A 72,089-nucleotide genomic window follows, 5' to 3' on the forward strand; every position below is an offset into this window, starting at 1 on the left:
AGCTATAGGGCTCATGCATAAAACACTGTGTAAACATTGTAGTGCTTGAAATACGTATTGTTCAATTTTCCCTGCGTATGCTTTCTTTTTTTGCACGCATATACCCGCGTATGTTACGCGCACACAAAAAACGCAAGCAGGGAAGACAGCCTGGTGTTGTTCAAATTCTTTAACATGTTTCCTAGCACGTGCGTGAAAACTGCAACTGCTATCTAGTACTTGTGCATGCATTGCGTATTATACGCACCCATAGAAAATAGGGCTGTTATGCGCGCAACATGCAATAAAATAGAAGATGTTGCAATCTTTTTTTATGCATGTAACATACGCAGTGACTATATGGAAGTTTGAATGGATCCATGAAAATCCATTTACTTTCATTGACTCTATTAAGCGCATATTATGCACGCGATATACGCATGCCCAATACGCGGTGAAGATACGCCTGTGTGAAGGAGCCCTTAGGCTGTGAGTGATAACTTCACATTGCAGATTACAGCAAATATCATCTTTATTGATGTGCGAACTCGGCCTACAACGGACAGGATCTCCGATTTAGAGATTTGAGCGGCTGTATAACCACGGAGGTGAGCATCATTCAGCGGCTGGTGGTGTTGAACTGACTGTGGTAATGAGCGGTTGGGTTGTTGGTGTAGACCGCAGTATCCAGGTAATCCAGGCTACAAAAGAACAAGACATTCCAATAAAGATTTACCATAATACATGAAGAATGTTTTTACGCTATTTTACGTATTACATGTTTGCCAATGGAAATCTTCGAAAGAGACTAGTGGTGGTGGGGGCTAGTTACTGCATAAACTTTAATGGTGCTACTATAGCGTGCCGTCTAGCACAGTTTCCTTAGTCTATGGCTCATTAATCGCTGGTGGAACAGTTAAATTTAAAGGGGTTGGGCCATTATTACAAGTTATTCCCTATGCAAGGAATAGGCGATACCTTGCAGATCGGCAGAGGTTCGCCCACGGCATCCCCACTGATCGCAAGAACGGAGCCCTGGCATGTTCCATTGCTGACGTGTTAGCAACAGTGATTACAGATGCCACTCCGTTCACTTCAATGGGACCACCAGAGATAGCTGAGCGCTTGGAACTGTGCTATCTCAAGTGGAACCATTGAAGAGAATGGAGCAGCATGAGCCATGTGCGATCGCCGCTCCCTATACCTGCGGATATACTTACTGTGCCCGCTGCTCTCTGCTCAGCTGCTGGTTGTACCCGTCCAGTCTCTTCCTCATGTTCCTGCTGAATTCCTGCTCCTGTTGTTCCAAGCTCATTGCGGCCCGTGCGGCCAGTGTTCTCTGCTTGTCCCACTCTGTGCTCTGCTGCTTTTCCTCTTCCTTCAGCCTCTGAAAACATCAATATAGTAACATCCGAGTAGTATGTAAGGCTAAAAAAAATACGTATGTCCATCCAGTTCAGCCTATTACCCCCCAAGGCTGATCCAGAGGAAGGCAAAAAAAAAACAAAACAATGAGATAGAAGCCAACTTTCCCCATTTAAGAGAAAAAATCCTTCCTGACTTCACTCTGGCAATCAGAATAATCCCCAAATCACCAACCCTTCTGAAACTGATTGTAACGCTCAAAGAAAGGCGTCCAGGCCCCTCTTGAACTCTTTTATTGAATTTGCCATCACCACGTCTTCAGGCAGAAAGTTCCATAGTCTCACTGCTCTTACAGTAAAGAACCCCCTTCTATGTCAGTGTAAACCTATTTTCCTCTAGATGCAGAGGATGTATCCCTGTAGGTGCTTTTCCCCCTTACCAGTGTGGGATACTGGTCACATGATGTACCCTGCAGAGCAGTAGAAGAATCTACCACTCTAGCCAAAAGGTAAAGAGTTGCAAAGGTACGTTACTGAAAGTTTAACGGAAACCTTTAACGGAAGTCCTTTATGCCACCCTCACAAGGGCACCATAAAGTAGTGACAGATACGCCGATTTCAGTGGTCTATTACTTACGGGGTAAAATGCTGTTTATTTTTAATAACCCACGTTTATACAGTAGCCTTCGGCCAGAGGAGGGTCATGATGGCTGCTACCACTGTCCACCCCCCATGATTGCTATCAGAGGCGTAACTTGAAGCTCCTGGGCCCCGATGCAAAACTTGTAACAGGGCCCCCAACTATAATGCTTTATTCATACTACTGGGTTCCCTATATGGAGAAGAGACGCCTGATGGGCTCCCTAGGGCTCCTGGGCCCGGGTGCAACCGCATCCCCTGCATCCTCTATAGTTACGCCCCTGATTGCTATGTACTAGGAAGGTTTAGCAGCTGCCATGACTCTTCTATGGCCATGGGCTCCTGTATAGACATGGAAGTTATGAAACCACTTTACCCCGTGTGTGGAATCGGCATATTCGTCACTACTTTGTTCTGCTCTTGGTGAGGGTGGCATAGCGGACGTGACAGGTTCCCTTTAGGATTTTGGACATGCTACCTGCTTTTCTTGGCACTGCTGTTTCTGAACATCCAAGATGTCTTTGAGCTGCTCTTGGCTCATTCCCTTCCAGCGATCTGGCACAACACGATGTGGCCCAAAGGCGCTGACTGCAGCAGCGGGATTCTCCGTCAGCAGGTCTCCTGTCAGGTGGTTATAAATCTCTGCAAAATTATTATCTTCTTCCAGCTGCTTCTGCTGTCGCCTGCGCTCCGACGCCTCCATGGCCTGTAGCGAGAGAGGAGATCCCCGTCAGAACAGAACATCTAGGTTGTCGCTGTCCATAAGGGCCGACTTACCAAGGCTTGGTTAAAATTATCGGTGGCCATCTTCATCGCCTTCCGGCACTCTTCTTCCATCTTGCTTAGGTGCTGACTTCTCTCCTCCAGCTCCACTCGCTTTCTGTCATATAAATTATCTGCGGCAATAACAAATAAGATCCGCTTGTTGCCTTTTTTCAGCCTTGCATATTATGTTATGATGATTTTACTATTTTTTCATGCATTTTGTGAATTATAAGACCAAAAAAAGTCAGTTCTGAAAATAAATTTTCCTATAATGGCACAACACATAGTTATGAGAAAAAAAGGCCTCATGCAAACGCAGACTTGTGTTATTTCGGCTTCTCTGTACTGCAGATGGTCCACATGGCTCGCCGTCGCACATGCGCTTCCCACAGAATCTGCGGCATGCCTGCAATGTCAGACGGCTTCCATTGACTTCAATGGAAGCCGCTGTGTGGCTACCGCAGGAAAATGGTACATGCTGCGATTTTTCATCCGCAAGCAGAAACCAGAATTGGTTTCCACTCGTGTGCAGGAAGAATAATTTTTCCATAGCATGCTATGGAGGGTTATTGTTGCAGAACCCGTAGGCAGACGCCAGCCCCAGATTCCGCAGCAAAAATCCGCACGTAAGTCATTCACTTGGGATGAGCATCACCAACATGTGATCAGGGGTGGAGCATAACGGTGACATCATCACAGATCCTTCATCTCCAGTGCTGTGCTGCTTCTGATCCCTGTTGTATGGGATGAACAATGTATGTAGCAGAGCTGTGTGTGTGATGTACATGTAGCAGAGCTGTGTGGCACGTTGCTCCACCAGAAACACTAGTACTATAATTTCCTAATAATTACTAGTATTTTTTATAACCCGGAGTTGGTACATTTCTACTGACGCCACCAAACTGGCTAGCACTCTGACTCCACAGCCCTGATTCTCTCACGCGATTTCCACGTGCGAGAAAAATCGCAAGTGCAGCTATGCAATGCGGGTTTTTTTTGCAAAACACGTCGCACTTGCATAAAAATTGTGGCTTAGCAAGTGTATCGGTCCAAGTTTCTTGGACCGTTATTGCACTCGTCCGCACATCCTGGTGATACATCATAACATTCAATAACAGGAATGCCCTTGCTGTCTCACGGCTGAAGATCGCAGTGTCGCCCTGCCTGTGTTGTATGTAATGTAAGTGAATGCGGTTGCGTTGTGATATGCAAGTTGCCGCGACCGTGACCCAATCATTGCAAGAAGTCCAGCGGGTTCTTATATTATATGCGACTCAGGCATGGCAACACTGCGATCTTTGGCCTTGCAATGCGTGTCATGGCCAAAGTCACCATGTAGCCCTAACCTGAAGGTTAACTGACCTGCATACATTTGTTGTGCTTCACTCCTCTTTCTCTCCTCTATTTGCCCCTGCAGCCAGTTTTTAGTCATCTCTGTCTGCAACTCTCTCCGCTTCTGCTCATTCAGGTCTTCTCCAGCAAATTTCTGTAGGCTGGCGGGTCCACACCGGGGGTCGTCGTCGCTGACTCTGGCTGGTCTGTCCTTCTTTAGTGCTTCTGGATCATACAAGTCAAATTCTCTTCGGGTCTCCGGATACTGATGTTGTGCTCTGTAGTTCTGTACGGCTTGGTCGAGATCTCGAGACAACTGCTGCTCCTTCTGCTCCAGCATCAGAGCTATTTTATCATATTGTTCTCTGTCGGCATCTGTCAAATCAAGAAGAGAAGAGCGAGTTAAAGGTGGTGATCAAATAAGGGACATCATCATTATATGCCAGCCTGGGTCCACCAGAGCAGATGACGTTACTACTTAGTGGCTTCCTGCCTTGGCTCAAAGATGGCAACACTTGGGGATCATGCTCCTTCATATGGATGGTGAAAAAACGGATGGCGAAATTCAAGAGGGGGAGAACCAGCACTGAAGATGACCTCCACCCTGTAAGACCTGTTGATGTGGCTACCCCAAAAAATGTGAAGAAAATCCACTAAATTGTCAACCGAAGATTTACTGTGAAGCAGATTGCTGAGACTGTGGGCTTGCCTAAGACAACTGTTGATCACGTTCACACTGACAATCTGGGGATGAAGAAGGTTTCAGCAAGATGGGTTGCGAAACTTTTGACTATTGACCAGAAGATGCTGAGGTACAACACATCAAGGAAGAACCTCAAGCTGCTCAGAGCTGATCCAGATGTGTTCTTGAGATGGTTCATAACTATCGCCGAAACCTGGGTCACCTCATTCAGCTGGAGTCCAAACAGAGCTCTATGCAATGGAAACACCCCTCATCTCCTCCACCAAAGAAGGCCAAGTCAGAGCCCTCAGCTGGGAAGGTCATGGCAATTTTTTGGGACTCTGAGGGCGTGAGGATGATGGACTACCTTCCAAAGGAGGAAACTGTGACAGGGGAATACTACGCTAACCTGCTGAGGCAACTGCGTGAGGAGATCAAGCAGAAGCGACGTGGAAAGTTGTCAGAAGGCGTTCTCTTCCACAAGGACAACGCGGCCAGCCACAAAGCCGTGCCGCACCTACTCTACTCTCCTGTTTTGACACCCTCAGACTTTCATCTCTTCTCAAATCTAAATAAAAAGAGCTGGAAGGAATGCATTTCAAGAAAGGCGATAACATGGCGGGGCGTAACTATAGTGGAGTTGGTTGCACCTGGGCTTCAGGAGCCTTAGGGGGCCCATAAGGCCTCTCTTCTCCATATAGCAAGCCTAGTAGTATGAATAAAGCATTATAGTTGGGGCCCTGTTACAGGTTTTGCATTGGGGCCCAGAAGCTTCAAGATACGCCTCTGATTGACGTCATTTGTGCTATGGAGGAGGTTTTCAAATACTTCCACAAAAACTTCTACGTCATCAGTATCTCAGCCTTGGGACACTAGTGAGCCAATTGTGTCGAAATATCAGGGGACTATGTTGAAAAATAACTGAACAGTAGAAATGAAAAATATTTCTTTCATGGTTAGGCTAATAACTTTTGAGACCACCCTCGTAGCATTGGGGTCCAGGATGACCCCTCTACTAGGCACTTTAACCCCTTCAGGCAAAAGGGTGTACATATACTCCCTCTGGTGGTGGGGATGTATGAAGTGGACTCAGAAGCTGAGTTTGCTCCATACACAATGGGTGTCGGCTAAGATAACTGCGATCCTGGCTGCTAACCAATTTGGACAGTGGCATTAAATGGCCCAACAGAGGGAGGGAGCTCCCTCTGTCTTCTGAAAGCACACCCCCCCCCCCCCCCCACCGTCCCTTATCCCCGCAATGACAATGTGGGGTGCAGTTTGGAAGTCATGGTGGACCAGGACTGCCATGTATTTCTGGCTATTAACTCCTTAAGGACCAGGCTGTTTTGGTCCTAGAGAGCCAGACATGTTTTAGGGATTTCAGCTGGTTTTACTGCCCTATTTTATTTTTTCTTCGGCTACCAAAATGACTTTTTCTGCATTTTCTTTTCCGTGACATATTGGGCTATTTTTTAATATCTTATTTCACTGCCCTTTTTCCATTTTTTTTTTTTTTCACATTTAGAGTTATTATTTATAGTTAGTATATTTATACTACAATAAAGTATAGGAATGGAGTCTTCATTTTGTTTTGGACGTTTTAATATATAATTTCTACTATTCTGTAATTTTTTTAAACTTATTTTTGTAGCCTTTTTTTTACCATCTATGTCCCCTATGACATCATATAAGACCTCTGGGGGTCATTCACATTATCTTTTTCCCTTAAATTTCACACTTTTCCACCGTATCTGGGGTCCCCGGGGGGGTTCATATATTCACCACTTCCATAAGGAGTCAGGTTTCCTCAGTAATATTTACCAAATGCCTCCTCACGAGCCTTCTCCATTCTCTCCATCGTCGTCCTTTCTTCCACCTGCTTCTCCAGTGCGGCCGCATCAACCTACACAAGAAGGACATGAATATATGACGCCACCGCGATCCGAGCGCCGACAGGACCTGCGCCCCATACTAGGCTTACCCCCATTGTGCGAGCTCTGGCATTGAATATTCGGCTCTGTCGTTGCTGCTCTCTGTTTCTTCGCCCTTCGATAGCGGCGACTTCCTTCAGGTCTAAGGGGAGATCCAACTTATACATGGCTGCTGAAATACAGAACTGCAGACACAAGAGTTAATATAGAGTTTAAACAGGTCATTCTATACTATTAATCAAAGTGGGACTACAAAGCCCAGCATATCTACACTACAGCTGATATGGGGAATATTCCAGCCTCCGCGGGCCACGTTTTGTATGATAGATTCCTGGTGTACAAAACTTGAAAATTATGAAACCCGCCATCATTAGCAACTGATGGAACTCTTTATGTTGGCATCTGCCACATTTCTAGAAGTGGGCAGGATCGGGCAAAAAGTGGGCAATGCTGCAAGTGGCCGTCTGATTTACTGTAATTTATGCCAGAAACTGGTGTAAAACTAGAGCTGAAGCCGATGCCAGCCCCCCTGCAGCTGCCGTAGAGTTCAGACTTGGCGTGGGGATGGCCATAAGATGTGCCAAATGGATTATGGTGCTCGTGCCTCTTAACACACCTGGCGCACGTCATGGCAGCACCACCTCTACTGAGAGTCACACCTAAAATACTGGTGGAAGGAAACATACCCCAACATGCCTACTGCAACCCACAATATACTACATGCATACTCCACATCGGCTAAGGAACTACAAGCCCCAGCATGCCTACTGCAAACCACAAGCCTCGGCATGCATAGTCTACACCTACTGAGGAACTACAAGCCCCAGCATGCATACTTTGCACCTATGGGGGAAATACAAGCCCCAGCATGCATACTGCACAACTACTGATGAACTACAAGCCCCAGCATGTATATAGCTCAACTGCTGATGAACTACAAGCCCCAGCATGCACGCTCCATACCTGATGAGAAACTACAAACCCCAGCATGCATACTGCACAATTACTGATGAACTACAAGTCCCAGCTGTGAGGCTCAGTATGACTATTCTCCACCTGATGGGGAACTACAAGTTTCAGCAAGTAAAGTAGGAATCGATTAGAGCCGGCACAGACCTGCAGGTCCCGGAGCTCCCTCAGCAGCTACATTGGCTGCTATAGCAACGGACCGTACCACTATCAGCCTCTACAGCAACGGACCGTACCACTATCATCCTCTACAGCAACGGACCGTACCACTATCATCCTCTACAGCGAATATGCGAAGAAAAAGGGGGGGGCAGAACTGTTACTGTCATTTACAAAAAGATGAATTTATATTTTGAAGGTCTAATTCCGTTCTTACAAAGCCTTCTTTAGCATTAACATGTCTTTATACCACACACAGACACACATTAGCGCTTTATAAAGAAAAGATGGCATTTTTACGACTTGTATCCCCTCTGCTCTGAAACACAATGAGACATTCCAGAGTTGGGGAGCTGTCACGTGACCGCTGTTAGCTGATGCGCTGTAGCTGTGGTTACAGTAGTCTGGTGACCGGAGGAGGGTGTGTGTTTGCAGACGGTGGCAGTGATATATTTGCCCTCCCTTAGATTCTGCTAAACTGGAAAAAAAAGTGAATTTATCATTTATATTCATCCACAAAGATAAGCGGTCCGGCAGTGATGTAGGGAACCACCTCTATGCAGTTATTTTTTTACGTGCACTTTTAATAGCAACCATCAGGTGGCGCCAGATACTTGTGTTTTGTTTTTCGTCAAGACAATCTGTAATACCAGCGATCAGTCCTCCGAGCGCTACAGAGGCGCCATACTTCTCTGTACTGTACGCTTGCTCTCTATCGTACGTGCTTACGGCTGCCAGTAGTTACAATGGCGGCGGAGGACGCGCTGCAGTTGTATCCTTCCACGTGATGCGGAGACTGTGAGATGGTTGTTAGACGGCTGTGGGGTGTATTTAGTGTCTGAGGCTCTTGAATTGCTGCGATGCCGCCCGGTAATTATTGTACACCAGAACTACAGACACCAGTAGAGGAGATGTGACTGACTACCAATCAGGGGGCTGTTTTGATAAGCGTGGGAAACTGCACCTCTCTTCTGTTGCATTGCTTTTGCCCTTAGTAAAACTTTTTAGGCCCTTTCAGATACAACGAGAATTGCTCAAAGCCTTCTTTTGAGCGTTTCTCGTTCTGTCTAAATGCAGGGACATTGTGCAGATTTTGTGCACGATTCGCTGAATTCTAGCTTGCTAGAACTGACTGATCAACTGTTATCAGCGGGCTGCACTGATAAGATTCTCTTTGCCTGTGTCCTGCTGTGAATTCACAGCGGTACACTAGCAGTCAGAGCGAGAAGAATACAGCTGTTTGTTTATACAAAACAGCTGTATTGTTCTATTAGCGGCCATGGCTGTGTCCCGCTCCAGCTGCATATTCTATAGTAGCTACTATAAAGTATGCAAAGATGATCGCTCAAAACTCACTCAAACTTTTGCTTAAGCGATCATCTATCAGTGTAAATGGGGCTATAAACTTATTTTTACAGTTTTTTTAATCCCTATAGGGGATACGAACTTGAGATGGTTTGTTTGCGTCTGCAGTATGATGTAATCCTGTTTCATTACATCTTACCGCGATCTGTCAGGCATTTTATCAAGCCTCGCCACTTGCTTGCTTGGCACTCTGCAATGGCATCCCAGCTGCCATGACAAACGCACGGCTCCCTGCAATCTCATCGTGGCCGGGTGTATGAGACCCCCGACCTTCGGTCTGGGCATTTAAATGCTGCTGTTAGAATCGACAGTGGCACTTAAAGGGTTAACAGCTTCGATGAGCAGCGCGGCTTATCGGAGCTGTTGCAGGCAGGTATCGGCTGTAAGAAACAGCTGGCATCCGCATTGTATGGAGCGGGATTGACACGCGATCTCCCTCCATACACCCCCTGAACCTGCATGATGTAATTGTACATCCTGTGGCATTAAGGGGTTTTGTCGTTTTAAGGGTTAGTCCAGGATTAGGGAAAAACGAGACAGGTTTTTTTTTTCTCCAGAAATCGCGCCATTCTTGTCCATTGTCTAGTATGGCAGTTTATGAGATCGCCTGGCTTAGGCCAGGGGTATGGTTGGTGAAGTACAGAATTACCAGTTTTTTTTCCCCTAACCACTACTATATAGCCAGCTTCATGTGCCCTTCCCCTGCGCCAGAGATGCCCAGATCGCCCACAACTCATTGAGCCCCGACGCAGAACCACGAAAGGGAGGAGTAAGCAAGACCCTGAGCGTCACGGACAACGTCCTCCATGTGTAAGTCATACTGTCATACTATGGTCACCAGCTGGAGTGTAAGCCAATAAGTGGTGATGGGTAACCCACAATTAACGAATACTTTTGGAAATCTGAGAGAAGACTGTTCTAATGATAGAAGAACAGGGTGAGGAATAGACCAGGGGCAGACTTCAGGAGTCTGGAGGTTACATTGGGTGAGACCAGAGGAGAGATTATTTTACCAATTTTCCATTGGAGGTAAACTACCTTCCAAAAGTTGCATCTTGATGTGGAGGAGTAGTTGTGGGATGCCTTTACACTCTTGTATTTAGATTATATCTTTGTTTTCTTGATCTCCGAAACAATTCTGTATTCTGTTGGGAGTTCTTCTGTGATGAACTTTCTACACAAATCCTCCTAAGGCTAACTTCACACGGGTGAGCGCGATGTCAGGCCGTGAATCCCGCCCCCATATCGCGCTCTCCAGCATATGAATTCCCTGAGGATGTGAGGCGTTTTCATGTCAAAACAGCCGCGCATCACTTTGGGGAAGAAGCAATCTGACGTCGCGGTGGTGAATCTTGGAGGCCTCTAGAGATGAGCGACGTGCTTGTTTAGGACAATTACTCGATCGAGCATCGCTTTTTTTCGAGTAACTGCCTACTCGGTCGAAAAGATTCGGGTGCGCGGCGGGGGGTAACAAAGGGGAGCTCTGGAGCAAGTTCAGAGAAGAGTTACCAAGATGGTGAGCGTTCTGCAAATCATGTCCTATGAGGAACGGTTAAAGGATCTGGGAAGGTTTAGCTTGCAAAAAAGAAGGCTGAGAGGAGACTTAATAGCGGTCTACAAATATCTGAAGGTCTGTCACAGTGCAGAGGGATCAGCCCTATTCTCATTTGTACAAGGAAAGACTAGAAGCAATGGGATGAAACTGAAAGGGAGGAGACACAAATTAGATATTAGACAGTGAGGGTGATCAATGAGTGGAACAGGTTACCACAGGAGGTGGGGGGTTCTCCTTCAATGGAAGTGTTCAAACAAAGGCTGGACAGACATCTGTCTGGGATGATTTAGTGATCCTGCACTGAGCAGGGGGTTGGACCCGATGACCCTGGAGGTCCCTTCCAACTCTACCAGTCTATGACATACGCAACCCCGTGTCTGCTATACAAGCTCTAAGGTAGAATACTATTCTCTTTAGCCATAAAGTGCAGCTTGTGGTTTTGTTGCATTTTGTAGTAGTTTAGCCCCAGAGGCACGCTGCGGCGCCGTCACTCAGATTCGCTGGACGGGACGTATCTGTCAACACTGTATGTATGTACAGGGTGATTCAAAAGTCAGGGCCACCTCGAGTATCTTCAGAATGAAAACTGATACAAACAGAAAACCTTGTAATACATACACTTCAGGGAGTCCAGACAGGACGGATTTGCCGGGGTCCACACGGAAATTCCCACATCTACAGTAGCAGCAAAGTGGATGAGATTTGAAAATCTTTCCACAAGCTGCGGAAATTGACGTGAAGAATTCAGTTCTGCAGTTTGTCAATGTTATCACTGTTTCCACTGTGGAATTCACCTCTTATCAATAAGGGGGTGAATTCCGCACAGAAATATGTGATAAAACCCGCTTCGAAATCCACACCATATTGTGCGTGTTTGGAGGCCGGCTTTCCACTGCAGAATGCTCGCTGCGGACACTCCACTGCAAATCGGCCCCCGTGTTGATCCAACCTTAGGTTAGTGGAGGAAAATCCTTGATGGTTCCTCTTGGCCATCTTCGATTCAATCCAAATACCTTAATGCAGAGGGGGTCATGGGATACATGTTTGAAGGGTAGAATCTTATGAAATTGATGGGGCAATCATTTTTTCAATACTTGCGTCTATTTGAGTTACAATATCACGTTGAGTATTATGAAGATGATTATGTTGAATTATCTGTTATGGAAAACACTAATCGCGTCTCTTCAGGTAGCAGAAGATGCAATTAATAATCCAGGACAGAAGTCAGATCATTCTGACAATTCAGAGGTTGTTCGCTGTCACCTTCACACAACTTCTGTTGCAGCTGCAGTTTGTATGGCTGCCGCTTGGATGTCTTGAGGATCCTTGCAATAATTGGTTGACTCGCATTGTGCTCCATTGCCAGCTTGAAAACAACTAGCGTGGCTGCTGACACCTGGGGATCGCAAATACTCCAACAACCAGTCTCCATTTGCCCTGAACTCCTGAATCAGTTTCCTGACACTTTGCACACTCACTGGCCGCCATCCTAGGTGTTCTTGATTGAAACATGAACTTCTGTTACCATCAGGATGATCTCCGTTCTGTCCTGGATTGTTAATGGCATCTTCTGGTATCTGAAAAGTACATGCAGTTAGTGTTTTCCCTACTACATAATTCAACATAACCTTTTTTAATATTCAACGTGACATCAGCCATAACTCAAAAATGGTTGCAGGTATTGGAGGGGACCCCAACAGCAAGGGGACGATGAGGGGAGGTAGAGCCAGCAAAGGAGATGCTGAAGGATAGGTAGGAGGAGAAGCAGGAGAGAGCAGTGTCCTTTAGGCTAATGGAGCGAAGCATACTGAGGAGTTTGTGGTCAACAGCATCAAATGCTGCGGAGAGCTCGAGGAGGATCAGTAGGGAGTAGTCGCCCCTCAGTTTGGCTGTCAGGAGGTCAGTTGACACTTTAGTCAGGGCGGTTTAGATGGGTTGGTAGTTGGCAGCTTCGTTTGAGTCAAGAGTCTGTTTCTATAGCAGTGGGGATACGATAGCATGTTTGAATGATGAAATTCCACCCTCAAATCATGTATTCCATGATCCCCTTTCCATTGAAGTTTCTTGGGCTGAAACCAAGATGGCCACCACCAAGCTGACAGACAGGCACCACCATGGTGCCCAAAAGTGTTCCCCCATCCATCTAAATTTTTTACAAAGTTTCTTACTTCTAGGGGTGGCCCTGACTTGTGTAAAATGTTTCCAGTCTCTTCTCGGTTAACGATTCTTGTTCTATTTCTATAGGCATTGGCGAGCAGACGAGGCGCGTATACTCCGGGTGTCCGTCAGCTCTTTCCTGGAACACCTCTCACTCGTGGTGCAGACAATGGACAGATTCGGACCTGCGCTGCCTGACCCCTCCTGATGCTCTGCAGGCTCCATGGTCATTACCTGCTGTTTTTGGAGAGGAAACTCCAGCAAACTGGACTTTGCCGCTCATATTGCATTACATTACTGCACCTTACCTCCCGAGCACTCATTTTCTTCGTGGTCGGTTTTATATAAAATAAATTCTATTATGGGTAATTGTACGCAGCAGAATTAGCATTTTTTAAATAGTGATGAACTATGAATACAAGACTGTAAACCGGGTGCAGAATCCGCAGCTGATCATCCTGTATGGTGGTTATTGGAGCAGCTCTAAACCAGCGGCGCTTTCCTGAACCTGAAGCGCTGATTGGTTATCACCGGCTCCTGTCACGCAATGATAGGTTATGTCTATGTGGTTGGCGCCTGTATTAACCAATGAGTGCTTTCTTGTGCCTTAATAGTTACAGGCTCTTTTAGGGAGGCTTTTTTTTAACTTATATGGAACCTGTCAGGTTGTATAAACAACATAAGTTTATGGGCTCATATGACCAGGAGGTTCAAGATTCCTACTTACCAGGCACCCTGTTCCCTCGCTGTTAAATTTCCTTAACCTCATTTCAAAACTCCTTTCTGCACTCTGAATAATTACGTAAGTAAATAACGTTATGTGTTTAAGTATTGAACCCTTATCTCTCCTCTTCTGCACCTTCTTATCAGCTAATTTATGACCACGCCATAGACAAACTTTGCTGTGGTCATAAATTACATAACAAAGTTCAAGAGAGGAGAGCTAACGGGCTGAAAGCTAAGCTGTCATTCCAGTCTCGCAGACCCGTCTTCTATTCAGGCTAACGGCCCTTTTACACACAACGAGGAATGCAGGATTCTCCTTTGCCTGAGCGAATGAGCTGGTGACGTCATCAGCAGCTCGCTCATCCATTGTGGAGAATCGCTCACTTCTCCATTCAGCGCTCCACATTCCTATGTACAACACCGAGCGGGGAGTGTTTATATGCAATAAGTGAACGAGCCGGCGATGATTTCTGGCCGATGAATGAAAAGTGCACGGTTCTTGTTCGTGGTTCGCTCACGCTTAAACCGAACGATTGTCATTTAACGATTTTTTTTTAACAATATTCATTAAGTCTAAATGCACCTTTAGGGCTCTTTTATATGGAGCAATTGTCAGAATCTTGCTTGATCGCGGCAATCTGAATGACAATCGTTCGTTGTTCAGATTGTGCAGGCATAAAAATCTAAAGACAATTGACCTGTGTGAACGACTGCTTGTTTACTGTGAATGGAAGCGGGCGCCAATATGATCCCCGGCGCACTCCGCCTCCATTCACTGAGCCATGATTGCTCCTGTGTAAACGTGCATGAGCGATTATGGATGGAACGGATTTTGCGCTTGCCAGTCGACCAGAGTAAAATGGCCCTTAAGATGGCTTTGCATGGTCCGACTATCAGCTAACTACCTATAGTCGTCCTGGGTGAACCCGGGACCTGACAGAGGACGGAGCGAAAAATCGCTCATTAGTCACTTCATTTCAGCTCACTGAAACAAAAGGCCTTAATGAGCAAGTTTCTCTCTCGATGTAACAGTTGTTCATCTTTGAATGGAGGCAGCCAGCCAGAAGAGATCTCCGGCACGCTTTGCCTCAATTTACTGAATGACTATTGCGCCTATGTGAAAGCAAAGGAGCAACGGCTGTTTGAACGACATTCGGGTGCTACCGCTCTTAGTCTTTTTTTTTCACTCATTTTTTTTTTTGACTTGAACGTGTGATCATTTGATCAGCGTGGTATTTCTGCTGGCATTCTATTGGGACAGGGCATAAGCAGAAATACATGAGTCCTGGGGGCTTTCAGAAGGCCTCAGGCTGTCATGACAACCGAATGCTAGTTTGCGATCTCATTGCGATGGGGGGTGTTTAGGACCACCAAACTGATTGGGTTATTTAAATGCCGCTGTCATTTAAAGGCTTAACAGCCATGATCAGCATCAGTGCTGATAGTGGCTATGGGCAGCGGGTGGCACCTGTCGGGTATAGTTATTGATCACTGAACGCAGCCAGAAAGCTGGAGCATAAAGGGCTCCAGGATGACTGTGAGAGGATCTGGACTGTTTCTTCTTTGTGGCAGGGAGGGGAGGGGAGGGGGGGGGAGGGGAGGGGGGAGGGGGGGGGGGGCGCGCGCTAATATGCTGTAGTTTGCACCGTGAACCTATATCATTCGTTTCCCACATGGACAGAATCTGGAAAAGTAGGGATAATCGGTATAGCAAGTAAGCGCAGGATAGTGGAAACCACCGTTTACCAATAGCTATGTATGGATGTGAAAGCCGGACGGTGAAAAAAAGCTGATAGGAGAATTGATGCGTTTGAGCTGTTGTCCTGGCGAAGGTTGCTGCGTATGCCCTAGACAGCGATAGTAACCAACAGAGAAGTCCTGAGTTGTACAAGACCCGATTTTCAATGGAGGACAAGATGGCCCGGCTCAGGCTCACGTATTTTGGCCATGTAATGCGAGCAGAGTCACTAGAAAAATCCACAATGCTTGGACAGATCAGTGGCAAAAGAAGACCCGGCCGCTAAAGGACACGATGGCGGATACTGTCAAAGCTGATACTGGCATGGGTATCACACAACTGAAAGAGGCAGTGCAAAACCGAAAAACATGGAGGGAGCACATCTTTAGGGTTGCCGAGGATCGTGAATGTCTAAACGGCTAACAACATAATTAGCGCGTACAAATACGCACGACCCAGTGCACAAGGACTTGGTGCAAATACACATACGCTTGTGTGAAACCGGCCTAGAAAGCACATCAAAGAGGGCATCACCATATTGGTCCACAGAGGAGGGGAAGAGACACAACCAAGACCTTGGAAGTCCAACCTCTGTGTACCAGGGCTTAATACTGGAGGCCTGCGGGATCAGTAATTACTAGCGATAGTGTAGTGGCCCAGTACATCAATTTCTGGCCCCCTCCATAATTTCATACCTGTCATGTCTTGTGTTGGTGCGCTGTGCAAATTTATTATGTGTATTGCACAGCGGCAGCAAGTGAGAGGTTAAGTGTTGCATGAGCCTGGGAGATGCTTGCAAAGTATCATTTATGTCCTGTCATGTGGTAGGAGTGAGTATATAAATATGAGTGTGTGAGCGAGGAGAGGTTCGATTCTTCTGGGTTCCTGAGAAAGAGTGCCTGCCACATGGGGGTAGCTTCACTTCCCATGTGGTGAAAAATGGAGGAAGAGCGGTTCCTGATCACCTGTATGCTAGTGACCGTGAGAGAGTGAGCCCCAAAAGAGACAGAGCGTGTTGATGGTGAGTCAAGGCCAAAATCCCCATTTAGAGGTACTCCCCTACTACTGTTCCTACGTGGCCGACCTATGCCTGGGATCACCGCGTAGAGGTACTTAAATTCTACTGTTTCCTACACGTCCGTCCCGTGTCAGGGATCACCGTGTAGAGGTACTATCCTATTGTTTGGCTTCCTTCACCTCAAATTTGTGTAATTTGTGCCTTCCTCTCCAGTGTTTATTCTAAGTAAAGTTTTGCCAGGCCCTGACCGTTCCCAGGGACCTGAGGTACGTTACACAAGTCTGCGTCTCCTTTATTTACCGCCGATGGTCTTTCCAGTGGGTAACGGAGCGGGGGCATCACCCGTGACAATCCCTATGCCTGTTCGCAACTTTACTACTAGGTATCCCTCACCTAGGGGTGCCCGGAAGAGGCCCAGAGCTGCCCTGGCCGAGGCCACGTGTGTCCCTCCAGGAGGGAGCATGGTAAGCAACTGTCTTATCCTCCCAGCTCCTCAACGTACTACTTGTGTCTGGGGTCACCCTACGGGACGCTGCAGTGATCTAATGTATGAAAACCTATGAATGACTGATGCAAATAAGATTTACCATTTCCCTTAGATCTACTTCACTTTATTCCTAATGTAAGATCTTTAAGATGGATACATACAGTCAATTACAACCTATGTACAATAATACTGTATAAACGCAGCATTCGCCTCCCACGTAGTCCATGGACCGCCGAGCTGCTCTTTCTTCAGCATGTAGCGACAGTCCCTTCAGCTCAAAAAATGTCATCATCACAAATGTCCAGATATACATCAAAGGCCTCGCGGTTACAGTTCCCTTCCGGAGTGAAGACGTACTTATGAAACGTTCCATCCACACAGACGGCTGAGGAAGAGAACGGTGGTTAGATCTGCTGCACAGCGGGAGGCAGGCGGCTACAGCGGCGTCACTCACCTATTACAGAATTGACATTCTTAGAAGTGTTCTTGCCAAAAGCACAGATACAGGCGGACTCTGCGGGCACCGTGAAACTGGCCAAACTCCACTGTGAATCCACGTACTGACCGATCATGGGGCCAACTTTACCAACCCGTGCCAACCTGAATCAAAATCATTAAAAACGGTAAACTTATGAATGATTGTGTGTGTAAATCACCGCAGGCCAACAAACCTGAACTAGTGCGGCACGTCTGATGGCAGCTGGCCCAAACCGATCTGGTAATGAAGTTTCATACAATGCATGTTGACTACCACAACCCATGAATCTTAGGGTACACGGTCACACATACCAGAAACGGTATAGAATTTCCGCATTGGAAAATCTGCAACAGAAGTTGTCCGAATTCTGCTGTGGATCCATGCCAAAATCTACACCAGATTTTGGTGTGGATTTTTTCTGATCTGCACCATTTCAGGTACTTGTGGACGTGCCCTTAAAGTGGTTTTTCATGACTTTTTCATTGATGTCCTATCCTCATGAAAGGTAAGCAGTAGCAGACTGGCAGGGGTTTGCTGCTCAGCTGTTTGCCAGGACCACTGCACTAGTGCACAGAGCTGCTTTGTGCTGGTAATACACAGCTCTGTACATTGTGCAGTGGGCTGGAATGGTACTGCAAGCACAGTTCCCATGCATGTGCGGTTGCACCCGGCCCGACAGATTTACTATAATTAACATAGTATTTTTGGCTGAATAAAGACATGTCTATCCAGCTCAGTCTATTACCCCCCACTGTTGATCCAGATGAAAGATTTCTTACCAACTCCAATCTGGCAATCAGAATAATCCCGGGATCACCAACCCTTCTGAAGCAATCAATGATATAACATGTAATATTGTATCACTCCAGGCGTCCAGGACCCTTGTACGCTTTTATGGAGTTCACCATCACTACATCCTCAGGCAGAGAGTTCCACAGTCTCACTGCTCTTATAGTAAAGAACCCCCTTCTATGTCTGTGCAGAAACCTTCTTTCCTCTAGACGTGGAGGGCGCCCCCTTGTCACAGTCCTGGGTATAAGCAGATGATGGGAGAGATCTCTATATTGCCCCGATATATTATACATAGTTATTAGGTCGCCCCACAGCTGTCTTGTTTCTTAACTAAATAACCCCAGTTTTGATAACCTCTCTGGGTATTGTAGTCCGCCCATTCCATTTATTACTTTAGTTGCCCGCCTTTGTACCCGCTCAAGCTCTGAGATATCCTTCTTGAGTACCGGTGCCCAAAACTGTCCACAATATTCCATGTGTGCTCTGACAGTGATTTGTAAAGAGGAAGAACAATGTTCTCATCATGTGCCCCTAGACCTCTTCTGATGCACCCCATGATCCTATTTGCCTTGGCAGCAGCTGCCTGACACTGGCTGCTCCAGTTAAGCTTACAGTTAACTAAACTCCCCAAGTCCTTTTCCATGTAAGTGTTTCCCATTTAGTGTGTAATGATGACATGCATTTCCTCTGCCCATGTGCATAACTTTACATTTATCTGTGTTACACCTCATTTACCACTTTTCTTCCCAAAACCCCAACTTATCCAGATCCATTTGCACCCATATACTGTTCTCTCTTGTGTTAATTACTTTAATTGACGCCAGAAACTGATGTGCATCTCTTTATTTTGGTGCATGGCCTGGCTGAGATGCTCCATATGTAATAAGCAGCATGTGCCTCTTAATACATTAAGCACATCTCCCTCCAGCAGGGTTCATATCAAGACTGGTGTATGAAAGGGCAGCCTTAACCCTTTGCAATCCAATTTTGGATTTAGGGTTTCCTAGGGGACTTTCTCTTTCTGTCATTCTATAATGGCGCCATCTGCTGGCTAGAGCCAGTCCTGCAGTATGGGACATGCTGGAGAGGCTCTCAACAACAGAGCGGACAGTAATATACAGTAAGAATACCCTGCCGGACGTCTTCTGACATCGGAGCTGTACAGCCTTTAATCAGAATGTCTTCAGACGTCAGACAGTGGATTGGAAAGAGTTAAAGGGGTTGTCTAGTTATTGGCAGATTTTTTTTTTTACTAATGTGTTACAACAACAAGAGCAATGATACTTACCCTTCCTCTCCCCAGGGATCCAGTCCCAGTTTAGGAGCTATTACCACCTGATCCACAGAGCCAATCAGAGGCCACAGCAGTTAGGTACCGTTCTCCTGGTACCACCACTCGGATGCTGAGACCCATAAGACCAGGAGAACTGTACCTCAATGCCTCTGATTGGCTGCAGCGGTCAGGTGGTACTGGTTCCTAAACAAAGACAGGGAGAACCACGTGGCTGCAGATTTTAAAACTTTTTTACCCCTCTATTATTTACAACAGTTCATGGTGGTTTTTTTGCAGCTAGCTTAAGCCGGTTTCACATCGACCTCCGGAGGTTCCATCGCAGATCCGGCTCAAAATAGCGAAAGAAAAGGCGCTGCATGAAACTGAGAGCCCATCGATCCAAACTCCTGACATGTCCCTATGAGATCTCAAAAGATTTCTGAAAGCCTTGAAAGTTTTAAACAGCATATTTGCATTTATAATTTCTGATTGGACCAACTAAAGTCTGTTCACACTGGTGTCACGATCTCCATTGAGCTGATCAGTCACAATCCATTTTTTCTTCATGAAGTTATGATAAAGGTTCATCAGGTATTTATGGGGGTCTCGGGTTTTCTCTTGTGCCGGATGCAGTACTCCAACAAATAACACCAAAAAGCTACTGACGTCTGACCGAAAATAACAAATGCAAGTATGCACATACCCTTAAAGCGGTTGTCCAATTGTAAACCATTAATAGCTTATCCTCAGGATAGGCCATCAGTAGTAGATAGGCAGGGATTTGTCGCCCAAGACTAATCCCCGCTGAACCGCTGTTGTCTGAGGCCAGCACACTTGTGCACTGAGCTGATATGTGCAGACAGCTATTACAGACCAAATTCTCATTCATTTCAATGGAAGCTTCGCCTGCAATACCAAGCCAGGCCACTGCAGTGAGAACGGAGCTGTCTGCTGCCTGCACATATCAGCTCTATGCATGATTGGACTGCCCTAGTCAGTGGGGGTTCCTGATAATGGAACTGTTTGGCTACAGAGATTCCCTTTCCTGCTCCCCGAATGAAGCAGGAAAGTGGAATCCCCAACGCAGATGTGAAGCCTTCCTTACGGTTTTCAGTATCCAACACTGAATGGAGCATGTGATGCAATTTTTTTGCATACCTCTGTATATCTAGATAACAGCATTTTGCACCATGTATATACAGCATTTACATATATTTATAGACATTGGCACATAACATACGCAGAACGACGATTCAGCTTGGTGTCCTTCAGAGCAAAGATGTGCACCGTTCCTTTATCACTGGAGCTACACAGAAAGGAGCTGTCGTGGCTGAAATTGATACTGGGGCGAGAGGAAATTTAAATGTTAATAGGGCACCATTACTGTAATTATATTGCTGCTTTACTTATAGTATACTACTAGTAATGGATATCTTCCACAAGCCTAAGCCAATATCAGCATAACACAACTTGACATATCCAAGAAGTACAAAGCAAGTACAAAGCTTAAATCCATGACCGCAACTGAAGAGAACTGCGATATTCCTCACTCACCTACCCTAATGTCATCCATACTTACCATCCTAAAGAGGTCGTACCACACTTACCAGTAGAGTGTGGCTGGGTCTGTACCACGCCGTAGTTCCACTAGCTGCTCCCGAGTCTGGGTGTCAAATAGTCGTATTAGGGTTCCTTTACGTGAGGCTGAAGCCACCAGGGTGCCCTGCTGATTGACTGCTAAGCAGCCTAGTTCACTTTGATGGGCGTTTATCGTGAATGGGGCGGATGAGCTACTGGGCTTGGCATTACACAGATCCTGGAAGCAGAACAAGTCCTTAGATATGTAATATCATGCTATTGAAAGATGCCCGTAGTTAGAAGTAGACTTACCACCAGCTGTAAGCTGCCACATTTGTGGCCTGGAAAGATTAACAACTGTTTCTCCATGCTGGGGCAGAGATCGCACAGGCCTGGGAAGAGAGAAGAGCACCAGAACAGAGTAGAACGTGTCAGGAAGGCCACTCTCATTTAGACTGGGACAATTATCTGTAATACGGGTGCAAAAAGGCACCCATAATAGGTTTGGGTGAAAGTGGCTTAAATGAGAAATTACAGCATAAACCTGAAACTAAACACTATAAAAGGCGCAAATACTAAAGCCCGCATCAGTAATGTCACACAGCTATGAAGAAGACACGTCGTATCCATTACTCCCCTCACTAGAGGAGCGAGCGCTAGTGCCACGCTCACATTCAGAGATCTGAACACTACATCGTCTTAGGCTGGCTTCACACAGACTTATGTCTATTTGCGTGCCTGAGCGCTGTGTGTTTGCGGAATGAACAATGGTTTTTTGCGCATGCATCGGCATATTTTACTGTATTTTTGCGCACGCAAGGCATGTTCCTTTACGTGCGGCAAGCAAAGATGCACTAATTCTAGATGTGTTCTTATTGCGGCGGAGTTACGCAGTGTTTCACGCATCTCCTTGTGTATTGCGCACGCATTTGCGCACCCCTTATTGACTTCTATGGAGACCTTTGGTACGCAAATACGCAGAAAAATAGAGCCTGCTCTATTTTTTTTTTCTGTTCAACTGTAAGGCATGCACAAAATACAGAAATGTGAATGAAGCTATTGAAATTAACAGGAAAAGGGAGTAGGTCCACTGTAGGATGAAAACTTTTTTTCGAAAAATCCAGACAGACATAGAGGAACAAGAAGCACCGGCTGTCTTGCACGTTTCAGGCAAGCAAGTTTCCCCTAATCATAGCCAACATGTAAGCCGGCACATGCTTTTTGTTCCTCTACGTCTCTTAGAATTTTTCAATAAAGAGAAAGAGTTTTACCCTACGCTGGACCTACTCCCTTTTCCTGTGCATCTGTTCTGGTTTCCAGCCAGTCCTTGCGTGGGAGTGATTGCAGAGGAGCTGGTTTCTGGTTTGCATTGAAATCAGCAGGTTAAATTTTCTGCGTATTGTACATGCAAAAGCGTTCGTATGAAGCCGTAATTATTCATATTGTTCTTCATTAACTTCAAAGACGAAGCCATGTGCTGGAAGAAGCAGACTGGTTATGAATTGTACCATGTATTGCATCTGCAGCAGAAGCTAATAGGCAACTCCAATGATCCGAAGGTCTCATTCTGGATATCAAATCTGTCCCGTCTGTCATAGTAGAGGTTGGTGATCACATCACATGCAGCGCTGGGGCACATAGGGTCTGATGCTTATGATGACGGGCAGATACTTTACGGACCATTAAAGTGCTTTAAAGGGTATCCAAACTTTCACAAAACTTCTGATATAGTGACACGCCACTAGTTTTGACCAATCGCAGCCCAAGTCCTGAGAGCCCCCCCCCCTCCGTCAACTGCTAAAAGGAAGGCGGAGAAGCACTCAGACAACACTGTGACCCTTCAACTGTGATTATCGTTCTACAGAACCCCATCGCCTTGCTGGAACTATTGCTCTTGCAGTTCTAATATGGACACTACAATGTAAGTCTATTACAGCTGGGGGAAACGGGCTTCTAGGATACGTAATAGGAAGCCATTACCTTTAGGGTTGTCTCTTGTATCAAACTCAAAGAGTTTAGTTGGGTTATCTGGAAAGGAGTAGACATAAATCCGGTTTTTCACTACGATGACAATCCTAAAAAATGTAATGCATATAGTTAGTTCATGCCAGAAAATGAGTCGCAAGCCGGATTTGGCCCGCGGGCCTTGTGTTGGACATCTGTGCATTATGCAAATAAGGAGATAATAGGGAACAGCATATCATACAGCTCCCTAATATACGAGCCCCTGTACCTCCATATGTCACCACCGTCCGTGCAGAGGTACAACTGTTCAGCACAGAAATTAATATTTTTTTTTACAACTATTAAAGCAATAACTAAAAACCAGATTTGTGACTCACTTGTCCGTTCGCAGTCGCACACTCAGCACGGGTTTCGTAAACGTGAACTCCAGCACCAGCTTGTCTTTCCCGTCCCGCGAGTCGTCCCAGATCAGCACTATACAAGAATAAGGACACATAAGAGCTCATCTTACGTCAGGACCCCGAGAGGTAACCAGAGTAAGAAGTACTGACCTGAGATATCTGAGAATTTGGGATTACTCCCACCACCCACCAGTGCCAGCAGATTACATCTGTGCAGCATTTCAACCTGCCCGACGCTGCCCACCTGCTCCACGTCTGGGCAGAAAAAGAGAATATTGGTCATTACTGGAACTGAAGGGTCTTCTGGTTCATCACGCTAGGACTTTCAACCATTAGCATTGAAATAAAACACTATGGCTTCCCTCGCTCCGGACAACGTGCGGTTATCGCTGGCCGACGTCTTGTCTATGCATACATTTCTGCGGCAGTGGCCACCACAAGGGAAACGTAGCGCTACATGGCGGCCATTCAAATAAATATCTGTCCATGTAATAAATGGATACACTGGGTCCCTCACAGCAACTCTTCAACCGGGCCCATAGAGAGGGGTTCTAAAACAGGAGGACCCTCCCATAAGACCTCCATGTGTCCTAATAAAACATATTCATAGGGTCCTGAGACAATTCCTTATTTTTTCGTCCAGGTGTGCGGTCTGAGGGCTTGTTTTTTTTTGCGCGACAAGTTGTATTTTTCAATGGTACTATTTAATGTGCCCTATAATTTACTAAAATACTTCTAAGTGGAGTGAAATTTGTAAAAAAAAAAACAAAAAACTCAATTTCACCATCTTTGGGAGAGTCTTGTTTTAAGGGCTTATTCAGATAGGCGTATATTGGCTGGGTTTTCACGCCTGGCCAATATACGCTGTCCCTCTCTGCAAGGGCAGGAGGCGGGCCTGGCCGGGAGCTAGTGCACTGAGCTCCCACCCCCTCTCCCCGCCCCTCGCCACTGCTTGCAATGGAAGGGTAGGGATGGTTGCAGAGCTAAGGTCCGCCCCGCCCCCTCACTTTGCAAACAGTGGCAAGGGTCACGGAGAGGGGCGGGAGCTCAGTGCACTAGCTCCCAGACACAGCGATTCACTTTTACATCCTATTATTTTTTTCTAAGAATTACTAAAAGTTTGTTGTTTTTTTTTTTACTCATCCTTAAATTTTTTTTCAGTCCCCACAGGAAACTTGAACTTGCGATCGTTTAGTCGCTCATGCAATATAATGCAATACCATAGTATTACATTGTACCGCAATCTGACAGGCATTCTACCAAGCCACGGTACAGGTATGGCTCGATAGGCATTCAGGTATGGCAGTACTAGGGACCTTCAGAAGGCCCCAGGCTGCCATGGCGACTGAACAGTACATCGTTTTATCTGAAACTTGCTGGAATAAGAGGTATCTAATATATTAACCCTTTCCAATCCACTGTCTGACGTCTAAAGACATTCTGATTGAAGGCTGTACAGCTCCGATGTCGGAAGACGTCCGGCAGGGTATTCTTACTGTAGATTACTGGACACTCTTTTGTCGGGGGCCTCTCCAGCATATCCCACACTGCAGTACTGGCTCTAGCCAGCAGATGGCGCCATTGTATAATGGCAGAAAGAGAAAGCCCCGTAGGAAACCCTGAGGCCTCATGTCCACGGGGAAAAGAAGAATTAAAAACCGCAGTGGATTTTAACTCTTCTCCTGCCCGCGGATCCGCACCCCATAGGGATGCATTGACCACCCGCGGGTAGATAAATACCCGCGGATGGTCAATAAAAGTGAATTTAAAAAAAAGGAGCATGAAAAAAAACCTGACCTGCTCCATTTTCGTGCGAGTCTCCCGCGGGGACGGCTCCTGCAGGTTTCTATTGAAGCCTATGGAAGCTGTCCGGATCCGCGGGAGGCCTAAAATCAGAATAACTTACCCGCAGCGGACCGGGCAGATCTTCTCTTCTTTACGGCCAGATCTTCTTTCTTCGGCCCGGTGGATGTGCCTGGCGCATGCGCGCGGCACGCCGCCGACGTGCCGAGCACATCCACCGGCCGCAGAAAGAAGATCCAGCAGCGAAGAGGAGAAGATCTGCCCGGTCCGCTGCGGGTAAGTTATTCTTATTTTCAGCGCTCATGTCCGCGGGGCAGGAGGAACCTGCTACGGATTCTCCATGGAGAATCCGTAGCGGGCCTGATTTTCCCTGTGGACATGAGGCCTGAATCCAAAATTGGATTGTAAAGGGTTAAGAGGCGTACAACCACAACATAAAGCCCTGACCTCACACAGTCTGCTTTACATACCCAGGTGTCCTTTCTCCATCAGAGGCTCAATGTTAAAGATTCTCACTCCGGTCTCCATCGCACAACAGAAGCAGCCTGAGCCAAGAAAGAGAAAACATATCACATACCCGTCGTCCAAGAACAGCCCCCTCCCAGCATGAAGAGTTCACAAGTATAAAGAGTAGTTGCACTTTTTTTCATAAGCGTTTGACATGTCAGAGTGCCATATCAAGTTGTGATCCATGAGGATCCCAGTGCCCAGGCCCCCGCGGAGCGCTGTAACTAGGGGCAGCAGCGCTCACCCCTGCATTGTGCCCCTCCCGCTCTCTTCATTGCTTGCTATATGAACCCTGAAAAGATTTTAGTGCTGTGTGCCAGTGCTGGATAGTGGGAGTCGGCAAGTATACAAAATACATAACTTAGTTTATGTATTGCGGGGAACTAGCAAGTTCCCTTTAAAGGGGTTGTCTAGTTGTAAAGCATTGGTGGCCTATTCTCAGGATAAGCCATCAATAGTAGATCCTCGGGGGTCTGCTGCTTTGGAACCCTGCTGATGAGCTGTTCACTGAGCTGGCGTGCTTGTATACTGAGCTGATTTCTGCAGGAAGCAGATGACTCCGTTCACACTGCAGTGGCCAGGCCTGGTATTACAGTCAATGTTCCTATTGAAGTAAATGTAAACTGTGCCTGTAATACGAAGCCTGGCCACTGCAGTGAGAACAGAGCTGTCTGCTTCTTGCCAAAATCAGCTCAATGCATGCTTACACTGGCCCAGCGAACACTTCATTAATGGGGTTCCCAGGTGGTAGGCAGCCACCAATCTACTATTGATGGCCTGTCCTAAGAATAGGCCATCAGTTGTTTACAACTGGACAACCTCTATAATGGTGCAATGAGTTTTAGGATTTTCACCTCCACCTCTTATACTTCCATTAAGATGGCCATATGAGGACTTGTTTTTTGTGTGGCAAGCTGTAGTTTTTATTGGTACCATTTTGAGCTACATATCATGTATTGCAAAACTTGTATTAATCTTTTTTTGTAGAAAAGGGAGGGGAAAAAACGGCAGAACTGATGTTTTCTATTCACAACGTTCACCATGCAGTAAAAATGTTGCGTTAAATTTTCTGTGGGTTGGTACAAATATCGCTCTCTCTATTCTTATAAATGTAATACATACAGAGGTATTTGGTAGTATCACAATTGTAGTTATAGTTTTTGTTTGTTTGTTTGTTTGTTTTGGGGTGGGGTGGACTTTTGCGCAATAAATCCCCCCTTTTAAAAAATAATTTAGCTTTTTTTGCATCTCTGCATTCGAAGCCCCAGAATCGCGGTATTAGTGTATCTTGACGCCACCAGCAATAGCTGGTGGAGTGAAGATTGACAGGGGGTGACACCCCCTGTAGCTGATTGGCTGTGCACCTTCTTGCTCACAAGGTCCTAGAAGGGCAGTAAACGGAGCTAGGAAAGGGAGTGAGCGGCCACTGTGGGTGCAGGCAGAGCTCCAAGTAACTTCCCCGGCGGTGGGCCACAAATCGGAAGGCTACTGTGTGCTGAAGCGTTGCAGCAGCACGGAGGTGACAAGGAATTACGGCAGCCAAATCGTACTTCATAGCCAGCATTCAGCAGGGGTGGTGGCGGCCGGCAGGGAACTTGCAGCCGGCGCCTGGCATGGAGCTCACAGGCCGCGGCCGCAATGGAGCTCTGAATAGCCACCCGGCACACAGCACACATCCGCTGGCCGATACAGCTGCAGACATAACAGCAGGGAGGGAGCTGTCATGCCGTCAGCGAGTTGGCATGGATGGCAGAAATGCCGGCCGGGACTTTGGGTGAGACGCTGCTGTGTCTCCATCCATGTCTGCCTGCACTGCTGCCTTACGCTGACGGTTACTTGTCATCTTTGCTTTCCATTATTACATATTAATGCTGCCATGTTACTTTGCAAACATGGTAGCATTAACAGGTAATAATCTAAGGCAAAAAAGCAACTGTACGTCAGCCTCACACCTTTGTGCCTTAGCCCTATCAGGAGCTAGGGGTATGACGGGGGCGTTCCTCCTGTCACACTGCTAGCTTCCGGTGGTGTCAAGATACACTAATACCAATGTACGCTACATCACTAGTGACGTAGTGTTCACTTCCTAGCAGGGAATGCTGAGCTAATACGGAGACTGTGCATGGTTAAAACTCTATGCATTTCGTACTTCCATATTTTTGGCCATCCCTTTATGTCTGCTGTCTGTAGCCCTGTGGTTTGTGTGTCCTCATTTGTTCCCCCTGTCAGTGCTTGTGGTGTGCGGCGAAGGAGCACTGTGGAGAGGGTGGCAGTTGTTGCGGAACCATGGAGGGATGAGGAGCTCCTGGTGGCATTGGGAGGTGAACCTTTGGTTTTTTCTAGGAGCGTCGTTGGTTCCTTGGGAGCTTTTCACACGTGAGGGAATTACGCCGCAGGATGCAGCCAAATCCGCAGCTACGGAATTCCACACCGGAACCTGCAGGTCTAACTGTGGATTTTGATATGGAATCTCAGACATCCTAGGCAAGTCCAAAAAAATTCCACGGGTGCAGTGGAAATCTCCATAATAAAGGTCTGCCTGCAGAGATCTTTTCTGACATCACAGTGGGGGAACTCGTAGATATAAAGCCGCCCGCACACATTATATAGCGGTCAGCGGAACCTTTCGTTCTACTGGCAGCAGATAGGCTGTTATTACCAACATTGTGCCCCGTCTACGGCTCTATTACAGATACTGTATACATAGTGTCTAAGTATTCGCATACACCCTGTTTAGGGTGGTTACTGCCCCCTGGGGACCCTCATGGCCACTCATAAACATCATCACATGTAACAGTAATGGACGATTCATATGGGCCACTCACTCTGATCTTGGTTGAACCGGAGCCCATTGACACCGCGCTGCTGGGACATGGCGGACACTGGGACCTGGCAGCTGTAAGGAGACAGAGAGAGGTTAGGCGGTGACGGCTGTACAGTTCCCCCCAGCGCTGCCGTCTCCCCTAATTTACCTGCCAGTGACAGCAGCAGCTTTGTTGTTGTCGCCGCACTTCCGTGTTTACAAATACCTCTTCTAGTGGAAGTGACGTGCAGCCACACTAGTGAGCGCCTCCTTGTGGTGAACCTGGGAGTGAGCATCCTGGAAAGTACAGGATGTAACCCTTTCACTGCTGGAAAGGTGACCTGTGCTGCTCACACTATATAGGCCTGCAGCAGTATAGCAGGAGGGGGCACATTACACACTGAGCTCTCTGAGGGATTTCCCGACAGACAACAGCTATGGGGCGTTCTGCAGCGACAGGAAGAAGGCAGCACATTGTCTGTCATTGGCAGGCTGGTGTGCTGTCTATGGAAGTGAACATTCATCCTATGAAGCACTATGTGTCCATTCAAACAATAGCGCACGCACATTGTGCATTGTACACAAACACAGCACTGCTGCACGCACACAGCGCACACAACTCTAGTACATACACACAGCTCATACAGCTCTGCTACATGCACATACATCTTGCAGCTGGCATGTTAACCCCTTAGTGACAAAGCCTGTTTGCGCCTTAATGACCAAGCAATTTTTCAGTTTTTTTTCATCGTCGCATTCCAGGAGCCATACGTTTTTTTAATATTTCCCTCAACATAGCCGGATGAGGGCTTGCTTTTGGCGGGACAAGTAGTATTTTTGAAATGACATACGTTTTTGTACGTGTAATATATTGAATACATTTTATTAACTTTTTTCTTAGGTTAGTAAAAAAGATTCTCTCTTAAAGATTTGCTTCTGTGTTGCCGCATTCCAAGAGCCGTAGCGTTTTTACTTTCCGAGCAACGAAGCACTGAGGGCTTGTTTTTTGTGGGATGAACTCTAGTCTTCATTTTTCCAATTTTTGGGAACATAGAACATTTGGATTGCTTTTTATTCCATTTTTTTTCTGGAGGCAAGATTAACAAAATCTGCAATTCTGGCATGTTTTTTTTAAATTTTTAATGGCGTTCACCATACGGTATAAGGGCTTATTCACAAGAGCGTATATCAGCCCGCGTTTTAGCGGCCAGCCGATATACGCTACCACTAGAGATGAGCGAGCATACTCGCTAAGGGCAATTACTCGAGCGAGCAATGTCCTTAGCGAGTACCTGCCCGCTCGAAAGAAAAGATTCGGGTGCTGGCGGGGAGCGGCGGGGAGGAACGAAGGGGAGATCTCTCTCTTCCTCTCTCCCCCGCTCCCCCCTGCTCACTCCCGCAACTCAGCGCTCACCCGTGCCAGCACCCGAATCTTTTCTTCTGAGCGGGCAGGTACTCGCTAAGGACAATACTCACTTGAGTAATTGCCCTTAGCGAGTATGCTCGCTCATCTCTAGCTACCACCTGATGTGTTGGATTCCAATGCATCAGATCACAGAGGCTTATTCCAGCGGTGTAAAAGTGCCCGGCCAGACGCTTTTACGTCAGACTACGGACGCTGTTATTGACTCCTATGGGAGCCAATGACAGCGGCTGGAGAAGGGAGGTGGGAGGGAGTTTAGCAGCGTGACTGCTAAACTCCCTTCCTCTTTTCTTCTCCGCCCCTTGCCTCTGTTTGCAATTGAAGGGGTGGCATGGGGGTGGAGCAAAGTTCCGCCCCTCCCATTGCTGGCTGCGGAGAGGAGGCGGGAGCTTAGCTCGGCACCCGTCTTGCCTATTCACATTGCAAACAAGCGGAGGGGAGGAGAGAGGAGGTGGGACGGCGAGCTAGTGCATCACATAGTAGCGTATATCGGCCGGCCGTGAAAACGCTGGCCAATATACGCTTGTGTGAATAAGCCCTAAATATGTTAAATTAATTCTGCCTCTGCAGGTCGGTACGATTGTCAATACCAAATTTCCGTAGGTTTTTTTTTTTTATGCAACTTTTTCACATTTTTTACTTTTTTATTATGTTTTGGAATGCTGCATTCAAAGACCCCTAGCATTTTTCTTTTTCTGTCAACGGTGCTGTGAAATTTTTTTTTTTTGCAGGCCGAGTTGTACTGATTAATGGTACCAATTGTTGATCCATGCAACGTTTTGATAACTTCCTATTTCAATTTTTGTAAGGCGAGAAAACTAGTTATTTTTGCCATGTTTTTTTTTGTTTTTTTTTTATGCCATGCCCTGTTCGGGTTAAATAATGTATTCATTTTTTTTTTCGTGGGTGATTACAAACACAGCAATACCACGTGTGATTTTTAAAAAAAAGAAAATCATAGTAAAAAGGGGGAAAGCTGCAGTTTTGAACCTCATAGGCCAAACTTTCGGCAACACCCGTAGGCTATAGTCAAGTCTGCCCGGTCACATCGCAAGGCTCCGATAGGTGACTTAGGGAATCCCCTCCCTCAGTCAGCCTTTTACATGCCGTGGTTGCACTGACCGTGTCGTGTAAAGGGTTAAACTCTGGCGATCAGATGTTTTTCCGGTCCCTGATATTAGAGCAAGTGCCCGGCTGTCATCTGACAGCTGAACACCCGCACTGGGCTTCTAATGCCCATTCTGCAGAATAAATCCCCTTATTGGCTGCCATCAATAGATGTATGGGTGATCGATAAGGGGTTTGTGATGATGTATCAGATTTTGTACCTAGAGTCGTTAGGCCGTCAGCTAGGGGCGTAACTAAAGGCTCAGGGGCCCTGATGCAAAAGGTGATATGGGGCCCCCCCTCTATCTGTATCTGTACCCGTACCCATACCTAAACCATGCAGAAGCATAACTTGAAGCTTCTGGGCCCCAATACAAAACCTGTAACAGGGCCCCCAACTGTAATGCTTTATTAATAGTACTGGGCTCCCTATATAAAGAAGAGAGGCCTTATGGGCCCCCTAAGGCTCCTGGGCCCGGGTGCAACCGCATCCCCTGCACCCTCTATAGTTATGCCCCTACCGTCAGCCATTTTGTTCTATGTACCTTGCCTTATATTCAGCAATCCATTTGGTATCTACTATATAATCCCTGAATAGGTGGAAATAAGCGACAGGTTTAGCAGCTTTTTCCCCAGCCTGTCAATATGTGCATGTAGGAAAAGCATTGTCTCACCTGCCTGGACAAGAGCTGTGCTGTGATGTAAATAACCCCCCATTCTCTCTCTCCCACCTGTATGTGTTGGGTGGCATTAGCATGAGGATGCTGACCCTGCAGGTGTTAATTAAAGGGGTTGTCCCACGAAACAAAGTGGGGGTATACACTTCTGTATGGCCATATTAATGCACTTTGTAATGTACATTGTGCATTAATTATGAGCCATACAGAAGTTATTCACTTACCTGTTCCGTTGCTAGCGTCCTCGTCTCCATGGTGCCGTCTAATTTTCAGCGTCTAATCGCCCGATTAGACGCGCTTGCGCAGTCCGGTCTTCTCCCTTCTGAATGGGGCCGCTCATGCCAGAGAGCTGCTCCTCGTAGCTCCGCCCCGTCACGTGTGCCGATTCCAGCCAATCAGGAGGCTGGAATCGGCAATGGACCGCACAGAAGACCTGCGGTCCACTGAGGGTGAAGATCCCGGCGGCCATCTTCGCAAGGTAAGTAAGAAGTCACCGGAGCGCGGGGATTCGGGTAAGTACTATCCGTTTTTTTTTTTTAAACCTCTGCATCGGGTTTGTCTTGCGCCGAACGGGGGGGCTATTGAAAAAAAAAAACCCGTTTCGGCGCAGGACAACCCCTTTAAGTTTAGGAAAACCATTCTTTTATTAATTTCCTCTTCCAGACTAGTCGGGCCCAAGGAATCCATATTGGGGAAATCCTTAATAAGAATATCTGGTTGTGTGAAGGACCCAGTCGGAGTCCACCTGCAGGCCTGCACTGCCTGCGTCTCCTCTACCCTGACCCATAGACTGCTCTCCTGCAGAGTCATCCATCCTGAGCTTGGGGTTAACGTTAGGTTGGTGCTGGACCTCGTCTTCCTGGAGCACCTCGGTTGCTTGCCCCCCCTGAGCGACCCTCCTAGTTGCCATACCCGCAGGTGTTGGCTTGCCAAATAAAAGATAAAATAGAAAGAGGGTGGGGGACAGTCTGAGGGTACACACAGTATAACCTTACTCCCAAACAAAAAAGTTATATATTAGCACTGAGTCAAGCCTTGGAAAAGGCAATCTTCGCGAAGAGTCCGCTAGCTTTTTCCGTATGACGATTAATTGCTTAATTCTGGCACGAACGTTTCAAACATCCCACTGCTGCCACCAATTTGTCACGTACCGGACGCAGGAGAGGGAGAAGGGGGCCGATACCTATCGATCCCGCCTCGATCCCTCTAGTGGTATTGTAAGTGTGAAGTCGTTAGAATACAGGCTGATTTGTACCTAGCTTCCTCGGGGCTTCTGCATGCGAAGCGAAAGCTCAAATCACCACTTGATCCGTTCTAACGCACTCCAGAGCTCTACAATGCCCATACACAGCTGCCACCACCAATGTTCACGGGCATTGGAACCGATCTATGAATTATTAACACAATCTTCGGAGTATTATGGTCCGTTGTTAAAACGGACAAGGCTTGAACTGATAAATTGTAGATTTATTTTAGAAAAGGTCTAGCTGTGCAATATATACAGAATGCACAAAGGTATACAAAGAAAAAGATGGTTACATGGGAGAATAAGGAATGCAGTATGAATACACACTCAGCAGATTTAAAATAAAACAGGAGAAATTAAAAGAGTTACCAGATTTTGGAATACACGGCCCAAAGGGGTCTGTGCGGCGGAGAGCCAGAGCATAGGGAAGTCCATATACCGCAGTATAGCTCCGTGGATCGACAAGTGGGACCTGAGGGGACCCACATTTTAAAGGGTCCTTAGTACACACCTCCTCTCCGCCCCTTCTGAGGTCATACAGAGAATGGAGGGCTGGACTTGTAGGAGCTCTGAGGAATCATATTTATTTATGCTTGGTCATATCTCGGCGGGAGGGCCTCCGATCGTGAGGATATGCCCGCCATATTTCCGTTTATGATTTTAGCTACGTGTGAGTACCAAACAGACAGCCGCAATCCCAACCAGGGATGGGGTTACGTAATTTGAGAGGGTTCCTGAGCACTTAACGCACCATGAGTGGATGCGTTTTGTCCAGCTGGGACACCCGATTTTTAAAATCTAATTCATATCCGGCTGGGACCTTCACACGACCAAATGTTCTTATTAAAGGTTTCCCCAATATGGATTCCTTTGGCCCCGGCTAGTCTGGAAGAGGAAATTAATAAAAGAATGGTTTTCCTAAACTTTATTAACACCTGCATGGTCAGCATCCTCATGCTAATACCACCCAACACATACAGGTGGGAGAGAGAGAATGGGGGTTATTTACAGCACAGCTCTTGTCCAGGCAGGTGAGACAATGCTTTTCCTGCATGCACATATTGACAGGCTGGGGAAAAAGCTGCTAAACCTGTCGCTTCTTTCCACCTATTCAGGGTTTATATAGTAGATACCAAATGGATTGCTTAGTAGAAGGCAAGGTACACAGAAGAAAATGGCTGACGGCCTAACGACTCTAGGTACAAAATCTGATACATCATCACTGGGTTAAACACTGATTTTATTAAAACTAAATCCCCACATACAAGTGTAGTAATACATTATACACACACAGCTCATACAGCTCAGCTACACGCACACACACACAGCTCAGACAGCTCTGCTACAAGCACACACACACAGCTCAGACAGCTCTGCTACAAGCACACACACACACAGCTCATACAGCTCTGCTACAAGCACACACACAGCTCATACAGCTCAGCTACAAGCACACACACACAGCTCAGCTACAAGCACACACACACAGCTCATACAGCTCTGCTACAAGCACACACACAGCTCATACAGCTCAGCTACAAGCACACACACACAGCTCAGCTACAAGCACACACACAGCTCATACAGCTCAGCTACAAGCACACACGCAGCTCATACAGCTCAGCTACAAGCACACACAGCTCAGCTACAAGCACACACACAACTCATACAGCTCTGCTACAAGCACACACACAGCTCATACAGCTCATACAGCTCTGCTACAAGCACACACACAACTCATACAGCTCTACTACAAGCACACACACAACTCATACAGCTCTGCTACAAGCACACACACAACTCATACAGCTCTGTTAGAAGCACACACACAACTCATACAGCTCTCTTAGAAGCACACACACAACTCATACAGCTCTGTTAAAAGCGCACACACAACTCATACAGCTCTACTACAAGCGCACACACAACTCATACAGCTCTGCTACAAGCGCACACACAACTCATACAGCTCTGCTACAAGCGCACACACAACTCATACAGCTCCGCTACAAGCACACACACAACTCATACAGCTCTGTTAGAAGCACACATCTGCATGTTAAACACTGGCTTTATTAACACTAGATCCCCATATACAAGTGTAGTAATACCGATACATGACCCTCTCTAACTGATTATGAAATCATCTTTGGTTCTGCTCCTACTGGAAAACCTTTGATCATTGCTATTGTCTGTCCCTGTGTGTATAGCGGAGGACCTGCACCCCAGGGCATGTTTGGGGGGGCTTGTAAGTGGTCTCCAAAATTATCTGCTGAAGGAAATTGGGCAGGGAAAGGGAGGACTGTGTAGCAGTGATAGGTATCAATCAGTGCACTGCCGGATCATTAGGACAAGGGTCAGGGATCTCTGGAACTATCAGACCCTCCCCCGTCCTGCCTCTGGACAAAAAGGAGCAGACAATTTTTAGACAACTAAATAAGGGTTTTTGCGCGCATAGGTGTATTTTACTGCTCTTTTTTGCTGCCCACAGGGCATGTTCATTTGCACGTGGAACACAAAGATGCACCGATTGAAATGGCTAATGCGTCTAATTAGTTCTTTTACTAAAGGTGTTCTTTTGCCAGCGGCATTGCATAGTGTTTCATGCATCTCCTTGCGTATTGCGCGCGCGTTTGCCTTATAGTCAGAGAAATACAGAACATATAAAACTACCTCTCCACGGATGCGCTGCTCCAGTTGCTCTTTTTACTTCCTCTACAGCAGTCACATGGTTGTTTGCTCATGTGACCACTGCAGCCAATAGGCATCCCCGACAACGGCCATCCTCAGTGACATCCCATAAACAGGTTCCTATATTAGAAATTCATGTGAAATCACAGGCCAGATGCCATAGCTCCAGCGCACCAAAAGGGCGCTGCTGCGCCACAGTACGTATATTGACAGAGTACAGTATTTGGGTTGGGGGGGGGGGCGCTCAAAACCTTAGAAATAAAAAAAGAGACAGACAATCACTTTAACTCCTTAAGGACATGGCCTATTTAAGCCTTACTTTTCAAATCTGTCATCTGTGACTGTGGTAATGACTTTTAAGTGATTTTACTGATCGACGCGAGACTTTTTTTTTGTGACATATTGAAGTTTATATTAGTTGTAAATTTTTTAAAATAAATTTTATCTTTATTAATAAAAAAAACAACAATTTATTGATAATATGGAAAAATTAGCAATTTTCAAACTTTGAGTTTTTCTCCTTGTAAGCGTGCATTGCCACGAACGTATATCGGCTCGGTTTTCACGCCGAGCCGATATACGGTGTCCTCATCTGCAGGGGGGGGGGGGGAGGATGGAAGAGCCAGGAGGAGGAACTGAGCTCCCGTCCCCTCTCTGCCTCCTCTCCGCCCCTCTGCACTATTTACAATGGGGAGAGGCGGGATGGGGGCGAGGCTAATTCTCTGAACTTAGCCCCGCCCCACCTCCTTTCATTGCAAATAGTGCAGAGGGGTGGAGAGGAGGTAGAGAGGGGGCGGGAGCTCAGTTCCTCCTCCTGGCTGTTCCATCCCCCCCCCCCTGCACATGAGGACGACGTATATCGGCTTGGCGTGAAAACCGAGGCGATATGCGTTCGTGGGAATCCAGCCTAAGACAGATAGTGAAACACCACAAAATAGTCAATAATTCATAAACATTCACCATAAGCCTTCTTTATATTGCAATCATTTTTAAGCGTCATTTTATTTTTTTAGGACTCCACAAAGTTTGTAGGTTTCGCAGTGATTTGTTCACCTTTAGGCTCGCTGCCACGGGATCTCGCTACGCCCGTCGAGAGGAGGCCTTACTAGGAAGTTTCAAAAGGAATAACTGTCAGATGCCATGTTGTGTTTCTCAGATGAAATTCTGGGCATATAAATTAATTAGGGTAACAACATGGGAAATTAGGTATGTAATTGCCCAAGTTGTCCCTTGGATAACGGCGATCATGTGACCAGGGAACACATACTGCGGCCCCCAGTGACATCTCCTTGCTCTTCACTACCGGCCTTATGTGCATGTGCCCAACATTTTTCCGCTGGGGCACATGCGCAGGTGCCGGCAGCAGGTCCTTACAGGACCAGATGTGTGGAAGTGGCCTAATACTAATGCTGTTTTGCTCTCCTCTTATCTCTGCTGCATGACCACCTCTACCGATGGCCAAAACGGACCCTCCACGCAGAAATCCTGACCCTAGTCATGTCCCCACTACCATTACTGCATGATGTGCAGCGGTATAATCATAGGACCTGTACGAGTATCTATATAGCTCTGAATGCTTAAGCTGGAGCTATAGATGGAAAGGTCACCAATGGCAACATGTTATTCTGCATCTGGTGACTATGTAATGGGATACCCTAAAGGGTTAAAGTGTTGCCATGGCAATGGACAGACGCAACAATATTTGCGCTAACTTTCAGCATAGCAGAACAGAGCATGTCTAGTGGACTTTAATGATTGGCTGACGCCTAGCATATAAGGCCTCGTTCAGACGAGCGCCGTGGGCGTGCACAGGACATTCTTCTATAGGAACCAATGGGTTCCTATAGAAACATTCATGTAGCTTGAATTAACCCATACACGCGATCTTTAAAGCAGTATAGCTGCGATCTTTGCACATGGCTATACTGCGCACACAGCGCTCCTCTGAACAAGCCCTAATAAAGGACAATTTCTTGCCGTGCCATGGAGAAGCGCAGAGTGGGACCATTGCACTTTAAGTGTAGAAACTGCGAGCCAAGTTAGAGGTGTTGCCTGACTGACAGAGGAGGCTGGGATACAGAGACAGGAGGTTTCTGAGCCGAGGTACAACCAGCCAAACTGCGGAGCGAGAGATCGGCGTAAAACGGTGGCTATCAAGGTGGCCTAGCTCCTTCTCTCTTACACTGACGGCGGTATGCAGCCTGAAAAATTATAAATTGTCTTTTTGGCTTTTGGGTGCTACCCGCGAAGTTGGGTAGGGCAAGATGTTAGTTGTCAGTTTGTGACATCAGTCCGTATACAAGCCAAGACCTGTGCCGGACAAAATAATGAGAGAAATTAATATAAAACACTTCTTTCCCCTGAAGTGTAGTGTGGTACCTCAGTACAGATGTTAAATGGTGGGAAGGGACTCCAAGAGGCAGTGAAAACATTTAATAATTTACTTCTTCACAACAAGGAGACTTCAGCTTTCATAGTGCAATTCAGAATTAGTTTAAAGTAGATTATTTCCTTAGATAATTCGTAGTACGTGCTGGTGGAAGCATCAGAGCTGCTACAAGGATCCAAAAAAACTGTGGTAGAGCCATCCTATTGACCTTGGATTAGCTTGGGCCAGCGGTAGCAACAATTTCCATGCTACAAACTGTAAGTGAGGTCAGCCTCAATTCAGAAATTAGGTACACATGTGGTGAGGGACAATGTTAGGTAATCCACAGGCCTGTTAGAGAATGCACAAACTGCACTGAGTAGATTATACTATTGAGCAAACTGCCATTTCGCACACTGTCGCTTCTGGCCTGGCATATTACACAGAGGGCAGTATGAGTTTGCCATTAAAGAGAGATTTTCAATTGAGTTTGAACCTCATGTTTCCAATTAGAGCGCATTGATAAGATTAGAGTGTTAACCCTTTAAAGATGAACTGTACTACGTTATGTGAACTGTATTTCTATTCTATTGGACTGGGCTTTGTACAGCCTTAACAATATTGTTCTTCAGCCATAGCTATTATTTCACAATGTGCAAAGTATTATACCTAGTATCTATGTAGCCGCAGCTAGCAACAAAGTATTTAACCCTTTAGTGACTGGCCCATTCGGTGCCTTAACCCCGTTAGAACGCAACCATGTTTCCATTAATTGAAATGGGCAAATTAATTAGTTCAATATGTGCTATTTTCATGCGCAAATGCACAGGAAAATAGAGCATGCTGCATATTTCTTTTGTGCACACGAAATGCACATGCAAAATATGCTTATGTGTACAAACCCATTGAAATCAATGCGTTCTATGCATGTGTATTGCATGCACAAGATGCTGCACAAATTAGTGCGACACAGGCTTTATACTCATAAAAATATGGTATCTACTAATTGGAAAATCCATTAACCCCTTTAGTGGCACACCCAGAAAAATCTCCAGGGCTTGCTGCACTGACCTTGCAATTAAACAACAAAAAAATTTTCTGTGGACAGCTCTAGTGCTGAAATGTGCAGAGTACTGAGCTGTCATCTGAAATCTTCTGGGGTGTTTACTGAATACTCAGCACAGCAAGCCCCGGAGATTTCCCTGCCATAATACCAACTGTCAAAGTGTGAGGCATGACATGGTAATAATAAACCTGCCACTGAAGGGGTTAATGAATACGTTTCCACGGAGCAGAAATGGTGCCAATTTGACCCCTTGTTGCGGATTTTGGTGTCGCTCTCGCAGCAGACTTAACGCCTTCAGTTGAAAGGGTTAAATCTACTGCAGATCTGCAACAATAGTTGCATCAAATACTCCACGTGAATGATGTGGATTTTGACACGGATTTCATGCGGAAAATCCACACCATTTGCGCTACGTGCAAATGCATCCTTGAGGTTTCTTTCCCTAGAATTCCTACGCTCGTTCCAGACGTATCGCAGTTTTTTTAAATCTTCTTTTGTAACATGACTTGGAGTGAGAGACAATGACCGGCGGCTTCCATGGGCGGCACCCCCCTGTGCGGAAGGCTCACACCGACCTACGAATGACAAGGTGCTGCCACCTTCCTGTCACTGCAGAAGGCCCCTGAGCTGTTGTCTATTGGGAAATCCCTCAGTGGGCTCCGTGTGTAATGCGGGAGATACGCCATAAAGTGTAATCATAAACATGGTGATAAGCAGCTCCAAACGCTGCAATTTTTTTTTTACGCAGCGGTTCACCATACAGTTGTGTGAGCCTGTATCCCCCCCAAAATAGGACATGCCCAATGCAAAGGTATTAGGGCGCCTTCACACTTGCGGTTCAGATATCTGTGTTTTTTTAACGCAAATGTCAACAGGACTTTCTAATGTTAACGCATCACACAAACTTGCGATTTTTGAGCGATGTGCTTTTAACATTAGAAAGTCCTATTGACATTAGTGTAAAAAAAATGCAGCGATATCGGGATCGCAAGTGTGAAGGCCCCCTAATGCAATCCTCAGGGCTCTCCTTCATACTGGCGGGTCCTAAAGCTGACGTCTTACGGGCAAAGGCGATATCAGGCGATGAATCATGGCTCAGTTTTGGGCTCACCAACATGCATTTTCCCTGTGATTGTGAGGCATTTTGGTTTCCAAACCGCATCCCATTGGGAAAGAAGCGATCCACCGCCGTGGATGACAGCTGCGGTGGAGGATCACAGTTTCTGCCATTGTTTTCAATTGGAGACCTTGCATCACATCGCGTGCACCTCGCATGTGATGCTATGCTGCCGCCGGCCCCATTGAAAACAATGGGAGAAGCGAAGCAAGAACATGTACAAAGATGGTATGTGTATAACACCCTTCAAAAGAATGGGGCTCATAGTCGCACTCCTCGCAGCGCACAAATCTCGTGCGATTTTCTTGCCCATGTGAAGCCGGCCTAACAAGTGTTGTTAACAATTGCCGGCCTCAGTGTTCTCTTGCTCTACACCACCGAGGCCGGGGATTACATGCTGTAGATGTGACATCATTGCTGCAGCCTAGTAGACATACTGGCAGGGAAACCAACAGGTAGTATTGCTTCTTTCGTTAGATTCCTTTGCTCCAATATTTATGAACTTACATTTTGTTTAATTCAAGCCTCAGGCCAAGAGAGAAAAATTACATATTTGCTTATTTTACACACTTAACGCTCACTGCCTGGCGGTACTGCATACAACATGGCGACACTGCCCATCATCAGGTAGCAGCAACCATGCGTAAGGTGGACATATGTCCACATAGTTAAGCTTATTCTCCCGCATTGTTGATCCAGACGAAGGCAAAAAGAAAAAAAAAAAAAATTTGAGGTTGAAGCTAATTTTTTCCTCATTTTAGGGGAAAAAAATTTCTTCCTGACCCCACTCTGGCAATCAAGATCATTTCTGGATCACTGACCCTTCTGAAGTAATCTGACTATATCATGATTACTCAAGAAAGTCATCCGGCCTTTCTTGTACTTTTAGTGAGTTCGCCATCCCCACATCCTCAGGCAGAGAATTCCATAGTCTCACTGCTCTTACAGCAAAGAACCCCCTTCTATGTCGGTGTAGAAACCTTTCCTCTAGACGTGGAGGGTGCCCCCTTGTTACAGTCACAGTCCTGGGTATACATATATGATGGGGGAGATCTCTGTATTGTCCCCAGCTATATTTATACATAGTTATTAGGTCGCCCCTCAGCCGTCTTTTTTCTAAACTAAATAACCCGTTTTGATAAGCTCTGATATGTCCTTTTTGACTAGATGTCCCAAACTATCCAGCATATCCCATGTGTGGTCTGACCGGTGACTTGTAAAGAGGAACAACAATGTTCTCGTCATGCGCCCCTAGACCTTAAGTCACTCCAGTTAAAGCAACCCTCTGGGCCTGGACAAACAGATGGCCGCAACTGCTTCTCTCTGACTACCTAGTGCACACTGCATGAGTCTTCATCATTAGTCTAAGGCACACCACCTGCTTTGATTAACCAGTGCTGTCCACACGAGAGGTACTGACCAGTCAGGTCAGCATGTAGTGCCCTATACTACCAATGCATGCTATGCACAGTGTGCATCGGGTAGTCAGAGGAGCAGTTCACCCATCCTTGTTTGTCCAGGCCTGGAGCATCGCTTTAATTTAAATCCCCAAGTCCTATTCCAGGTCAGCGTTTCCCAGTGGTTTCCCCTTTAGTGTGTAATGGTGACACGTATTCCTCTGCCCATGTGTATAACCTTACATTTATCAATGTTAAATCTCATTTGCCACTTTTATGCCCCCAACTTATCCAGATCTTTTTGCAACCGGATTCTGTCCTCTCGTGTTTATTAATTTACATAGTTTTGTGTCATTTGTAAATTTCTCTTCAATCCTTCTACCAGGTCATTAATATATTTAGAATAGGGCCCAATACTGCCCCCCTGTGGTACCACCTTGTGACAGTGACCCAATTAGAGTATGTACCATTTATAACCACCGCTGTTTTCTATCACTAAGCCAGTTACTTACCCACTTATACACATTCCTGCTCAGACCAAGTATTCTCATTTTATATACAAACCTCTTATTCGGCGCAGTATCAAACACTTTGGAAAAGTCCAGATATAGAAGATCTAATGACTCTCCCCGATCCAGTCTAGAACTTATCTCCTCGTAGAAGCTGATCAGGTTGGTTTGACAGAAGTGCCCTCTCATAAAGCCATCCCAATACAGTATTATACAGCTATTTCCCTTGAGGTCCTCCAGGATGGCATCTCTTAGAAACCCTTCAAACAATTTACCCACAATAGAAGCAAGACTTGCCAGCCTGCAGGCTCCAGGTTCACTTTTTGACCCCTTTTTGAATATTGGCACCACACTTGTGGAACAGACCCCGTCACTACAGAATCCTTAAATATAAGAAATAATGCTCTATCACATTACTTAATTCCCTTAGAACTCAGGGGTGTATGCCATCAGGACCAGGCAATTTTTCCATTTTGATATCTTTAAGATGGCTCTGCACTTCGTCCTGGGTTGGAATAGTGACATTTAATGGAGAGTTTACTTTATCACTCTGCATTTCACTTGTCTTTTCATTTTCATGGGTAAATAAACTGGAGAAAAACTATTTAACAGATTTGCTTTCTCATCATCCTCGATTATTTTTCCATCATTCCTTTTTAAAAAGGTCCAACACTTTCCAATTTAATCTTTTTACTATTTATATAGTGGAACATTTTAAGGTTAGTTTTACTCTTTTTGGCAAGGAGTCTGTCTCCACTTTTGCTGCTTTTATTTGCTTTTTACATTTTTTTTTCTCCTTATAGATTTTTAGTGCTTCTTCATTGCCTTCTTGTTTAAGTAGTTTAAATGTTTTCTTTTTGGTTTTATGGCCCCCTTTACATCTTTTGTGATCCACATTGGTTTTCTCCAATTCCCAACCTTCTTATTCCTGTAAGGTATGAACCTTACACAGGGAGTATTTAAGATGGTTTTAAAAATTTCCCATTTATTGTCTGTGGTCTTATTTCTGAGGACATCATCCCAATCAATAAGGTTAACCCCTCCCCTCCCCATGACCTAAGGGTACATCATGGGAGCGGGGGTACTTCCCGCAAAATGACCTACTCTTACATCATAGGGATAGCGTGAGATCATGACAGATCTCACGCTATGCCGCAGCGGGAGCAGGCTGTCAGTCATAGCTGACCTCCCGCTGCAACAGCGTGGGTGCATCGGAGATGCGCCCCTTCTCCCCCCGCTGTTAACCTCTTCCCTGCCGCGATCTATGTAGATTGCGGCATGGGAAAGGTTCACAGAGGAAGCATAAAAAAATAAAATAAAACCCTTTATGCTTTTTCTCATATTAGCATAAAAAAAGGGTAAAAAAATTTTTTAATGGAACATATTTGGTATTGACGCATCCGTAACAACGTGTACAATAAGCTGAATACGCTTTTTATTCTGCACGTCAAAAAGCATTTAAAAAAAAAACGCAAAAAACAACTCATTTTTCTCATTTGAGAAACTACATGTAATACCGTACTACAGTAATCCTCTAGCAGTTGCTGAAAAAAAAAAAAAAAAAAAAAAAGAGAAGCAGATGGTAATTCAGCAAAATTTGCTGCTTCCCTGGAGTACTGGATCTGTAGTAACCAGCCAACACAGCTCTCATATCCATGAGCCACCCCTTTGAGGCAGTTTATATTAAAGTGCTAGTTTACATATTAAAACTATAAATATTTTACAGAAAAAAAATATTTATTTACAGGTATTAAATAAAAAATGATACAATAGCCTGGATAAAATGTACAAAAGTTGTATTTGCCATGGCTCTTGCAGTCGTCAGTCCTCACGCATCCCGGTATAGTGACAAATGACGTCATAGCTGAAGGTGACGGCATCATCATCATCCCCTTCTAACTGCACCAACGCTCTGCTCTTCTGCCTCTCTCTATGTAGGATCTTCCCCACCTGAGGAAAAACAAAAAACATCTTCAGTAACAAGTTAGTGGATATGCCCTGTCACTAGGGATGAGTGAGTATACTCACTAAGGCACATTACTTGAGCGAGTAGTGCCTTAGCTGAGTATCTCCCCGCTCGCCTCTAAAGATTCGGGGAGCGGCGGGGGAGAGCGGGAAGGAACGGAGGGGAGATCTCTCTCTTCCTGTCTCTCAACTCCCCCCCCCCCCCGCCGCAACTCACCTGTCACCCGCGCCGGCCCCCGAATCTTTAGAGACGAGCGGGGAGATACTCGGCTAAGGCACTACTCGCTCATCTCTACCCGTCACCTTTTGGCCCGGGTATGAATGGAGTTGTAGTTTCTTAAAAGGGGCTGTCCAGACTTTTAATATGATGACTGATTCTCAGGATAAAACAGCAAGATTTAAAAAATAAAAAAAATCAGCGGGGGTCTGATTCCCGGGATCTCTGTTGATCAGCTGTTTCTCGGCACCGCTGTCAATACGGACAGCACTGTCAACATTGCAGCGGCCTAGTTTTTTGGTACCACAGGCTCAGTTCCCATTGAATTCAATGGGAGATGTGTCTCTAGTACCAAACCAGGCTGCTGCAAGACCGACAGCACCATCTGCTTTCCACACTGTCCTCATTGACAATGGTGCTGGAAATCAGCTGATCCTGAGCGGCAGACCCATGCCAATCAACTATTGAGGACCAATTCTGAGAATAGGCCATCAATAGTAAGAGTGCAGATAACCCTTTTAACTGAAGAGCTGAGGGTGCAGACCAGCATATTACAGCATGAATAAAGTCTGGAGTCCGGGATCTCACACCCTAGATTTTACTTTGAGGCGGCACTTCTTCACTGCTAAAATAAAGGCAGCTGGGTACATTTCTCCAGCTACTGTGGTATACGTATAACTAATTTGTGTGCGGCATCATTTGCATGAAGATCTGAATCCAAACACAGCTGCTGCAACAAAAACAGTGACGACAGTCTGAACCTTGGACATTCTGTAGAATATTCTGGTTGTCTGAGAGCGACTACTATTGAGAATAGCAATGAAATGTGTGCTGCAACAAACTGCATGTAAAGAACTAAAAACGTATTTAAAAACTTCTGGTATATCATAGTAGCATGTCAAAAGTTTTGATCGGTGGGTTCTGGGTGCTGAAACCCCCTACTGACCCCAAAAAGGGATTATCTGAGCGCTATGCCCATTGAGCTGTCATCACAAGCAGCATAAGGGCTTTATAGACTTTCTATGGAGCTGCAGCTCAACTCTAGTTGGCCTTCTCCCTTTATATTACAATAGAAGATATGTTCACAAGTAGAGATGAGCGAGCGTACTCGGTTCGGGTGTTTTTGCACTCGAGCACCGCTTTTTCCGAGTAACTGACTACTAGGACGAAAAGATTCCGGGGGCGCCAGGGTGGAGCGGGGGGTAGCAGTGGGGAACAGGGGGGGAGCTCCCCCCCCCTCCCCTCTTCAACCCCCCGCTCACCCCTGGCGCCCCCGGAATCTTTTCATCCGAGTAGTCAGTTACCCGGAAAAAGCGGTGCTCAAGTGCAAAAACACCCGAACCGAGTACGCTCACTCATCTCTACTCACAAGCAACCCGGAAGAACAAGTCACCACAAAGGGCACCTGAGTGCAAACTGTGGGATTGTTGTCCATGTTAACAAAAACTGTCTACTTGCCTGCCCTCGATGTTTTCCCAACACCACCATCACATAGTCGCCGACATCTTTAGGGATGACCGTTTCCAGCATGTCCTGCTTTATATCTGCAAGTAAGAACAGTACAAACAGATCATAAGGATTTGTCAAACATGTAAAACCTACATTACATGGCCAAAACTATTCGGCAACCTGAATAATCAAACTGCTTGTAGCAACTAATTCTCTAAAGCGTAATTATACTGAAATAGGGCAGAGCTACAAAATCAGACAGCCAATGGACCGGGAGGAGCCTCACGTCTGGAAAAAAAGAAAGAAAGAAAAGCTACTGCTAATACATACATTTTATTTCTGGGACCTAAAATTTGTGGCGATTTCAGGGAAATTCTTGCAGTAATCCGGAGGGTCTGCTAATCCGGCACTTTTTTTTTTGACGAGACAGTGTGCAAAGACCAAGGAGAAAGAATCAAATTCATTTTCTCTGCTAGGGAACATCCATAAGGGATGTATTTTCTGCAGCAGGTTTGCTATGGATTTTGCTAATGCATTGCTAAGGGTGGAATCCACAGTATACATTCCAATGTTGAAGATTTGAAGTTTGCACCGGAGGGTTTTTTTTCCTCACAGAGGAGCTTTATATACTTTCCAATGTTCCCCCAATTTTTTTTTTAAAACACTTAACAACCAATGATCTAAATGTACGTCATTGATCTGTGGGGTGAGTATGGAGAATGCATCGGGAGCTTCATACCTGGCAGCTATCAGCTGCTTGATACAGCTGACAACTGCAGAGAACAGCTGTGATTGGAACAAGCACCAATCAATGGTCATTTAACTGTTTAGACATGGTTAGACATTCCCCCACGACGCGATTGTGGGATGCTGATAGGTTGCCATGGATCTCAGTCTGACTTAAGAAGCACAGCGGATGTTAAAAGTACAATATACCGTAATACTAAAGCATTGCAGTATATTGTACGAGTGATCAGGCAATTGCAAGTTCAAGTCTCCAGTGAGAGGAAAAATAAAAAGTTTAATAAAATGTATAAATATTACATATCTTAAAGTTGTTTTTTTAAAAAAAAACAACTTGCCATAAAATCTATTTTATTATATGAAAAATGGCAAGTACAAAAATCTTCTCATCTCATTCATTGGGGGACACAGCCTAGGACCATGGGTATAGCTACTGCTACTAGGAGGCAGACAGTAAGCAAAAAAAAAAAAAGGGGTTAGCTCCTCCTGCCAGCTATACCCTTCCAGCAGGCACCAAGTTAGCAAGTTTGAATGCAAGCAGAAGCAACGATGATAAAAACAGGTTAAAACAACAGTTAAAGAGAAAACCGTAAACCTTAGACAATGTGCTCAGAACCATGTGGACCTCCAGAGAGAGAACTCCAGCAAGGATGAGAACAGATGAGAACGCCGCTTTGGGTGGGTGTGGTTTTTCCCCAATAAACGAGACAAGAAAGATTTTATGGCAAGTACAAAAATCTTACATTTTGTCAACCGTTGCATTGGGAGACACAGCCTAGGGCAATGGGACATTCCAAAGCAGTCACTTCGAGGCCAGAGGGCGCTGAAAAAGAACGGACAACGAAGATACCGGACTCTCAAGGGAATGAAGACCCAGTCCCAGGTTTAACCCTTCTTGTAGGAAAGGCAGAAGGCGAGATACAAAACCGCATGGGGTGGATGTCTCGTTGTTTGCACGAGAGAAAAAATGTCTTCCAGACACAATGATAGATTTGGAAAGACGACAGCTTCCTAGCCATCATGGGCTCTCAGGACCGCTGCTTCAACTCCCACGCCATTAAACGATGCATGGACATACTGGGGTGGAAGGTGGGTCCCTGTAAGAGAAGATCTTCTCAAAAAGGGAGGGGGCCACAGAGTGTCAACAAGACCAATCGGGATGATGAGAGCCACCAGCAGACCCTCCATTTTGACCTTCTTGAGAAGTCGAGATGTAAAAGGAAAAGAAAATGTACTGTGAATGGAATTGGTCCTGATGAATTACTAGAGCACCCAGTGCCCGAGCCTGGGGGTCCCGAGATCTGGACACGTAGACTGAAAATTTGTGGCCGATTCTGGATGCTTTCAGACTGACATCCGGATGACCTAATCTCTGACAGAGCTCATGAAACAAGACGGGGTGCAACTCACATCCTCCGGGTCGACTGTTTTCCTGCCAGACCACTGAAAGGTCACCTTTGGCCCGTATGAGGATCTTGGCTACTTCTATGATTATCTCCAAGATGCAGGTCCCGCCGTGGTGATTTATGTACGCGACGGCCGTTACTTTGTCAGTTTTGACTTGGACGGGGAGGCCAAATACCTTGGACGCAACGTGCTGCAGTGACAGAAAATGGCTTGAAGACGGTTATCAGAAGGGTGGACTCCTGTACTGCTCCAACGTGAGGGTGTCTAAGGCTGGTGGGTCAGGGTCAAACTAACGTTGACTGAGCCGCCTTGTCTTCTGAAGGTCAGGCTGTGAACAGAGAGTTTAGATCCAGTCTGTTTGCCCTCCTCAGTGGGGTAAACAGAGTAATGCCAGCCCTGAAGTCTCCATGTCATGAAAACCAAAGACTAATGAAGGAAAAGGTCTGCCTCCTGCGGTCAATAAGCTAAGACTAGCTTGGTGCCTGCAGAAGATGTATAGCTAGTAGGAGGAGCTAGCCCTAAAAAGTCCAAAATTTTGCAGAATCTAATATAAAAAAAGCCTACAGGCTTTTTCTTGCGCCACACTGACTCCTTTGCGTGACCTTTGGTGGGAGGATTTTGGTGTCATTAAATTTGTGACATCCTCACCACCGCTGTAAAATTCATAAAATTGGAGTTTGACACATTGAGGGATCAGTCAGGCAAGGTCAAAGTTCCTATGTTAAGTCTAGGCAGAGTCAGCGCTCCTTCACACTGCCGAGGGCGATATCGGGCTGGGAATTGAGTTTGGGCCTGTACTTACCTTCCAGGATACGTCCACTTTCTGTCCGACACACGCAGGTTGTGGGGCTCAAAACATCTTCTATCAACATCTGCAGGGAGGAATAATAGAGTAAGATATTACAAACCAGCCATCACCTTGCTTAAAGGGATATTCCAGGTATTTACTATCCTCAGAATAGGTCATCAATAGTTGATCAGCAGGGGCCCTCTGCTCAGGATCCCCGCTGATCCTCCAGCCTGCTGTCAGTGCAGCGGGGCTTAACATCTGCATCGGTGGTCATGGTGCAAGTGTAGCAGATGCAGTCAGTCCCATTGACTTCAATTCTGATAGGTCATCAATAGTAAATGCCCAGAATACCCCTTTAATGCCACCGAAGGTCCTCCTATACACATTAGACAAGAATTGTCTGAACGTGCTTTCGGTGATGGGACCAGGCCTCACGACTTTCCCCAGAGGGAGATGTTGGGGAAAAGAAGGATGGGGAATGCTGAATTACAACACACATCCTTATGCCCACCCTGGAGGTAAGTCACAGTCAGAGCTGTCTGTTTGTGACTTAACTCCCTGAACACAAGGCCAATCCGAACATGCATGTGTATGGGGGGAGCTGGTGAAACAGCTGTCAACTGTACAAACAGTTATTGAAGGTGTAATGGGGGGGCAAAAATTGCGCTTGGCCGTACCAAGCATTTATGTGTACATGGGAGTAAGGACGTGTATCATCTTTCCTTAGGGAGAGCACCTAGGAGGTGAGTGAGGAGACTTAGAGCCATCTTTGCTCCTCTGGGAAATATGCAAATAAGGAAGATTAAACAATAGCTCTGCAGCGCCACCTATTGGATGGCAGCATTCCTGCAAATCAATATCAGACCCTTTATAATAATGATTGGGAATTGAAAACCATACACAGACAGCTGTTTAGGAAGTTTTGCCCCTCATCAGTATGCAGTAGGTTTTTGGCTTGGCTAGTGAAAGAAACCTTCTGCACACTGATGAGGGGCAAAACCCCGAAACAGCTGTATGTGTATGGTTTTCTGGCTTTTTATTTTGAATTCCCAATGGTTGTTATAAAGACTTGTATAAAAGCGTCTGACATTGACTTGCAGGAATGCTGCCTTCCAATAGGTGGCACTGCAGACGTATTGTTCCATCTTCCTTATTTGCATGGAAGATAGCTCTTGGCTAACAGCTTATTAGAGGTGTATGGGCAGCTCAGTGTCTGATTGGACAGAGGTTGAGTGTGAAAATCATGAAGAACATAAGGAATCTCACACTGGGCTGAGTTAATTAACAGAAGCACAAAAACAACACAGATATGTGACAAGATCCACATGTGCTGCCTTGATCATTGTGTTTAACTTGTTAGCCTCAGAAAGTTTTTAAGTGACTTGAGGGAACTAACCAAAAAAAAACAACTTATTTTATATATTTTTTTAATTGTGAAGAACACAATCAAAAGCAATGCTGTTGTGTGACTCCTGCAGGAGCCACCATAGACAACGGTCACTCAGTAGTACATGACACCCCTGTACAGGCTGCATAACTACCGGCAGGAACTTCCTAGGATCTGATTTGTATGAGTAAACGCCAGGCTCTCTTGTGTATCCACCTGGGATATAAGACTGGCAGAGTTCGGCTGATTAAAAAATGGCCTCCTGGATCAATTGTGATAGCCCAGTAACCAGGAATATATTGCAGACCAGATAGGGGGCGCTCCGGTGATATACCAGTGCCATTAACCGGCAGCGGCTTTCCTTCTAGCAGATTAAAATCACCTTATGTAATACTACATCTCCCCGGCTGCGATCGCAGCAATAGGCAGCTGATATTAACTTGTCTCAACAAAACAGCCGTCTAGATTCAACTACAGAGAAACTAAATCATTAAAGATCTTAGATAAGAACACTTGCAGAAGGCAACGCCTAGTCATAAAGAAGCAGTAACAATTACCTTGGAGTTGTAGTATTTTCCGCCTTTGTAGCGCTTGTCTATAAATCGAACTTTTAAGTCGCGACGTAACCAACTGAGAAAGAAACAAAAAGATCTTCTATTGAAGCTTCAGGCAAAGAAAAACTCAGTGCAAGATCCAACACAGACAGGGAGCGCGCGGCAGCAGGGACGGCGTAGGGGGCGCGCGGCAGCAGAGACGGCGCGGGGAGCGCACATCAGAAGAGACAGCGATCATCTTGTTACGTAGCTGTGTTAGGCGAGATGTAACAGTTGATCATACAGCGAGTAGTAGAGGGTCTTAAATCCCTTCCCGTCCTATGAAGTACAAGGAACTCCTGCAAAATGCTGTACATTTGCAGTATATTGATGGCACAGGCCCACGCCATCTGCAGTGGGAGCCGGCTGTGACCGACAGGCAGCGTTCTGCTGCAATGGAGGGGGATTGGCAATACAGCAATCCCGATTATTAACACATTACATATCGCAATTAATGTTGGTTGCAGCATGTACAGAGTTCAGAGAGGGAGGGAGCTTCTTCTGCGAGCTCTTCGGCCCTCAGCTGTGAAATACAGAAGGCAGATGGGTTGCTAGGTCTGCCATGGATTCTAACAGTTAATATACAGATAATGCACTGCAGTACAGATGTACTGCAGTGTATTACCTGAGCGATTGTAAAACATTTTAAAAAAATAGTTCAAGAAAATACCACGTTAAAGGAAAAAAAAATTAAAGTGTTGGCCATTCCTTTTTGTTTTTTCAAAGAATAAAAAAAAAAACAACAACACATATTAGGTATCGAAGTATCCATAACAGACCATACAATAAATTGAGCACAAAGGCTGTAGAACAAAAAAAAACCAAACAAACACATGAGCGCGCATACACCTATTATACATTGATCTAGCGCTTATCAGCGGTATTTATAAACATCAGGTTCGGTGTTACACTTCGATTTCATTTTGGTGACCCTTACCACCGTTACACAGGACCCACAGGAGGAGCAACCCAGATGCTTACCACCACCACTGCTGCCAAGCTCAGCCACCATGCCTCTGGGCAACACCATCCCATGGACACCGCACCATAATAACCTGGGCCGCCATGCAGCATTGCACCATGTGAACTGGCCTCTAGAGCTTACTTGTCCATATGTTCCCAGAAATGGTCAGAATCAAGTAGGCACCTTTTTGCGGTCTCCTGCTAATTAAAAAAAAAAACACCTGTGCCAAATGGGTTGGAGTGTTCACCCAAGCAGAAACCAGAGGGGAACAGACCATGAAAATTCAACAAAACTGTATTTATGGTGCAGAGTCTGTAGGATGGTGTGACCCAGAGCCAAGTGCTCTGAGCCTGACAGCACTGACATTGTTGGGCAACTGGGATGCTCCTCCTACGGGTACTGTGTTGTAGTGGCAGCGGTGTAAGGATCTACTTAAAAAAAGAAGAAAAAAAAGGGGGGGGGGGGGGGGGTGTGTCACTCAGATATGGCTAGTAGCTTATACAAGAACATAGTTTTTATAAAAACTCCACAGAAGTGCTAGATTAAGGTACAACATGCAGATATGTATCCAGGTCTTGTTTTCCTACAGGTTTAATAAATTAAATACACTTAATCTTGCATGGCAAATGCCATTAAAAAAAATAAAAGCTTTAAAACACACACACACAAATACACTTTGTTTCAACTTCCAAAAAGATTTCAATAAAAGTGATTTAAAAAAAGAAGGAAGAAAAAAAAAAAGAAGGGACTTGCTTGACCCAAAATGGTGGAAACAACTACAACTTGCCACGCAGTGAAATCAAGTACTTATATAGCTTGTAGATTGAAAAATTATATAAAAAGAAGTTATGGCTTTTGAAATGCGGACATGAAAATCCCAAGAAATCATTGCATTATTAGGTCCAAAGCAGGCCTGAAGGGGTTAAGGAAACCAGATCTGATCAATAGAGAAGATGCGTCAGCATCTCTATGAATAGTGACTGAGATTCCTAACTAATTGCAGCAGCTTCACAGCCCCCCTGATAGTAATAGAAGGAAACAGCTAGAAGAGCGGTGCAACAAATGCGGACAAACCCATGGGGGACGGAGCGAACAACTCTATCACAGAACTAGCTTATTGATGCATCCAGTGAGCTCTCCTCCACCATACCACCCAGCCAGGAGATGGCAATTACTATTTACTTACCATAAGACAATATTGCACATCGAATAATTTTAGTCATTTTTATCAGTGGCAAACTACATATAAACAGATCAGCACTGAAACTGGTCATATAGTCCACATTCTGTGCTGTTCTGGCTTTACTCATATGATCATAGAGGAAAAGGAATAGAGAACCATCACCCTGCAAACTATAATGCGTTCTAGTGAGCAACTACACCCGGCAGCTTACCACCACCTGTCTGCAGACAATGACTTACCACTGTTCTTCCTGTTTTTGCTTCTTCTTCTCTTTTTCTCTGTCGGGGCTCTTTGGTCGAGGTCTCTTGTCTTTGCTACTAGAGTGTCCATTTCTTTTCTGTTCTCTGGTGTCTTCATCGTCTCGTCGTCTTTGCTCCCCATCTGGCGAGTGTTCCCTCCGCTGCTGGTCTTTATTTTCACGCTGCTCTGCTTTACTTAATCGACCTGGAAAACAACATATACACAGTTCTGAATACTAAAGCAGACGTACAAGTGAGGGCCAATATTCAAGGATTGCACTGCCCACCAGTGAGATATTAAACGGGTATTCGTAGAAAAGCCTTTAATGTCATTTATGTCTCTAAGGGAGAATGTGTAGACATTCATGCAGGGCATAGGGATTATTCTGGGTGGGCTTGAACTCAACAATTTGACTATTATAAAAGACTTTTTTTTTGGGGGGGGGGGGGGGGGGGAGTTATGTAAACACCTCAAGTTTTTCTATATTACACTTCTTTCGCACCTGGGTCTATGCAGGCCAAATTGTTCTGCAACCAAGAAGAACAAGTAATGGCTCATTTAAACTGTATGATTATTACTTCAAATTCGTCATAATCTAGATTTATATATTAAATAATAATAATGCAGTTCGCACAAACTACTAAAAACTTTACAAGACACTTCCTGTACTGTAGAGAAAACTTTTCAGCAGTCATCTCATTATCACCACAGGTAGGGTTAAAATGACACAATGACACAGACACACAGACACACACACCACTATTGACAGTAGGTGCATGCAGAAACTAAACGACCCAACAATTCCCGTTCAGTTGCTGCATGCAACACAGGATGATTATCGTTCAACGGGAATCTGAACACTAATCATCCCATGTTAAAGGACTTTCCTCAAATACCTTTTAATTCACAAAAGCTGTAGACTGATTGCAGGTATATAAAGCCAGCCGTCAGCCTAACAGAACTGAGTAAATCAGTAATTCTTCTGTAAACACATATCCAGGTAACCAACTAAGTCCTTTGTACTTAGGATAAGAAGCTGAAAAGCGTCAGACAGAAGCAAAAATGTACTTTGTAATCTGCTGTGCTATCTGAACCGGACATTGGGTGGAGGCGACAGACAATCACAGGAGGCTGCAGGACAGAAAACCTAAGAGTGTGCAACGCCCATCACGTGAGCTTATATCGAGTCAGCGTAATCTGATGTAATTATATAAGAATGTATCACATGGAGAAGATCATAAATCCGAATGGGAGTGACGCGTCTGCCTCCTGTCACTTTCAATCATCACGCACGGCTGGGAAATAAATCACCATGTTGTACTTACTAAGATCCTTGGCATATTTGTTGTATTCTGCACTACTGACTAATCGTAATGCAAACTGAGAGATGGTCACGACTTTTCCTCCGATAGCAAGCTTTACCATTGCTCGGCAGTTGTCTGCATCCAGGCCTTCGACCTAGATAGAGGGAAAATAAATAACAATCATGGTATAGTGATGATGATGATTATGATGAAATTCCATGTTTTCCTTGAAAAACAGACACAATAATAGTCACACCTTCCCATACAGCTCCTTGTGGGTGCCATTCTCTATCAACACTGTGCTTCCTGTACCAAGACCTTTGGCTTCTTCCTCTGGTTTGTCCCCTGGTTTCAAGGGTCTGCGGGGTTTCTGGGGTTCAAGGTCACTGATAGCAGACCGGTCAGCTCCGAGCCCTAGCCCCTTGGGACGGAGCTTCTGCTCTAACGGCTTCACATCCCTGTGGGGAAACAAAAAACTGAGGTTATATACAGGTTTTCTTTACTTACATGATTGGTTAAAACGCACAAGTCTGCAAAGCCTTCACCATATACTTGCTTTCAATGAAGCCATTATTTCCTTATGGAGTCCTAGTTATCTACAAGGCAGCGATTTGTCACAAGTGACCGTGGTTACAGGAGGAACCCAAGTGGTTTATTCATTGGAAACAGCCAAGTATTACGATTTACATCCAGCAATCAGTATAGCTGGGATATGATGCATCAATAGGGGCATTTATCACGCAGGCGTCCAGGCAGTGAGGGATGATGAAACAGAGGAAGTTCTCAATTACATTTTGCATTTCAAAATCAGGTTTAACTGGAAAAGCTACAATTTAAAGGTCCTTTTTTACACGGGGCGATTCTCGGCCTAAGATAACGAGCATCAATCAGTAAAGCATCCTGATCAGCCCTGGTTTTAAATTTCTTTTACATGGGCCAAGAGTCATAGGTAAAAGGGATAAACAACTGTTAAACATTGATGTCCTACTAGAGATGAGCGAGTATACTCGCTAAGGCACATTACTCGAGTGAGTAGTGCCTTAGCCGAGTATCTCCCCGCTCGTCTCTAAAGATTTGGGGGGCGGGAGATCTCTCTCTCCCTCTCTTCCCCCTGCTCCCCGCCGCAACTCACCTGTCACCCGCGCTGGCCCCCGAATCTTTAGAGAGGAGCGGGGAGATACTCGGCTAAGGCACTACTCGCTCGAGTAATGTGCCTTAGCGAGTATACTCACTCATCTCTATGTCCTACGCTTAGAACAGGCCAATAATTTTCAAGTGGAAGTGGTGCAGACAATCAGGACCCCCTGCGCAGTGAAGGGGGTACACTAGCTCATCGTTACTAGTGGCTATGCCTTGTGTGGCAGCTCATAGGCTCTCCTTTAACCCTTTAACCCCTTTAACAATTACATACGGCACTTATATCATACGCACTGTTTAAAGGTCTTTCCAATGCCTTCTCCCTCCTTCCAGCCCATCCCTCTCAGCATTGCCATTCCATAATGTTCTACGGGTACCACTTCATAATCTGCAGCCTGTGCCTGTAGAATAAGAACACGAGATCAAACATATCAGTAAAAAGCAAACAACTGAACAAATAAACTGACATTGACCCAAGAATATTTCCTGTCTTCTCTCTCATGTTTTGTGCCCATTCAGGGCAGCCTGAGCCATTACTACACAGGCAGGTAATACAGGTAAAGAAGGGCACAGACCGCCAGCAATACAAATAGCCATACAAGTATTACTTTTTAGACAATTCTGTAATGCAAAGCAAAAAAACTATGACTTACAGACTCCGGCCTCAGGCTCACATTTACTTTGTCTCCATCTTCATAGCCGTCAGGTACTCTGTTTTGCATGAGTAGGGGTATGCTGATACTTTGGTCCCCTTCGGCATCATCCTGCTCCTTTTTACGAGATTCTTCATACAAAGAGAACAATAAAAAAATAATAAATGAATAAAATGAAACGCAGTGGAAACAATTTAAGCATCTAGGGTATTCAGAACCAATAAAGCCAAATGTGTATACTATTAAAGTTTCTGCATAAACAGCAATTCCCTAACAGGACCATGGTACTAGTCCATCTTGACGCCACCAGGAAGTTCTGGTCGAATCAAGAATGATGGTGGTGACGCCCCCTGTACCTGATTGGCTGCAGATGTAACTTGCCTGAAGGTCCTGGAAGGCCACTAATCTTATGCTGGAGGATAATGTGCTGTAGTACAGGACGGCACCCTGCACCTGTGTTTGTTGACGGCCAGTGCTACTGCCCAGGATTGGCCCTGCGTAAAAACCCATTTCCTGCCAGCGGAGGAGCCGGCACCCCGCTGTCTATAGCAGCGGTGAGCACATTTGCCCAAAGTAACTTAATACAGAGTGCTGTGGAGGAACTTTGCGGCCAGCGGTGCATAAGCAGCTCCTTTTCCTCACACACCCCCACCCCAGGTATGCGTGCAGTTCCACTAGGCAGCAGGGAGGACACACCGCCGGACCGCCTGTAAGTCACACAGGCCATGCTGACATACAGCAGCACGGAGGCGGCAGCGGCGCCATACACTCCATGCGTCCCGACCACACTGCATGAGGACAGCAGGGAGCGTAGAGCCGCGTAGAACACTGTTACAGCATTTCGGGGGCATACAGCAGCAGTAGGAGACCTGGCAGGCCACATCAGGGTCCCAAGTGCGCCGGGGGAATGTTCATTACAGCCTGCGGAGGCTTACAGGTGCAGGAGGACGACAGCTGGGACCCCAGAACGTCAGCACAGGGCCAAAGGGCTGGAGCTGTGCAGGTGTGTTGACTCACCTTGCACATCGTACTCCTCACATACACCGACTTTAGGACCTTCAAGCACTTTTGTGCATTCACCCTATCGGGAGCTAGGGGTGTGAGAGGGGCGTTCCCCCTGTCAAACCTCTAGCTTCCGGTGGTGTCAAGTTACACTAATACCCAGGACCCTTTTCATGTACATCATGGCTGCAACAAAGTAAACAGTAAAACTATGAGACAATTTAATGTTTGGGCAAAAGCACAATGTTGGATCAAGGGAAACGACAACTTCTGTTGTGAGTAAACAAATAAAGAAGTTACAAAGCACAAACACTAATACAAGAGCACAGAATCCTCTCCCAGTGGAAGTGGGATGTGGCCACCTCAGTTATTCACATAGGACTAATGGTAATGACCTCAGGAAGGGTTCAGGGTGTGATCAAAATACTATTCTAAATCTAAGGGTCCATTTACATGTGAAGATTGCTGCTCTCAATTCGCTCAAACGAAAGTGTGCGGTAATCGTTACGTCTAAATGTGAAGCCATCGTGCACTTTGTTTGTCGTTCAGTTTCAGCCAGCATAAGAGTCATCGCCGGCTCGCTCACTTCTCGTTACGTTTAAACGCTCCCCGCTCAGTGTTGTACATAGGTACAGTGAAGCACTGAAGGAGAAGGGACCAATTCTCAATGATGATGTACCTGTCTAAACATTCTGCACCAGCGATTGCGAAAGAGTTAGCGGTGACGTCACTCGCTCCTGCAAAAAGGACATAAGAGCTGACTCTACTTTCTCACATACACAACCACCTTCTCCTAGTCCACCACCACACTATTTATATGCGGTAGAATGTCTATATGTTGAGGCTCAATTGCCACGGATATTGGCACTTTGGAGATTTTTGGTGCACCTAATGACAAAGAAAAGACTTTTAATGTCTACTGAATTTAAGGAGGAACTCTTGCTTGAGGATCTGTGAGTCTTTCTTTATGGCTGTCCTGGAGCAGCAGGGGATTATAGGTTATTCGCTCTTGACAGGTAGGCTTGGCTTAGGCCCCCCTACAAGGTGCCGCAGCACCTAAAAGTTATTTGACAGAGAAAAGGCGGATGGATCCTCTTGTGACGAGCTTTCTGGACGCCCTGGAGTTGATAAATGGTACTTTGGCTCAGCCCTCCTATTTTTTTCTCCCTGCCAGCTCTGATTGTTCCCTAGTTCAGCTGTAGATGGCTTCTCTCCTGGTGGATGATCCCCTTTAAATCTGTCAGTTACACTAAAGGCCCATTTACACCAGCCGATGATCACTTTAAGAAAAAAAAAAAGTCGCTAATTGACGATCGTTTTAGTGATAATCGGTGCGTGTAAATGTGCGCCCATCGTGTGTTTTTTGGGCACCGCTAGCTGATCGTTAAATTCAGTCCAACCTAAAAATCGTCCTTCACTCTTATCAGTAGTTCTCCATGGTAGTGCTAATAGCATTGTTTCCCGTGGAGAACAAAGCATCTGAACGCAGATAGTAGCCCTCTGGCTATTAACTGCATTCAGCTAAGGCTTCATTTGCACACTTAATTGGTATTTAAGTAGCCGAGTAGCTACTTAAAGGAGATGTCCCGCGCCGAAACGGGTTTTTTTTTTTTTAAAACCCCCCCCCCCCCCCGTTCGGCGCGAGACAACCCCGATGCAGGGGTTAAAAAAACCACCCGCACAGCGCTTACCTGAATCCCGGCGGTCCGGCGTCTTCATACTCACCTGCTGAAGATGGCCGCCGGGATCCTCTGTCTTCATGGACCGCAGGGCTTCTGTGCGGTCCATTGCCGATTCCAGCCTCCTGATTGGCTGGAATCGGCACGTGACGGGGCGGAGCTACACGGAGCCCCATAGAGAAGAGGAGAAGACCCGGACTGCGCAAGCGCGGCTAATTTGGCCATCGGAGGGCGAAAATTAGTCGGCACCATGGAGACGAGGACGCCAGCAACGGAGCAGGTAAGTATAAAACTTTTTATAACTTCTGTATGGCTCATAATTAATGCACAATGTACATTACAAAGTGCATTATTATGGCCATACAGAAGTGTATAGACCCACTTGCTGCCTCGGGACAACCCCTTTAATAGTTTATGCAAAATGTCGTCACTCAAACTGTCGTCTGAGCGATCATCTGCTAGTGTAAACCAGCCTTAAGAGTGGCCCTTACCTCGCTCCAGCTCACTGCTCCATGGAGAGCCGCGACACTTAGTTCTGTACTCTCTCTCAATGGCTGTCTATTGTCTTCATCCCCACAGGGGTTACATTTATCTTTCCATCAATTCAGCCGTATTAGGGCTTGTTTTATAGGGCCGAGTTGTATTTTTAATGGTACCGCTTAATGAATCATCTAATATACTGAAAAACGTTTACAAACTTGTAAATGGGGTGCGGTGGAGAAAAAAATGCAGTTGCAACATTTTTGGGGAGGCTTTGTTTTTATGATGTTAATGATGCAGTAAAAATGACACGTAGGTTTATTCTACAGGCCAGTGCGATCACGGCCATACCAAATCTAGATAGATTTAGGTTTTACTACTTCAAAAAATAAAAATAAAAATTCTTTTGTCGCCATCTGAAACCCACAACCGTTTATATCTTCCAGCAATGACACTTGCCGTTTTTGCATGGAGAGCTGTAGTTTGTACTGGTACCATTTTGGGGTGCATCTGACTTCATCACTTTTTATTCCATTTTTTGGTAGCCAGGGTGAATTTCAGCATTATTTTAATAGATCAGACTTTTAGGGGCGGGGGGCGACCTCCTATATACAGAGCTTAATAGGTTGAAGTTCATGACAGCCCTGGGAGCCTTCACAAGGCCTCAGACTGCCACGGAGAGTGAACACCTCCCCATGATCGCATCAGGACGGGGTCCCCTCTCTCTGTCAAGCCATTTAAATTCTGTGGTCGGCACTAACTGCAAAGATTTAAGGGTTAACAGCCGGTATCACAGTCAGGGCTCATTCCCGCGTGTGTATGCAACGTCCGGTCTGTAAATACGCAGCCCTTTTACAGATCGATACATTGCGTATTTGTGAGAATTGCGCTTTTCATGTGAACACAAACACAATAGGCCCCATTGATTTCCAGCATAAATATGCAGTGAATAGGCACGTATCGGGTGTATTCACAGCATACTTGTGTGGCCCAATTGACTTTAACCCCTTAAGGACCAGGCTGTTTTGTACCTTAAGGACCAGACACTTTTTAGGGATTTTACCCATGTGGCAGTTTTACTGCTCTATTTTTTTTCCTTTAGCTACCAAAATTATTTTTGCAGCGTTTTTTTTTCCTGTGACATACAGGACTATTTTTTACATCTTTTTCACTTAATTTTTTTCCCCGTTTTTTAGTTTTATTGGGGGTAAAAAGATTCTTTTGAAAATCGTTTTTTTAACATTTATAATTTTTTTAAATTATTTTTATATTTACACTAAAATAAAGTATGGGAAAGGGTTCCTCTATTTGTTTTGGACGTTTTGATATATAATATGTATGGTTTTGGTTTACAGGGCGCATACGGCGACGGTTTTTGTTGGCGTCTGCTTTGTGTTATTCTCTTTCTTATGTATATATTGTTGTTTTATTCTGTTGTTTTGTTTTACTTATGTATGTAATTGTGTTTTTTTACTATCTATGTCCCCCATGACGTCATATAAGACCTCTGGGAGACATTCACATATTTTTTTTCTTTATTTGACACTTTCCCACTGTAGCTGAGGCGTCCATAGGAGCCCTAGTTACAGGGGGAAGCAACCCCCGTGGTGACATTAGTCACCTGCAGAGCTGCCAGGGTCTAGTCTGACCCTCCAGCTCTGCATAGCAGGGAATCCCGGGAGGTCACATGACCCCCCCCCCCCCCCGAGGCTCCCGTAGTGAAAGTACATCTTACTTTCACTTTCCCTATACAGTGCTCATTGAGCACTGTATATCGGGGAAGCAGAAGGCAGGAAGGGTTAAAAACCTCTCCTGCCTTCTGCTCCGGGTTATCAGCTGTCACTAACAGCTGATAACCCGTTCCTGCCTCTGACTGGATTGCAGAGCAGGAGACTTAGAGCACCGCCGTAATTTTACTATTGGCGGTGTTCTAAGCCCAGGACCAGCCGCCGTAAATTTACTGTGGCTGGTCCTAAATGGGTTAATTGCCTATTTTGTTTCGCAATATGGAGCAAAATAGAACATGCCGTGTTTTTTTTTGTTTTTTTTCATGCGACCGAAAATTGCATGAAAAATACGCATGTGAATAAATTGATTGTAATTAATGGATTCTATTCACTCTGTATTACATATGTAATATACAGCTCGTGTGAATAACCCCTTACCCGGTCCGTTCCTGGCCGCTGCAGCTGTTTGTGACAAGTGACACCAGCTAGAGATGGAACAGGCTTGGCTCCTGAGCGCCCGCTCCATACTTACCCCACACTCATCCGTCACTCCTTAACATTGGACTGCATGAAGCGGTGAATATCCTTGCGACTGCTAACCGTAGGGGATTGTAAAATGCCCCCTTTTCACATTTCCAATTCCCCCTCCCAGCTAGTGGTAAAATGAGGAGATGATCCCCATTCCTATCATATTTTCAACATTTCCAACAAGTTAGGAAAATATAAAAACGTCCCAATACAACAGAGAACCGCAGATCATCCGAACCGCTCACAAGATCTGGATTTAAAGTCTAATTAATGTCACAAACTGGACCAAATGAAAGCCCCGAGTGCGACCGGCTTACTGCAGAGAGAGAGGACTAACGAGACACAACATACCGTCAATAAGCTCCTGCACGGCCTGCGAGAGCACCGGGTCGAGGGCTTCCTGTGAGCCGCCATTTTCAGCCCTCTCTTTGCTGAGCTGGGACCAGCGGTTCTTCTGGATTAGTGGGATCACTAGCGGTTTGGCCTCTGGAACTGGTTTAGTGCTGCAAAGAGTAAGAGCGAGCAAGGTTAAAAAGCATCATCTACCGGAAAAATAATGCCGGGGGTCAATGACAAAAATTAGCTGAACTACACCCCTCCCCACCACCCCCCTCCCCACACGGCCGATAAACTTACATGACATTTGTGCGCTGCGAGATGCGCGAATATGAACCCCATTCTTTTGAATGGGATCATGTACATGAGCGATGTTTTTGCAGCATGCTCGATCTTTTCGCATTTCTCGGAACACATTTCCCATTGATTTCAAAGGGACCGTTAAAGCGTTGCATGCCGTTTCCCATTGAAATAAACGGGGGACACTACTGATCGTCTATCGCGCGAGAAACTCACGCAAGAGGATCGGAATTTCACAGATGCGATGTGTTTTTGCATGAAAATGCCTGGCATCCACGGGTAAACTGCACGTTCACGAGTGCAAAGTCAGGCCAAGTTTCTCGGCCCGATATCGCGCTCGCCCGTGTGCAGGTAGCCTTAAGCTATATTCACACGTCAGATTTAGCATACGCGAATCCAACATGGCTTCTTCTGAAAAACCAGAGCTGTCCCAGCGGATCCGCATGTGGATTAGCCCTGTTTTATGTAATAGGTTATTCGCCCACATTAACTGTGGCATGTCAGCAGTTTCACGGAGGTGTGAACATAAACCACTGTATTCCCGGCATCCATGAACTAGGTAGATCAGGATGAACACCATTATAGGGCCTTCTTAAAAAGGTTATCCCATAAACAGCATTTATCATCTACCCCCAGAGCGCCGTCGGAGTCTCATGTGGGCCTCCTGCCAGCTAGCTCACTTACTCCACCCAACACTTGTAGGGCACCGCCGTCACCTGACTTACAATGGGGCCGTTGTGTTCCACCGAGGAGTCGGCCGTCCTGACACCACTACTATTTTTATGAAAACAAAGACAGGGGAGCAGATAGTGCTGCACCGGTTGCAGCCTGACATTGAGCTGCCCGTGTGCAGGAAGCAACAATATGGACAAAAAGTCTTTAACCCTTTCCAGTCCAATGTCGGGCCTGCCCCGACATCATAATTTCCCTCCACAGCTCCGATGTCGGGGCAGGCCCGACACTGCAGTGCAGGAGTGTATCTGCACCCGATCGTCAGACACATCGGGTGCAGATACACTCCTGCACTGGTCGTCATCGAGGACCACCGAGGAGAAGGCAGAAAGGATTTTTAACCCTTTCTGCCTTCTCCTTTACACATTACATAGCGCTTAATTAGCACTATGCAATGCATAGATTCCGGCCGGCGATCATGTGACCGCCGGTGTTACCTGACCCCCGGCGGTCACATGAACGCCGAGACGGGAGCCTGCACTGTGGGAGGACCTGCTTACCTGACTGACGTCTTGCGCATTCTCCTTCTGTCTACCGGCCCGGCGATCATGTGACCGCCAGGTGCCACCTGACCCCAGCGGTCACATGATCGCCGAGCCGGGAGGCAGAAGGAGAATGCGGAAGACGCCGGACAAGTAAGCAGGTCCCTCCCTGCACCCTCCTAAACTCTGTCAGTTCAGGAGGGTGCAGGGAAAATGTATTTTTTCTCACCCATTCTCCCCAGCTCCAATTTATTTGGAGCTGGGGAGAATGGGTGAGAAAAAATAAATGGATTGGAAAGGGTTAAACAACTCAATACTGAAAACCCATCGATCGGCCCACATACCTCCGATCCCACCGCAAATACATCAACCGGATCTGCTCCAACCCGACAGAGAGGAACATCTGTACCATCTTAACCCCTGACGGACCAGACACTTTTTAGGGATTTTACCCATGTGGTGTTTTTACTGCGAGATTTTGTTCCTTCAGCTACCAAAATTATTCTTGCTGTGTTTTTTTTTTTTTCCCGTCACATATAGGACTATTGTTTTTATAGATTTTTGCGCTAACTTTTTTTCTATTTTTTAGTTTTATAGGGGGTAAACAGCAAAAAAAATATTTTTTAACATTTATAGTTTTGTTTATTAGTATATTTACACTAAAATAAGTTACGGGATTGGGTTCCTCATTTTTTTCGGACATTTTGATATATAGAATGTATAGTTTTGGATTACAGGGCGCATACGGCGACGGTTTTAGGTCATATCATCTATGTCCCCCAAGACGTCATAAGACCTCGGGGGGGGGGGGGGGGGGTCATTTGCATTGTGTTTTTTTTAATTATTATTTCACACTTTTTCCCTGAAGCTGGGGCATCTATGAGAGCAGCATCCATAGGAGCCCCAGTTACAGGTAAAACATCCCCCTTTAGGGACAATAGTCACTAATAGAGCTGATCAGGGTCTGCTGGGACCCTGCAGCTCTGCTGTAACAGGGAACAACCAGCAGTCACGTGATCATGGGTCCCATAGTGGAATACTTCCCCTTTCACTTCATAGTACATGGCGTTCATTGAGTGCTATGCACACGGGAAAGGAGAAGGAAGAAGCGGTTAAAAAAGTACTTCTCCTCCGGGTCCTCTGCTGTGACTAACAGCTGGGGACTTAACTTGCTCCTGTCCGATTGCAGAAGCGGAGGCTTTGATCCTGCGTCGTATTTTTGCTATCAGCAAGGACTAAAGCCCAGGACCAAGTACCGTATATTTACGGACACGACATACATCACATGCAAGTTACTATAATAAAAGGCAACTTCACATCTCAACGTCACAGAAGGATTTGGGATTACAAGTTTAGAACCATCTTTGACGACATCATCACGGGCCTAAACATCTCAAGTGGATTCATGCATCATATGAGAAGTCTGGAGCAGAGATAACACGCTGGCCTGGTGACCCCCGAACACTAATTTAGGGACCATAAAACTTTCATATCGTTATCAGTGGATACTTAAGTACTTACTCCTCTCCTCATCCTCTATTGTTCAGATCTATGCTATTAGCCTGAGGAAGAACCCTAATGGCCTTTTTACACGTACTGAATAATGCACGATTCCCGTTTCCCCGAGCGAAGGAGACAGTGACATCATCACCAGCTCGTCCGCGCAGCCGATATAGTCAGGCAGCTCATCGCTAAGACTTGTTCACTTCTCGCTCGGGTTTCACATTCCAACGGGGAGTGTTTAAGCCCGGCAGAAGTCCTGGAGTCACCAAAGTTTGTCATTTGTGTCCCGCCGAAAAAACCCCCACAACATGCTGTATTTCGGTGCGCAATTCCGCACCAACGCCCCCCGTCTGCCCGAAACCGCGCACTGAACTGCGCGATTGTGCAGGATTAAACAATAACACCCATGCCTACTAAACAGCTGCCCCGTCTACTCAAACATGGCGCTGATGGGACCGCGCCAATCTGTGCGGTCCTGGCAGTGCAAAGAAAGTACAGTAAAAAGGGCTAAGCCGGGTGCTATAGCCCACCATGGTGCGCCCTGCATAGCACATGTACGCCAAGCGTATATGAGCTTAAGCCCGTGTGCGGCCGCCCTTAATGACCCGGCGTGATGTTCGGACGTACCGGAAATGTTCTAAAATAAATAAGCAACCATTATTCTCTGTGGTGAAGACCTATCAGACCCCCATGTGGATGAACAGGGCGGCATCGCTGCTGGGGCACTAGGGGGCTTAAAGGGGCTCTCCAGGCACCGATACTATTGATAACCTATCCTACTGGATAGATCATAGTTGATCAGCCGGGGTCCGCCACTTGCATGCTATCAGTACTGCTAGACACAGGGGTTGGAGCGAAAGCCGCTGCTCCGACCACTATGTAGTGGCCGTTGCTTGTAATTGCAGGCTGGGGTCTCGTTGATATCAATGCGAGTTGCACCTGCAGTTGCAAGCGCCGGCCACTACATAGTGGTCGGAGCAGCGGCTTACCACTCTGACTCCTGTATATAGCGGTGCTGACAGCATGCACCCGCTCTGCTGATCATCCAGGTTACCGAATGGCGGACCGCAGCCGATCAACTATTGATGATCTATCCCGAGGATCCCTTTAAATCCCCACTGCCAAACCTGCAAAATCCATACAGGCTGGCGTGGGTCAGAAGGAGAAATGCGGGCCGCCATGACAGCATCCAGCTCAAATGATGCTTGCGCAAAAGTCGCACTATGTGCTGTGGGACGCATCCGCATGTGCGCTGGCGACTGCAACAACAAATATGGCGGCCATAATAACTCCCATAGAACATATAACCAGCTTTCCTGGTGGCCTAAAAGTCAAATCTGGCACTCATGCCAGCAGACAATGCAGGTGCCAACCAGAGCTGTGGCAGAAGCCACACTGGTGTCACCAGCAATAACAGGGGACTCTCACCTCAGCAGCTCCTTCCCCTCCGCCCCCAGCACATACTCCTTCTCCTCCCCGTCTCCCGCCTCCTCTCGGCTCTGAACGATGAGCTTCGGTTTGGAAACACGACTGAAACCAAACGATATAGGAGCCTGAGAAGACCCGGGGGCCGCCATTACTATTCCCTCATCCAGGAGGCCGCAGCCGGGGGAAGTCGCGGCGCATGCCGGGTAGTGTAGTTCTTTGTTGCGCAACGGTTATCTGCTAGCGCAGGCTGTGCGGCTGTTAAAAAACTACAACTCCCAGCAGGCCATCACGCTGTCAGAGCAAAGATGGGAATTGTAGTTCCCCAGTACTGGAGCCAGTACAGTAGTAACCGACAGTCCATACAGTAACACGTTGAGCTTTCTTTGGGACATTATAGTGGGATTTAGTCTTAAAAACAGCCTTCTGAGCAAAACTAGCCTTCTGGACAGAAACAACAAATCTTGGTTCACTTTTGATTTTTCTAAAGCAGTTTACGAAATAAAAGCTGAGCTCTGATTGGTTGCTTTGGCAATGCTGTCTGTTTCTGAGGTAAAATATTACATTTCTGAAGTGTTTACCACCAAAGTCCCACACAATTCTTTTATTTAATCCAGCCAATTTTAGGATTGCAAGAAACAATTAAATGCTGTAATCGCTTTATTTCCAGCATTCGGACTTGCAGCCTCCTAAATGCTATAAGCAGGAAGTTTGTGAACTTCAAATACTATGCAGCTGCATCAGCCAGAGATGGGACCCCTGATATACAGTATACACTATCCTCATATACATTATACACTATCCTGACATACAGTATACACTATCCTGATATATATTATACACTATCCTGACATACAGTATACACTATCCTGATATATATTATACACTATCCTGATATATATTATACACTATCCTGACATACAGTATACACTATCCTGATATATATTATACACTATCCTGACATACAGTATACACTATCCTGACATACAGTATACACTATCATGATACATATTATACATTATCCTGATATACATTATACACTATCCTGACATACGGTATACACTATCCTGACATACAGTATACACTATCCTGATATATAATATACACCATGTTGACATAGATTATACACTATCCTGACATACAGTATACACTATCCTAACATACATTATACATTATCCTCATATACATTATACACTATCCTGACATACATTATACACTATCCTCATATACATTATACACTATCCTGACATACAGTATACACTACCCTGATATACATTATACACTATCCTGACATACAGTATACACTATCCTAACATACATTATACACTATCCTCATATACATTATACACTATCCTGACATACATTATACACTATCCTGATATATATTATACACTATCCTCATATACATTATACACTATCCTGACATACAGTATACACTATCCTGATATATATTATACACTATCCTGACATACAGTATACACTATCCTGATATATATTATACACTATCCTGATATACATTATACGCTATCCTGACATACATTATACACTATCCTGATATATATTATACACTATCCTGACATACAGTATACACTATCCTGATACATATTATACATTATCCTGATATACATTATACACTATCCTGACATACGGTATACACTATCCTGACATACAGTATACACTATCCTGATATATAATATACACCATGCTGACATAGATTATACACTATCCTGACATACAGTATACACTATCCTAACATACATTATACATTATCCTCATATACATTATACACTATCCTGACATACATTATACACTATCCTCATATACATTATACACTATCCTGACATAGAGTATACACTATCCTAACATACATTATACACTATCCTCATATACATTATACACTATCCTGACATACATTATACACTATCCTCATATACATTATACACTATCCTGACATACAGTATACACTATCCTGATATATATTATACACTATCCTGACATACAGTATACACTATCCTGATATATATTATACACTATCCTGATATACATTATACGCTATCCTGACATACATTATACACTATCCTGACATACAGTATACACTATCCTGATACATATTATACATTATCCTGATATACATTATACACTATCCTGACATACGGTATACACTATCCTGACATACAGTACACACTATCCTGATATAAAATATACACCATGTTGACATAGATTATACACTATCCTGACATACAGTATACACTATCCTAACATACATTATACACTATCCTCAAATACATTATACACTATCCTGACATACAGTATACACTACTCTGATATACATTATACACGATCCTGACATACAGTATACACTATCCTAACATACATTATACACTATCCTCAAATACATTATACACTATCCTGACATACATTATACACTATCCTCATATACATTATACACTATCCTGACATACAGTATACACTATCCTGACATACATTATACACTATCCTCATATACATTATACACTATCCTGACATACAGTATACACTATCTTGATATACATTATACACTATCCTGACATACATTATACACTATCCTGATATATATTATACACCCTCCTGACATACATTATACACTATGCTGATATATATTATACACTATCCTGATATACAGTATACACTATCCTGATATATATTATACATCATCCTGACATACATTATACACTATCCTGATATACATTATACACTATCCTGACATACAGTATACACCATCCTGACATACGGTATACACTATCCTGACATACAGTATACAATATCCTGATATATATTATACACCATGCTGACATAGATTATACACTATCCTGATATACATTATACACTATCCTGACATACAGTATACACTATCCTGATACATATTATACACTATCCTGACATACAGTATACACTATCCTGACATACATCAGCCAGAGATGGGACCCCTATCCTGACATACACTATATACTATCCTGATATACACTATACACTATCCTGACATACAGTATACACTATCCTGATATACACTATACACTATCCTGACATACAGTATACACTATCCTGACATACATTATACACTATCCTGGTATACACCATACACTATCCTGACATACAGTATACACTATCCTGATATATTTTGTACAATATCCTGATATACAGTATACACTATCCTGATATATATTATACACTATCCTGATATACAGTATACACTATCCTGATATATATTATACAATATCCTGATATACATTATACACTATCCTGACATACAGTATACACTTTCCTGATATACAGTATACACTATCCTGATATACATTATACACTATCCTGACATACAGTATACACTATCCTGATATATATTATACAATATCCTGATATACATTATACACTATCCTGACATACAGTATACACTATCCTGATATACATTATACACTATTCTCACATACAGTATACACTATCTTGATATATATTATACACTATCCTGACATACAGTATACACCATCCTTACATAAAGTATACACTATCCTGATATATATTATACAATATCCTGATATACATTATACACTATCCTGACATACAGTATACACTATCCTGATGTACATTATACATTATCCTGACATACAGTATACACTATCCTGATATACATTATACACTATCCTGCCAACAGTAATTGGACGCTTGAGCAAGAATCAAAAGTAGTATTTATTTCTATATGTTAATAATTAGTGGGGCTCATTTGACTCTAATAACTTCAGACACTCTCTGTGACATACTTTCTACTAACATCTGATACGCTTCAGCTGGTATTTCCCTCCATTCATCCTGCAAACATCTGGTGAGTTCTCTCAAAGAAGATGCATGGAAGAACGTTTTATGGAGTGACGAATCATGTTACTCCCTCTTCATATCAGATGGCTGTACCTGGGTGTGGAGGAGCCTGGGGAACGCCTTTTACCTGCATGTGTTGTGCCAACAGTTAAGTACGACAGAGGTTTTGCTATGGTCTGGGGATGTTTTACATTTCACGGTCTCGGTGTATTAGTTGCAGTGACAAGAACCATGAACATGAAAATTGAAGAAGATCCGCAGCAGGCAAAGAGATGATGTAAAAAAGTATTCTTTTATTCCAATTCCATAAAAATAGATGAACATGGGGGTGTACCCTGACATCCTAGTCAATAATGTGCTGCTGACAATGTGGTAATACTCTGGGAATGGTCGGCCATTCTTCCAACAAGACAACGCGCAACAAAATGTGGACTTTCACGCTTACTCTGAACCAGTGGCCTAGGAAGGGGTGTGCGGCAGGTGCAGGCCGCCCCAGGTGCAATCACTGAGGGGGGTAACAGCTCAGCCGTGGTTCTGCCCGCCATCTGGTCCTCTAACTCTCTGCCGCTCCTGCCCGCTGTCCTGGAGGAGCAATCAATCCATAGAGGCAGACACTAATCCCTCGTCCTCTTCGCTATGGACGGAAGCGGCACAGCTCAGAATCTCCATGACCTCCGCCTCGGACAGGAATCCCAGCACCTTCTCCCACTGCAGAAAGACCCGCAGCGCTTCGGGACCACCAGACAGCAGCTCCTCCAGTGCCAGGTGATGGGCTTCACTGTACAGGCCCCAGGGGATAGAGTACCAGCACCGGGTACCCCCTGACCTTGCTGCACCAATGCTCTGAACTTGCTTGCTTATGGCTCTTTTACACGGGACACTTATTCCTCAGAATCGCTCAAATTCATGTGCTCCAGCGAGAATTTGAACAATAATCATTTAAACGCATGCAGCGACTAAACGGAAATTGTTCAGTCGTTCAGTTTACTGTTGAAGCTGCTCAGTTTTCCATGGATCTCCCACTCTCAAACCATGGAGGCAACAGTCACTACAGTTAAAACTGGGGCAAAATGTACTTGGATAGCTGACCTCTGCTGGAAAGGTCCTCCTCCTTGAGCCTCCTCTGCTAGAGTCTGAGGTTGGGCCAGGGATAAGTAACTACCCTGGGCAGACTGCTAACGAGCTTGCCTCCAGTTAGGTGGCTGCCACGGGGGACAGCATCCTGGGCCCCGCATATTTAGCCTCATAACCCCAGTTAGGCCCTAGATAAGTACTGCCTTCTAGACTCATCAGGGCATCAAACTGCTGCGGCCCAGGCTCCTTGAGCCCCCTTCATCGCTGTATATTAACCCTTTGCAATCCAATTTTGGATTCAGGGTTTCCTAGGGGGCTTTCTCTTTCTGCCATTATAGAGTGGTGCCATCTGCTGGCTAGAGCCAGTACTGCAGTATGGGACATGCTGGAGAGGCCCCCTGACAACAGAGTGGCCAGTAATATACAGTAAGAATACCCTGCCGGACATCTTCAGACATCCGACTGCCCAGCCTTCAATCAGAATGTCTTTAGACGTCAGACAGTGGATTGGAAAGGGTTAAACACTTTTTCGCATGCATAAATCAAACATTTCACGTGGCGAATCGGGGCGGACCACAGACAGTTTATTTACCAAGAAATTCCAGTGGAGGTAAAAGTCTGCAAAGAAGCCGTAGCCCATTACTGAGTCCCATTTCACCACCGCATTTGGTGGTGCTCTGTCGTGGTGTAGGACTCCAACTTGTGCTGCTCTATGCAGGACCGACTCAGTGCAGTATCACGCACCACTGCCTCCTCATCCCACATGGGAGCTCTCTTTTGGGCAGTGGGACACACAAGTTCGATGGGGACACTTGCTGGGGCTCTGGCCTGACTGGGAGTATCTGTCCCCGATCTGCTGTCATGTTGGACCCCTG

At 45.5% G+C, this 72,089-nt stretch overlaps 3 protein-coding genes across 3 annotated transcripts; all 3 read right to left on the reverse strand.

Moving 5' to 3' along the window:
• Positions 1-493: 493 nt before the first annotated feature.
• On the reverse strand, positions 494-7,891 carry LOC136580222 (RIB43A-like with coiled-coils protein 2). The gene is made up of 8 exons (XM_066580599.1): positions 7,809-7,891; positions 6,743-6,877; positions 6,583-6,664; positions 4,110-4,454; positions 2,760-2,878; positions 2,461-2,688; positions 1,200-1,366; positions 494-680 (listed from the first exon to the last, which is right to left on the reverse strand). The coding sequence occupies exons 2-8, from the start codon at positions 6,857-6,859 to the stop codon at positions 599-601; spliced, it is 1,140 nt and encodes a 379-aa protein (XP_066436696.1). The 5' UTR covers positions 6,860-6,877; positions 7,809-7,891; the 3' UTR covers positions 494-598.
• A 9,077-nt stretch (positions 7,892-16,968) lies between these two features.
• WDR45 (WD repeat domain 45) lies at positions 16,969-28,761 on the reverse strand. Its single transcript, XM_066580600.1, has 11 exons — positions 28,636-28,761; positions 28,489-28,559; positions 25,627-25,701; positions 23,504-23,608; positions 23,330-23,426; positions 22,968-23,062; positions 21,300-21,379; positions 21,017-21,225; positions 20,650-20,751; positions 17,321-17,466; positions 16,969-17,251 (listed from the first exon to the last, which is right to left on the reverse strand). Exons 2-11 carry the CDS (start codon positions 28,535-28,537, stop codon positions 17,142-17,144), a joined length of 1,068 nt encoding a protein of 355 aa, XP_066436697.1. The 5' UTR covers positions 28,538-28,559; positions 28,636-28,761; the 3' UTR covers positions 16,969-17,141.
• Positions 28,762-43,785: 15,024 nt separating this feature from the next.
• On the reverse strand, positions 43,786-66,485 carry GPKOW (G-patch domain and KOW motifs). The gene is made up of 11 exons (XM_066580602.1): positions 66,298-66,485; positions 61,868-62,019; positions 56,101-56,231; positions 55,742-55,848; positions 54,567-54,768; positions 54,332-54,464; positions 53,006-53,210; positions 50,584-50,656; positions 48,652-48,721; positions 45,708-45,793; positions 43,786-44,017 (listed from the first exon to the last, which is right to left on the reverse strand). Exons 1-11 carry the CDS (start codon positions 66,444-66,446, stop codon positions 43,889-43,891), a joined length of 1,437 nt encoding a protein of 478 aa, XP_066436699.1. The 5' UTR covers positions 66,447-66,485; the 3' UTR covers positions 43,786-43,888.
• Positions 66,486-72,089: the final 5,604 nt, after the last annotated feature.

This window comes from Eleutherodactylus coqui, chromosome 10, assembly GCF_035609145.1.
Source record: "Eleutherodactylus coqui strain aEleCoq1 chromosome 10, aEleCoq1.hap1, whole genome shotgun sequence".
Classification (NCBI taxonomy): domain Eukaryota; kingdom Metazoa; phylum Chordata; class Amphibia; order Anura; family Eleutherodactylidae; genus Eleutherodactylus; species Eleutherodactylus coqui.

Coding starts and splice junctions, on each gene's coding strand:
- LOC136580222 (XM_066580599.1), bottom strand. CDS start 6,859: ATGTATAAGTTGGATCTCCCCTTAGACCTGAAGGAAGTCGCCGCTATC. Junction 6,665..6,742: donor CCAGAGCTCGCACAATGGGG/GTAAGCCTAGTA, acceptor CTTCTTGTGTAG/GTTGATGCGGCCGCACTGGA. Junction 2,879..4,109: donor AGCACAACAAATGTATGCAG/GTCAGTTAACCT, acceptor TTATTGCCGCAG/ATAATTTATATGACAGAAAG.
- WDR45 (XM_066580600.1), bottom strand. CDS start 28,537: ATGTCCCAGCAGCGCGGTGTCAATGGGCTCCGGTTCAACCAAGATCAG. Junction 23,427..23,503: donor CAAATTCTCAGATATCTCAG/GTCAGTACTTCT, acceptor ATTCTTGTATAG/TGCTGATCTGGGACGACTCG. Junction 17,252..17,320: donor GAATGTCAATTCTGTAATAG/GTGAGTGACGCC, acceptor TCTCTTCCTCAG/CCGTCTGTGTGGATGGAACG.
- GPKOW (XM_066580602.1), bottom strand. CDS start 66,446: ATGGCGGCCCCCGGGTCTTCTCAGGCTCCTATATCGTTTGGTTTCAGT. Junction 56,232..61,867: donor CGTGCAGGAGCTTATTGACG/GTATGTTGTGTC, acceptor CTTTGTATGAAG/AATCTCGTAAAAAGGAGCAG. Junction 53,211..54,331: donor CAAATATGCCAAGGATCTTA/GTAAGTACAACA, acceptor GTTGTTTTCCAG/GTCGATTAAGTAAAGCAGAG.